The 72,089-nt window shown below is 40.4% G+C and overlaps 1 long non-coding RNA gene across 1 annotated transcript; it reads right to left on the reverse strand.

Moving 5' to 3' along the window:
- Positions 1–13,726: 13,726 nt before the first annotated feature.
- On the reverse strand, positions 13,727–60,243 carry LOC121827524 (uncharacterized). The gene is made up of 4 exons (XR_006069823.2): positions 60,189–60,243; positions 54,093–54,139; positions 51,041–51,089; positions 13,727–14,032 (listed from the first exon to the last, which is right to left on the reverse strand). It is a non-coding gene; the product is annotated as an uncharacterized LOC121827524 (long non-coding RNA).
- Between the last annotated feature and the right edge of the window lie 11,846 nt (positions 60,244–72,089).

Below are 72,089 nucleotides of genomic sequence, written 5' to 3' on the forward strand. Positions count from 1 at the left end.
TATACGAACAGTCTAGAGAGAGCCATTTATTACAAGACTGGGGAGAAGGCACAGTGCTTTATAAAAGATCTGAAGCCATGGAGAACTGAGATATGGATGGGTAGGCTACAAAGTTCAATGGGTGCAAAACAGTCCTCCAGGAAAGTTGACTTTACATAGTATGGCTGTTATTAGTAGGAACAATTGTTAAATTTGAGGACAATCATTCGGATGCCCATTGGAACGTCTCCCTGTTTTACTACTCAGTATCCTCTGTCATTACCTGCTCCTAATATTGGGAGGAAATAGTTTTTACTGAGGTTTCTAAAATGTTTGATGATGGGAGTTTTGGTTTTTTATTGCTTTGATATGTGTTTTCTCAATAAAAGTTTAGAGTAAGTAAGTAAGACTAAATAAAAAAACAAATTCCCACATTGTATCAAATAATAATCCTGTGTGGATGAATAGAGAACAAACTTCATTTTAAAGAAATCTCCTTTATAAAGTTTTTATCTTCCCAGCAGCTTTCCCAGATGAAATCTTTCCTCTAGTCAACACTCTTTGTATGATACCCACTCAGAGACAGGCAAATGTTTGGAGTTTTACCAACGCTGAAAGACAGAAACCAAAGGAAACACAAACAGTCTAACAAAGAGAAGGTGTTTTGTTGTGACTCATACAGTGACTTGATTTTGAACTTGGTTTGACCGTATCCCACAAACTCATGCGTTGGAAGCCTGATCCAGTGTGCTGTTGTACTAACAGAAAACTCTTGACTTTGGTTTAGTTTTTAAAGGAGTGGGCTCTTATTGATAGTAATCACACGATCTCACATGGGCTCCCAGCATGGTGCCATCTATCTTGTTTGATATTCTCAGAAGTTCCAGGAATATGAACCTAAACAAAACTCACAAGGCAACCAGCTTTCAGCACTCTGTTCTAACTACAGAAAATGAAGTACAACTCGAATGTCATTTAGCAGTAATTACTACTATATCCATGAACACTATGGGCAGCCAGGCAGCTCTGCATACTTGGAGAAAAGAAGTGGGTAAATGATGAGAGTAGATTCCTTCTAACATGTGATGTGAATTGTAGTGTATCATCTGTCCTGAGATACAACAATTATCTTCCCTGGGGATGAACTGGGAAAGCTGTCTGAGATCTCTTTGTCTGGGTGTTTCTGTAATCTCGACATTTAGGAGGCCGGCGAAAGGGTGGTGAATTTGAGGCCAGTCCAGGGTACACAATAATGTTCTGTCTCAATACAACAAGAACTGAGGGTGTCACTTGCACAGCATCCACAAGCCCAGAATTTCATCTCAAGCGTTGCAACAAATGAAGAAAACAACAGCAATAAAAATACCAATGAACTTTCACTGTTTTGTCTTGAGGACAGTTGCTGATACCTGATCTGTCTTTCAGAGGCAGTTTCCAATCTCCCCTCCTTTTGTGTGATTTTTTCTCTTAAACTGAACTGCATGAAATTGTCACATTGAGCAAATTTTTGTCCTTCAAAAATAATTTCATGTAGCACAAACATAATTTATCAGGAACAGTGCCATATGTCATGTATATTTATGAACTTGTTTAATTTCTTTGGATTTAAATTCTTGCAGGAAAATCACTTGTAAATTACATTAGAATTTTTTAAATAAACAAATGTATTCGTGTATCTTAGCATCAGATAACAGATCTAGACAGACTTGGAATACCATTGGAATCCTGTGAGTCACCCAAGTAGTTTTTCTTTTTCTGTTACAAAGAGATTGATTATGGGATGACCAACCAATTACAGAAGAAATTTGAAACATAAATTTCATACAGAAAAGGGAAACTAAATTCTTATAAAAACTTCACATTTCACTTTATAATAATTTTTAAAAATATAGAACATATTTTTTAAAAAGGCTTAGAAATAAACCTAGAAACGAGAATCCATGTTCATTCATTCACTTCCCATTATCCACCCAGCGGCATTTGGGTGTCTGTCTCATGCCTAGCACTGTTTGCTGACTGAGTTAAGGGCCTGTAAAGACAGAGGAGTCCTTTGTCACTGGATTTGCTTCCTATTTCAACCATGTTTCCCTTACAAAACACAAATGGCTATCAAATGACCCACAAGCCACACACATACATTTTCCATGATTTTATGTATTTAACTTCATTTTTTTCATTTCATTTATTTCTTTGTACTCTAGTGCCTTTTTTTGTAGCTTCCTTGCCTCGCTGTACTAATACCCTCAGTGAAATGTTACATATGCACATAACAAGCAGAATTCTTGGTTTTTTCCTTTATGACATGTTCTTGAATTATACTATCCTATAAAAGGCTGTCCATTGATATGTATAATTTAATGAATGTATGGGTAAAGACATCACTGTCATTGTGGCTATAGTTATGTCCATGATATCTCCAAAGTTTCCTCCTGCCCCTTCAGTGTGATATTGCATGTGTTGTTGAACACTTAAGAGCCACAGTGAAAGATTTTAAAATAAATAGTACAGCATATTAACCCACAGGCACTCCTTTAATAGCTCTCTGTCATTGTAACAAAAAAGCCTGAGACAAATAACTTATAAAGAGAAAAACTTTATTTTGCTTCACAGTTTTGGAGGTTTCTTCTTTATTTTCTTTCACAGTTTCAGTCCAGGATCAATTGACCCAAGCTTTGGGACCTGTACTAAGGCATTTCACCATGGCAAGAGCTTGTCAGGGGACAAGACTGCTCACCTCATGGGTGGGAAACAGAAGACAGCAAGGAAGGCATCAAGGACCTGGTGATTCCTTTCAAAGGCATGATCCTCAACAATCTAAAGATTTCCCACTGGGGCTCACTTTTCATTGCAACAACTTTCTAACATAATTACTTGAGTGATCAAACATATGCATATGTGTGTATGTGTGTGTGTGTAAAACATTATATATAATACATATATAATTGTTTTTATTTTCAAATGTATTTAATTGAAAGAAAACTGTATCACTTCCCCCTCCCTTTTCTCCCTCCAGCCCTTCCCAGATATCTTCTCTCCCTCACCCCTTCCCTTCCTCTCTCCCTCCTTCCCTCCCTCCCTCCCTTTCTCTCATTCCTCCCCACTCTCAAGCTGATAGCCTCTTTTTCTTTAACCAGACACACACACACACACACACACACACACACACACACACACACACACACACCTGCTGAATTTGTTTTTGTTGTTTACGTGTATATGGTTTCAAGGCTTACTACACTGCATTGGGCAGCTAATAAGGGAGCTCATCCCTATGAAAGGCTAATTCTCCTTCTTCCAGAAATCAGTGGTGCTGTGTCCTGCATGGCTGGGGTCGTGGAACGTGGGCTAGGGGTGGTGAGGGAATGAAGAAAGGACAGACACACATATAGTGAAGCTGGGACTAGGTGGTGTTCTTTATTGCTATCACTCCTGCAGCAAGCTGAACCTCAGCTCATTTGTTAGGTACAGCACAGGGGGAGGGGTCAGCTATTATTATGTACAGTACAGGTGGAGGTGTCAGTGAGTCTAGACAGGAGGTGTCTATAGGTGAGTGGGTTCTCAGGCTGTAAGTGTTTGTGAGGGAAACGCTGAAGTTGCTAATCTTTGCATAAACTGAATAATCATTCATAAAACTCATCCTGGGACTCCCAAGCAAAGCTTGGCCATTCCTTTTGAGCCTGGCTTGTATGGGAAAGGCTTTGCCAATTTCTCATGGTCCAATTGGTCTTAGACTCCTCAACAGGCTTTGCCATGTCCAATTACAATTCACCCAGGACTTCGCTCAGAGTTTCCTCTGGTCCTTACATAATAGTTATCTGTTGTCCGTCGTCTAAGGGTGGGGCCCAAACTATTCCCCCCTTGTACATTAACATGTCCAGTGACATTGCTGTTGTCCCGGTCTTGTTTATGCAGCCATTTCTAGGAGAGCCTGTGTCACAGCAGATTTCCTGATATTCTGGGTCTTTAAAACTCTCTTCCCCCTCCAGGAGCTGGGCTCTGGATGTATCCATTAGGTCTGGGTTCTCCACAATCTGTTATCTCTCTATTGTGTCCAGTTGTGATCTTCTGTGATGGTCTCCATTTGCCGTAAAGAGATGCTGCTTTGAGGAAAAATGGTAACTACAGCTGTCTGTGGGTATAAGGATGAGGCCGAATGTAGTGAGGAATTAAGATGGTTTAAGGAAGTGGTGGCAGTAGATTCTTTCCCGAGGTCCATGACTTCACCAGGAGGCTGGCTAGGTTTCTAGTACCAGGCACGATTTCCCTCCCATGCAGTTAGATAACTGTCTGTTTCTACCAGCATGTGAGTGTCCGGTTTTGCACCTTTATGCATATCTTGCCATGCTGGTAATTGTCCTGGTTCATAGGTGTTTCAGCTGAGTCAAGCTGGTTAATTGTTTCCCTCCATTGACAGCTTTCACAGTGTTTTCTGGACTCATGGTAGCTAGACCATAGGAAGGAGGCCTTCATGTCAGATCCAGCTTGAGGCATCCAAGTCGTGTGTCCTAAGTGTGCTGTGTCTTCAGCAATGGGGGTCCACCCTCAACCACTGAGAGGCAAACACGTGCTGCAGAAATCATCCATATTGTTTTGGTAGTCAGTTGGACCGCTAAGGGGGTCAAGTCTTTAACACATGGGATGTTAGGGGACATTCAAGACCCAAACTTCGGCAGAGCTATGCTGTGTTGTGGAGCCCAGAACTTGTTTACACTGATGCTGAACCCTGGAGTTTATGCTATTCCTCTTCTTCTTTCTAGAACTGCATTACTTTGATTAGAAGAATAGTTACCAGGAACATAATGAAGTCCATTATGTGTTTTTATACAATCTGGATTCTTCAGTGTGATATACATTAAATTATTTGGGGAGTTAAAATTCATTAATAATAGACTGTTGTTCACAACATGGTTCTGCACATTTTACATCATATCCGCATATGTTAAAAGAAGTCTAATTTTCACCTGTCTCTATAGTTAAGAGGAAATGGATTTTTCTGACCCAGTGATTCTTGAACAGGGGTAATTTTACCCTACCCCCTTTCTCCCTCTGTGTTATCACTTAGAAACATTTGGCAATGCTGTGGGCATATTTGGTTTCAATATTGGCACCTGGTGGCTGGAAGCCAGAGTCTGATGCTGTGCCCAGTTCTCCAAGCTCTACATTGGCTTCCATGCTGCCTCTCCTCACCCCACTCAACACAGCTTCCTGACCAGATACTCAAAAGTGCCCAGTTGAGAGAACCACTTCTCATTAAGACAAGAAATTGTTCTATTCACAAGTTACTTTTTTTTTGTCTTTGTACCTCACTAAAAGTTTGGCTGTCTCCATTTATCCAACCATTCATTTATTTCCTTAAAAAAAATCCACAGTGAAGACATCAATAGAAGATACAAAAATATCAAATAGATATGTCTGACCTTAAGATCCCATCTCTATCTGTCTAGACTATTCTAAATCTAGTTGGAGACTTATTTGGCTTTCTGAGAAAGAGAGTGACCAGTGGGTACATTCCTTGGAAAATGACACCAGGACACTCCTCTCTACTTCTAGTGGAATGTGACTTTTGACAGTAGAAATCTGGTTCTGAATTCTTTGGAGGCGAAAAACACAGTTTTATTGTTCAAATTGCATCAAAGGCAGAGCTGTGTGGGGGTGAGGACAGGCAAATACGACCCTTTGTGATCATAATGTGGGGAAAATGGTTGGCTTAATAGCAGGTTACAAAATAGACTTCTTAATCTAAAAAACGATAAAATCTCCTGAACAGGGCCAGGCTGATGCTTCAGATAATGAACCAATGAGGCAATATTTACCCACATTGCATGTGTGGGGAGAAACCTAACAAGTAACCCTTTCTTGTCCACAGTAAGTAACGTCTAAACTTTGAAAGGGTGCAGTTCTTCCTCATTGCACCAGAAATGGAAAAGCAGACCAAGAAGAAAATGAGTCAGTCTTGTGGAATTAAAGGTATGTGAGCAGTCAAACATAGACAATCCTTAATTGACTTTGAAGGAAGAATTTACAGACACAGAAAAGGTAAGTGTGAACAAAGAAAAGTTGTGGTGTGCTTTCAGCATTGACTACTACTGCACAAACACTATATGTGTGTATATATACATGCATGTGTAGATCCTAGTGTGTGCATGTGCCTATACATGTGCATGTGGGTGTATATGATGCTGTTACAAGTTCAATCTGAAATATCTCTCATAGACTCATGTTTTCATTACCTGACATCCAGCTGATGAGGCTGCTTCAGGGTGTGGAGAAAAATTTCTGATGGGCAGAAATTGGCTTTTGAGTTTGTATCCTGTTCCCTGCTTCATCACTCACTCTCTTCTTCCTGGTCCACCATGATGTTGTACTTCCTGCTACATGCTCCCCCAAGGTGAGTTGAGCTGCTCATGATGATGCACTGAAACCCTAGTCAATCCTTATTCCCTTAAGTTGCTTCTGTTAGACACTGTGGTCAGTGTGAACAATATACTTGTAGCTACCATAGCTGGGGGACTTTGGATGAAGTCGTACCTGTTAAACCTCCAGTCGTCACACTGGTACTATTGGGAGGGGCATGATCCTTTAGACGGTATTTATTGGAAATTCTTAGGTGCTGGGGCATGCTTAGTGTGCAAAAAGCCCTAAATGCAATCCTCAGTCATGAATGGAGAGGGAAAGGGAGAGGATGTGTCTAGTTCATTTTCCTGGAGAGGGCCATTGAGAGGGAGTGTGTGCCTACACACATGGCCTCAGCACATCTGAAACCCCTTCAGAAGTTCCCTGTTCTCGCTCTACTTGGCTACTTAGGTCATTACTTTGAATTGAAGGATGAATTTGTTCCCTATACTAACATGACTGATTTGGAAACATCTTTCACTAAATACTCCACTGATCATCTACTTTTCTAGAAGATTCTGGGAAACAGAAGAGTTAAGTGTGAATCTTAGAAAAACTTGATGTTGGTTCCTAGGATTTTCTTCTTTAGGAAATTATCTCTGTCCAGATATTTGCCCAGTGTGGCTGCTCAAGATATTGGGACCCCCTCAAATGTTGTGATGGGAAGAGGAAGGGTCTTCAAACGTGATGGTCCCCATTCATACAAGTTTTCTTCCTGAGAGTTTCTTATGTATGAACCTGGTGAGTGTTCCACAGGTGCCTCTGGGGGATACATGTTCTGGAGACTGTCATCACTGGCTTGTATTTGCAGGCATCTTCCCATGTCATCTTGGGTCAATGGATTCTCAAACCTTCCTTTTTAGCACTTACGAATAATTTGAACGAGGAACTTGCCTGGCTTTGGTGGAGCCCTCTGGGTAAACAAAAGGACAGCAAATGTTGTGCTGGCTCCGTGTCACTGAAGATGTCCCTAGAAACCAGCAGAAATTGCAAACTAGAAATTTGGCTCCTTATCCTCGCTCCTTCCCAAAACACCACAGCTGCTCTCTGCTCTCCCCAATTTGAAATAATGAGTTGTCCAAAAAAGCACTTTGACAGCATCCATGAGAACAGCGCCTCGTCCATAAATTGAGGAAGCACAAATGGGAAAAGCTTAAAATCCCATTAAGACTCCCCTGAGTCACCCGTCTTCCTGCCTCCTTTTAGCCTCGACTGTGCAACTTTAGCTCAGTGGGTTTTCTAAATTGTTCTGTTAATTTTAGCTGTTTCCAGATAGCCATATTCTAGGTGAATCATCAGGAAAATTGAGGATAAGAGCAAATAGCACCCTGCTCTATTGTGAACCATTTAATCATCTCCTTAAAGAAAAGACAGGCAGGGCACCTCTCCATTACATGGGTGTTTCTGGATAATACAGAACTTGTATATATGTGTGCATCGATATTTTTAGAAGTACACTCTATTAGTCAGACTCATGTCACTACAACAAACCATGTGAGACACGTTACTGATGAAAAGTTTACATCTTCTTCTCCTAGAGGTTCAGCATCATGGTCCTGCATTGGGTCGGTTCTGGTGAAAGGGGTGGATAACAGCTGTGTGTGTGTGTGTGTGTGTGTGTGTGTGTGTGTGTGTGTGTGTGTGTGTGTGTGTGTGTGTAGGGGTACCTGATGGATCGCATCTCAAACTACTTCCAAGAGAAAGAGGGTGAGACTGAGGATCCCCAGGCACCTTTGAGAGCACAGTCTAGCTACATGCCCAATCTACATTACCACGTTAGGAGAGGGAGACTATTCCCTTACATGGGATCTAAGCAGGATATTTTCCCTGGAACTTTTGTCAGGGAGGCTAAGAGTCATGGGGGTGACAGTGGCTGGATAAGAAAAGCCATGGAAAGAATTCTGGATTGAGTTGGAGAAATAACAAAGAGGGAAGAAAATTCTAGAAAAGGGGTTTTCCATAGGAGTGAATGAACAGCATACTCCAGAAAAAGAAATATTAACAGTCAAGTTAGACAAGGGCTAACCATGGATCCTTTGCTCTGGCAATGGTGAGGATTGAAAGGGGAAATCTGGCATCACACCTGGAGCGAAGGATTATTTTGAGTAGGTTTTCATGGTATGATTAGTCATTCTAAGCCCTTTTGGGAAGCTGTGCTGCAGAAAGGGACAAAGGCATTAGGAGGCTGGTAGCTACATGCAAAGCAAATCCAATGGAAGAAAGTTTTGAGTTGGGAAAATACTGTAAATGCACACTATTGGGAATTATCCAGTAAAAAGGATGTTTTCCATCTTGCAAGCACATTGAAGTGATGGGTTTGGACAGACAGGACGAGAGAATGGCTCTGGAGACACTTACTTGGAAAAGGACCCTGGAATCCCAGTGTTGTTGTTGCCACTACTGCCACCAGCTAGCTTCAAACCATCACCATCAGAACCTCAAAGACGGCAGAAGTGCTGTCTTATTTAGGGTTTCTATCACTGTGATAAATAAAACACCATAACCATAAGCAGCTTGGAGAGGAAAGGTTTTATTTGGCTTACACTTCCATATCACAGTCCATCACTGAGGGAAGCCAGAGCAGGAACCTAAGGCAGGAACCTTAAGGCAGGAATTGATGCAGAGGCCACGGAGGAATGCTGCTTGGTGGATTATGCCCTATAGCTTGCTCGCCCTACTTTCTGATACTATCCAGGACCACTTGCCTAGGGGTATCACCTTTTACAGTGATCTGGGCCCTTCAACATCAATCACCAATCAAGCAAATGCCCTACAGACTTGCCCCCTGGCCAATTTTGTAGGAGAATTTCTCAATCAAAGTTCCCTCTTCTCAAATGACTCTGAGCTTGTATTGTGTTGACAAAAATCTAACCAGGATAAGTGCCCAACAATCCTTGTCTCTGCACTTTACTCCAGGTCATCCTATTCTCAACATAGTCTTCAGAGGAAGAACTCTAAAGAAACAATCAGAGCAGAGCACACCCTTGATGCAAACCCTCTCTGGATCTCTTTTGCTCCATAGTGTTGATGTCCGACTGGAGCACACCGGACTTACCATGTGACCCACAGTCCTCTCCCGAGATTCTTGACCTTTTGATCTCATTTGGCATTGCCAGGTGCCCTCTTGTCCCAAAGCCTTGATGTGCTGTAAGCCCTGTCTGAGACACACATAGCACAGATACCACCACAGTCAGCATCCTGTCTTCCTTTAAGCTATTGTCCATAAATTACCTTCCCAAAGAATCCTCACCAACCACTTATTTGAAATGTAATATAGCCCTACAATCTCATTCTTATTATTCTTACTGTGCTTAGAGTCTTATTTTATTTGATATTTTTTAAAAGATTTGTTTATTTTATGTGTGTGGTGTTCTACTCATGTGTATTTCTGTACAGTGTCTAAGGAGGCCAGAAGAGGGTATCAAATTCCTTGGAACTAGAATTATAGGTAATTGTCAGTCACCATGTAGGTGCTGGGACTCAAATCCCAGTCCTCTGAAAGAGTAACCAATGATCTTATCTGCTGAGTCATCCCTCTAGACTCTATGTTTTAATTTTTATATATTTACTCTTTTCAAAACTATAATGTAATTTTCTGTTTTGTTGTATTTCTAGTGTGTTGCCTTTCTTCCCTAATTATTAAGTGAAACTCTTTTGAATCTTGTTCATTAGCCAAGCTCAAGCTCCTTAGACATTCCTGTCATGTAGTAGATAGTCAATAGATATTTGTTGCATGAATCAATGTATTTAGTTAGTGAGCTTGCTAAGTATTTATGAATAAGAAGTCCATCGTGCTTGTTTGTCTCAAGTCAATACATTATATTTTGTAAGTCTCATTATAGGTGTGTCTGCTAAGCTGAACAAAATTATTTAAAAGCTGAAAGAAGCAAATGATATATATGCATGTATATATGTACATATGCATATGTATATATGTGTGTATGTATATATCCAACTTTTTGCATTCATTTTAAGACACATCCATCAAATAAATATTTATAGTAACCCTCATATGTGCTTCAGTTAAGCTTTCCAACTGTATTATAAGATCAATGTTGTCATCCTCATTTAATTGTTAAAGGAAATGAAATTTGGAAGATGTGTGGCTATCTCAGATTTTTATTAAAAAGTAAAATATTGAAAACCAGGTTTCAATTGTATATTTTCTGGTTAGTTCTATTATACAGAGAAATGACATTTGTTGCATCAAAATTGTAATTTGAAATAGAGGAAATATGACCTGGGAGCTGGCTTAGTGGGTGAAGTACTTGCCATTCATATGTGAGGACCAGTGTTCAGTTCTCCAGAACCCAAATGCCAGGTGGATATGGTGGCTTGCTTGTAATCACAACACTTAGAAGACAGAGATGGGGAACAAGGTGGCTATGCAGATACCCTATCTTCATTTGAATTGACTCAGTGGGTTGGGTAGAGAATGATGGGGCAGATTCTCAATGTCCACCTTGGTCTTTATACTCATTCACACATGTGCATGTGCATCCACACATGTGATCCTCCACATACAAAGACCTGCATTTACACGTGAAATAACTGAGAGAAAACTTGAGTAAGTTAAGACATTTTATGTTGGTATATTGCAAGTATTTATTATCTATTAAAATTTAGCTGACTTAATATCTGCCTATACATGCATGTATATATGTTTATCAAGTAGTTACTAGATTAGACATAGTGCTAGTAGTTTTAATCTCATTTTTATCCTATCTATCCTAAACCTATAATTAAATTATTCTCCTTTATGAGAAAACTGAGGTTCTGAGAGATAAAAGCAGAGGAAGTTACATTATAAACCTCAAATTTATGATTTCATAATCAATATTCCTGGATATTACAACACACATTTTCCTTCTTCAGTTAATAACAGCAAGTTCAATTAACATAATCAGATGATATTTGGGAAGAAATTTAAAAGTCTCTGGATTATTTTGCTTCATCTCTAAAAACCAGATGCTTATCGCCTGAAGTGCCTTTTGCTGCACTCACCTGTGAGGCTGTAGGTTGATCATGTCTGCTCTGTGAGGCTGGAAGTTGAGCAGGTCTGCTCTGTGAGGCTGCAGGTAGATTATGTCTGCTCTCTGAGGCTGGAAGTTGAGCAGGTCTGCTCTGTGAGGCTGCAGGTTGAGCCTGTCTGCTCTGTGAGGCTGCAGGTTGAGCATGTCTGCTCTGTGAGGCTGGAGGTTGATCATGACTGCTCTATGAGGCTGGAAGTTGAGCAGGTCTGTCTTGTAAGGCTGGAAGTAGATCATGTCTGCTCTGTGAGCCTGGAAGTAGAGCAGGCCTGCTCTCCTGGACACAACTGGCACAACTCTTTGGCGGGGGTGAGATTAGTGGCTCCAACAGGGCACTTCATATCAGATATTCTAGGGTCTATGATTCTGTAGAAATACCTCAGGTGGATTCCTGGGGTCTGAGTCCAGCAAAGCAATGGTATATTTTTAAGAGGTTTTTTGTATCCACTACCTTCTTTTAATGTACAGTAGAAACTCCTTCATTGATCAAAGTGTTTTCTACTCTTGGCTGTTGTGTTAGTTACACTCTTTCCCTGGGATTAAAGGATCTGAAGGAAACAGCTTAAGGGGGGAAGGATGGATTTTGGCTCATGACTTGAGAGAGGTTTCATTCCATCAGGGGAGGAACACATGTAGCAGGAGCAGCTCTGTCTGGGCAGAATGAGCATGAGGGGCTGGTGTCTCACACAGCTGCAGACTGGGAAGCCTGCAGTACAGGTGAGGACTCTAGGTGCGTGTTATCTTCAAAGGCTTGCTCTTGATGGCCTACTGGCACCAGGCAGGCCCCACCTCCCAAAGGATGCAAATGCAGTATCACCAGCTGAGAACAAGTATTTAAAACGTGAACCTGTGGGGAACACTTCAGCCTCTAACTACTACCATGGTGGTCACACTTACAACAATGATGTGTGCAAAGTGATCTAACTACAGTGTCAAGTTCATACCAGATTTCAGAGCTCTACAGGAAGAGATGGGTATCTAACATCTGAGAAAGCAAATTCTAAATCCACTAAGCCAGTTCACGACAGCCCAGAAGTCCCTTCAGGTCCTGAGCCTGTCCAGAAGTCAAAATTAAAGGCTTAGCAGAGAGTCAGGTGATGATTCTCATGCTGCTCTCAGACAGACAGGTGATGGCTCTCACTACTTCTCTTAGCTGGTTTGTTACTAGCACTAGAGAAATGGAAAACAATACTCATTCTGTATGTATGTGGTACTGAAGACTAAACCCAGGACTTGAAAGGATACTCATAATTTTCAAAGGTTTTCTTTGTTTCGTTTCCTGTTGCTATAAGAAAACACCCTGACAGAAGCAACTTTTAGCTCACAAGTCCAGGTCACATCTATCAAAGCAGGAAAGCCTAGGTGGCAGGAACTTAGGGACTCATATCACATCCACAGTTAACAGCACATAGAATTAAATTCATGCATGCATGTTAGTGCTCAGCTGGCTTTCTCCACCAATCCAGGATCCCCTGCCCAGGTAATAATGCTGCTGGTAATGGGTAGGTCTTTTCATCTCAATTAACGTAATCAAGATAATTCCACACAGACCTAAAGGATACAGGCCAACCTAATCTAGACAATACTTCATTGAGACTCCTTTTCCAAGTGATTCTAGATTATGCAGGGTTGACAATTATAACTAACCATTGCAGAGAGGCCAAAAGTGTACTTATAACCATGATTATGGTACTATTTTCATCAATCTGTGCCATGGTTATTCTACATTAACTGGATTTATCAATAAAAAAGAGCCAGAGAAGTCTTTTCCATTTAAAGTAATGAAATTGTAAGCGGGTTGGACAAGACTGAAATCCAATTATTATTCTAAAACTAGTACAGACCCATTTCCTGAAGCAATTATCGGAATGGTTTCTGAATGCTGCCTGGCTTTTATTAGGCTACACTACTAAATCCCCATTAGAGCCATCTTGATTTGGTTTTAAACAGGGAGCATTTACACACTGATCCATTTAACGGGCAGCTATTGAACGTCTACTGTTGCCAGAAACTGCTAGGTATCAGGGGTAAGGAGAAGCATTAGATGGAGTTTCTACCCTGAAGACACAGCCTCATAGGAACGCAAGCAGGTCCACAGATCATGCCAGTGCGATGGACAGTTACCGAGGTAAGTATACAAGGCACCACGCCCAGCTGGGTTGTTAAACCAGATCATTTCTTCTATGTATGCAAGCAAGCTAGTCATAGGAACTATCACACTACTGGCAGGCAATGTACGTAGCAATGTCATAATAATACCATTTCTGAGCAGAAGAAAACACTAAAAAGCATAAAATCATACCATAAATTGTATAGGACTCTTTTATTATCTTAAGCCATACTTTCAAACATAGCATTTTACATATGTGATAAATTTATTTTTCTTTACATTTTGGTTTGTCGTCTTTCATTTTTAGTGGGGCTAGGAGTTGAACCCAGCCCTATATCATTACTAATCATGCAGTCTATCATGAGATATACTACCTGCCCTGCTTTCCATATCTTTTTTTGTTTGAAATTTTTGTACAATGAATTTTGATCATATTTATATACCTTCAACCAGGTATGGTCAAGGCTCGGGTCAGCATGTTTTCTGTGAATGAGTAGAATCTTGACATTCCTGGAACTCCCTGCAGGAAAGGAAAAGAGAGCAGTGGAAATTAAAAGAGGAAGGGCCAGAAAGAACTCATGATAGGCCAGAGCCTGGAAAGAAAGCCAGGTACAGTCAGTGAACAGTGGGGGGTTTTAGGAAGGATGTTAAAGAACAAAAATGACATTAAACACCTTTGCAGTTTGGGCCATTCTATAGTGGATCTGCCTCAATCACTCATAAGCTTGAATAAAATAATACAGAGCAACTTGTATCTGATGGAGTTTAGGAGCACAAAACACAATGACCTGTGGTAAACATTAAGGTCATCATTGGTAGAAGGTACCAACCTTCAACAGAAATGACAACACAGCAGAGGCTTACACTTCAATGCAAAGAGAACATCAAAGCAAGGACCAATTGCATCGAGTCCCCTGAGAATCCCTGGACTTAACAGTTTCTGTGTGTGAGCACATGTGTGAGTGCTTGGGTGTGTTGGAGAAAGTAGCAGACATTGGGCCTCTCTCTCTCTCTCTCTCTCTCTCTCTCTCTCTCTCTCTCTCTCTCTCTCTCTCTCTCTCTCTCTCTCTCTCTCTCTCTCTCTGTGTGTGTGTGTGTGTGTGTGTGTGTGTGTTTCCAGACAGGGTTTCTCTGTGTAGTTTTGATGCCTGTCCTGGATCTCACTCTGTAGACCAGGCTAGCCTCAAACTCACAGAGATCTGCCTGGCTCTGCCTCCCGAGTGCTGGGATTAAAGGTATGCGCCACCGCCACCCAGCACGGACTTCTCATAACATATAGATTGGTGATTGCTACATTATTTTAAAATGATCACAAGTAAACTAACATGTAATTTTAATGTCTCAGGTCATTCTATAGAGAATAATATTTGGTTTTCACAATGAATATGTTTCAGATAAAATGGTGGTACTTTTCCTTAAGCCACACTTATACTGAGCGATGCTTGTTGTGTGCGTATTTTGTAGACAGACACAGATAATTGTACAAGACACTGTGCCTCATAGGATTATTTTTAACCAGATTATTTTTTCTTTGAACCATAGAAAATCATAAATAGAAACTCATGCTACCCTGACCAAAACTCTTTACTGTAGGATGCAATTTGTTCAGTTTATATCTCACCTCAGGCATTTCCCTTTTGTCTTAATTGGATTTTTATTGTTGTGAAAAGAAACCATAACCATGGCAACTCTTATAAATGAAAACATTTAGTGGAGGGGCCTGGCTTACAATTTCAGAGGTTCAGTCCATTATCATCATGGTGAGGAGCATGGTGGCATGGAGGCAGACATGATGCTGGAACTGAACGTCCTACATCTTGACTCAGTGGCAACAGGAAGTCTACTGACAGTCACACTGAGGTAAGCTTGAGCAAAAGAGACAGACCTCAAAGCTTGCCCCCACAGTGACACACTTCCTCCATCAAGGCCACACCTCCTAACAGTGCCACTCCCTTTGAGGGGCATTTTCTTTCAAATCACCACACCTTTTTATGAGGACACCTCTGGACCAAAGCCAGTGCAGATGGCACAGAGCAGTGTAAAGTCCTACCATCTTCTATGCCCATGCAAGTAATTCTTCTCCTCAACCAAGTTCTAATCCCAGACATGACACACTGTTGCCCCAAACTGCAAGGCTCACTAAAATGATTTCTTCCTCACAAGTCGTTGTAGCATGAATCATTAGAAGGTCTTATTAATAAAAATAAACCTGGAGCCAGGTACTGGGGTCAACGCTGGAAGATCAGAGAAGCAGAACAAGCCACAGCTTCCTCACCTCGCCAGTTCCTCAGCTGATCCTGTTTCCTCAGACTGGAAGCCTCTGAGTCCTTATCCAAATGGATCTCAGCTGAACTGCTTCTCAAAAGCCTGAAAGCTTAACCAGCTCTAGTTCCTGGTTCTCACACCTTAAATACCTTTCTGCTTCCTGCCATTACTTCCTGGGATTAAAGGCTCTTGTTACCACGCCTAGCTGTTTCCAGTGTGGCTTTGAACTCACAGAGATCCCGGCAGATCTCTGCCTCTGGAATGCTAGAATTAAAGGTGTGTGCTACCACTGCCTAACCTCTATGTTTAATATTGTGGCTGTCCTGTTTTCTGACCCCAGATAAGTTTATTAGGGTGCACAATATTTTGGGGAACACAATACCACCACAAGTCGTATGCACCACACTAGGGAAGAACATTTTTTCTCTCATCCTATGGTACTCCGTATTGGTATCTTCAGGTATAGGACAAACAATTTCCTGTAGAATACCATGTATAGGAAATGCAAAATGCTTCAGTAACTATTAGGGAACTATTAAGAAAGATGCCAGTTGGGTGAAGGTGGACCCACACCTCTCCTACTGCTCCTAGGATCCAGTCCCTCTTGTCTCATCCCCAGCTTTGTAGCAGGAAACCTACTGTGATCTCCATTTCCTATCTGACACCATCCCCAACAGATCACAAAGATCTTCCCCTAACCTTCTTTTCCCTAACTCATCCCAGTATCTCAGTCTCCAAAATCAGCAGGCATTAATTGGGAACACACCAGCTGAGCAGAGCAGGAAGAGGGGTAAGCTAACTGAAGACCCTCACCACTCCCCACTTCCTCCAAATCCAGTCCCCTGGTGTCATTCTCAGAACTGCAACAGAGCACCAGCTGCAGCCTTCCTATCCCCTGCCCACATCTGCTGTGGATCCCACAGTACATCTACCCCTAGCCTCCCTACCCTTACTAACCCAAGGGTCACTCCTCCCAGGGTAACCAGTAAGCTGGAGGAGGGCCTATACCTCTAGTATTGCTCCTGAGATCCAATACCTCTATTGGCAACCCCAGCTCTGTAGCAGAAAACCTGCCATGATCTCATTTTCCTCTTTGACCTCATCCACAAAGGATCACAAAGACCTTCTCCCCCATTTGTTCTTCCCACAACTCACCCCAGTATCCTAGCCTCCAATGCCAGAAGACATTCCCTGTTGTTGTATCCAAAATTAATCTGCAAGCTCCATCTGCCCAAGGACCAGGTAACTTCATGGAATGCTGGAAGTTATAATTGTAAGCTCCACTTTCCCTAGAGCCAGCTAACTTCCTGGGGTGTTGGGAGTTGTAGTTCTTGAAAAATAACAGCAATACTTCATGGGAAAGTATGGTGGATAAATGGTTTTGTCCATAAAGCCCCTACAATATGTGCCCTGGGGTCCCTCAGCTGGGAAATTCCAGGGAGTGGTCCTGACCAAAGTCCATATAAGTCTTGGTCAGTATTTAATATTTAAATAAAACTTGTTTCAAATTTGGCTCAAAGTGGTGAAATTGGTTTTCTGTAGTGGGTAGCCATTCCAGCTTGGATCTGGAAGTTCCAACCCCCATTGAGACTCTGGCAACTGTCACGCCTACGAGGCGGGGCGAGGGAAGGCGCCTGGGGACCTGAGAGCTGGATGGGCCAGCGCTCGCTCGGTGTGCACTCTCGGTGCCGGGACACTGAACGGTGAAAGGTGGATTGTGCAGAGCTCCGGAGAACACCGCTGGACTGCGTTACACCTTCCCCAGACCCTGCGACCTACCCATTACTTAATTTGTGAGTTACGCCATTAAATAAATATCCTTTTAACTACGTGGAGTGGCCAAAATAATTTCTCCAATAGTTTTCCCTTGACAAACCTTAGGATTAACACCGAGACTATACCAGCTGAGCAGACCAGTATAACAGGTAACACACAGCCATCACCCTCTCTGAAAATCCAGAGAAGAGACAGAAACCAATGAACAAAACACCTACTCCACAAAAACACAGATATGAGCACTTATTCCTATAATGAATCCAAACCCAGATGCCTAGACACCAAGGTAACACAGTAACAGCCAGAACAATATATTTCCACTAGAGCCCGGATATCCTACCATCACAGACCCTGAATATTCCAATATTGCTTAACCACAAGAATAGGACTTTAAAACCAATTATATGAAGATGATAGAAGTCCTGAAAGAGGAAAGGAATAAATCCCTTAAAGAAAACACAAACAAACCATTAAAGTTTAAAAAAACAAAAACAGCAACAACAACAACAAAAAAAAAAAACCTATTCAAGACCTGAAAGTGGAAATTGAAGCAAAGAAATCACAAACCAAAGGAATTCTGGAAATGAAAAATTTAGGAATTCAAACTTGAGCTACAGAGGCAAATTTCACAAACAGAATACAAGAGATGGAAGAAAAATTTCAGGCACTGAAGATATGAAAGAAGAAATAGCTACATCAGTCAAAGAAATGTTGAATAAAAAAACTCCTGACATAAAACTTCTAGGAAATCTGGGACATAATGAAAATAGCAAACCTAAGAATAATAGGAATAGAAGGAGAAGAATCCCAGGTGAAAAGCTCAGAAAATATTTTCCACAACATTATACAAAAAATTCTTCTAACCTGAAGAAGGACATGCCTTTAAAGGTACAAGAAACATACAGAACACTAAATAGATTGGACCAGAAAAGGGAGTCCCTTTGCTATATAACAATCAAAACACTAAACATATGAAAAAAAATATTTAAAACTTCAAGGGGGAAAGATAAAATAACATATAAATGTAGAACTATTATAATTACATCTGACTTCTCAATGGAGACTCTAAAAGCCAGATGGGAATGAACAGATGTGCTATAGACACTAAGAGACTATAGATACCAGCCAAGACTACTATGCCTAGCAAAATTTTCAATCACCATAGATGGAGAAAATAAGATACTGAATGAAAATGCCAAATTTAAGCAGTATGTTTTTACAAATCTAGCCTTACAGAAGGTACTAGAAGAAAATTCCAATCCAATGAGGTTAATTTCATCCATGAGAACACAGGAAGTAAATAATCTCATGCCAGCAAAATTAAAAGAAAGGAAGCACACACACACACACACCACCACCACCACTACCACCACCACCAGCAGCACAAACAAAAACAACAACAAAATAACAGGAATCAGCAATCATTGGACATCGATATCTCTGAATATCAGTGGTCTCAATTCCCCAATAAAAAGAAACAGACTATAGAATAGATTAAAAAAAAAAAACACGTCCATCTTTCTGCTGCATATAAGAAATACAGCTCAACATAAAGGATAGGCATTACCTCAGAGTAAAGGGTTGGAAACAGATATTGCAAGCAAATGAACCTAAGAAGCAAGCTGGTATAGTCATTTCAATATCTAATAAAATAGACTTCAAATCAAAGCTAATCAAAAGAGATAGGGAAGGATGCTACATCCTCTTCAAAGGAAAAATCCACCAAGATGACATTTCAATTCTTAACATTTATAGACTAAACACAAGGATACCCAAGTTTGTAAAAAAACACTACTCCATCTTGAATTGCATATTGACCCTCACAAACTGGTAGTGAGAGACTTTAATACCCCACTCTCACGAATAGACAGGTGAGCCAGATAAAAACTAAACAAAGAAATACTGGAGCTAACAGACATGATCAAGTAGGCATCATCCTTGAGATACAGGAATAGTTCAATGTGTGAAAACCAGTAAATGTAATCTAGCATATCAACAAATTGAAAGACAAAAACAATATGATCATCTCATTAGATTCAGAAAAGGCCTTTGACAAAACCCAATACCCCTTCATGATAAAGGTCCTTGAGAGATTAGGGATACAAGGGACATACCTCAACATAATAAAGGTAATTTTCAACAAGCCTATCAAATTAAATAGAGACAAATTCAAAGAAGTTCCACTAAAAGAAGGGGCAAGACAAAGTTGTCCACTCTCTCCATATCTATTCAATATAGTACTTGAGGTCTTAGAGCAATAAGCAACTGAAGGAGATCAAGGGGGTGCAAATTGGAAAGGAATAAGTCAAAGTATCATTATTTTCAAATGAATGATAGTATCCATAAGTGACCCTAAATTTCCACCAGGGAACTATTATTGTTGATAAACATTTTCAGTAAAGTAACTCAAAATAAGATTAACTCACAAAAATCAGTAGCCCTCCTATATACAAATGACAAATGGACTGAAAAATAAAAACAAAACAAAACAAAAAACCAGGGAACCAATGCCTTTCAAAACAGCCTTAAATAATATAAAATACACTGGGATATCTCTAACAAAGCAAATGAAAGATTTGTATGATTAAAAACTTCAAGTCTTTAAAGAAAGAAAATGAAGAAGACATTTGAGGCTGCCAGATGTAATGATTATCTAATTTGCATAAGAATTTCTGTAAGGGAATGCATAGAGGGTAGTATGACCAGGATACCATTAAGCTCAGGATCCAAGCAATCCACATGTGCATCCTGAAGTTTCTTTTCTACCAAATCCAATTCTGTCTCAGACTCAGCTGATAATATTCTTGGGTTACGTAAGTCCTTATCACCTTGTTAAAATAAATTATTTAGTTCTTGAGTTGTCAATTCAATTGTGAGCCATAGCCAGCTAATATCTTTTAGCATTTTTTGAAAATTATTAAGAGTTTGTAATTGATCTCTCTTGATTTGTACTTTCTGTGGTTGAATTTTTAGTGAACCCATCTTGTAGCATAGGTAATTAATAGAATCTCTTCTTTGTATTTTTTTTTTCCAGGAATAATTTGTGCCGGGCGGTGGTGGCGCACGCCTTTAATCCCAGCACTCAGGAGGCAGAGCCAGGCGGATCATTGTGAGTTTGAGGCCAGCCTGGTCTCCAAAGTGAGTTCCAGGAAAGGCGCAAGGCTACACAGAGAAACCCTGTCTCGAAAAACAAAATAATAATAATAATAATAATAATAATAATAATAATAATAATGATGATGATAATTTGTAATCCTGAGCAAGGAATTTTTCTTCTTCTTCAAACATCTTTTTCTAAGGTATTTGCATCTGAGTTAGCTAGTGTAATATCATCCATATAATGGTAAATTACATTGAGGAAATTGTTTACAAATTATTTCCAACAACTGTTTTACAAAATGATGACACAAGGTAGGGCTATTTAACATCCCTTGTGGAAGAATTTTCTGCTGATACCTTTTACCAGGCTGGGAATTATTATAAATAGGCACTGTGAAGGAAAAATTTTCTCTATCCTGTTCTTGTAAAGATATAGTAAAAAAAAAAAAAAAAAAAATCAGTCTTTTAAATCAATCACTATAATAGGTCATCTTTTAGGTAATAGAGAAGGCAAGAGAATTCCAGACTGTAAAGAGCCCATTGGCTAAATCACCTCATTTATGGTTCTTAAATCTGTTAACAGTCTCCATTTCCAGATTTATTTTTTATGACAAATATAGGAGAATTCCAAGGATTGGTTGATTCTTCAGTATGTTGAGCATTTAGCTGTTCCCGTACCTGCTGTTCTAAGGCTTGTAATTTTTCTGATGTCAAAGGTCATTGTGCCACAGGTTGGGCAGTTAACCATTTTAAAGGTAGGGCTATTGGTACCTTTGAAAGATCATCAGCTGTTGTGCCTTGTTTATGTACAACCTGAGCAGTCTGTGATCATTCTTGATAATACCTTTCAGTATTTCTCTCAGAAGAATCTTTATTTTATGGTTTGTTTCTAGAATTAGAGGAATGTTAATCTATGTTTTCCACTGTTGCAACAAATCACATCCCCATAAAATAAATTCATTGCTATGTTAGCCTCACATAGTTTTAATTTTCCTGTCTTTTTGGCCCTATACATTTGACCCATCTTGTACTTTGCTTTACCTGAGATAAAGCTCCAATCCCTAGAAGCTGAAATTTGCCTCCTGAAGAGGCCAATTTGGATGCCAAGATTTTGGTCAAATTGTTGTTATATCTGTCCCTGTGTCTATGAGACCCTCAGCCTCAATGCCATTTACATGTATTCTTAGCTTTTGTCTCTGATCATTTATAGCATTTTGCCAAAATACTTGTTTTCTGGTCTCTCCTGAACTTTTTGTTGTAGCTATAGAAGTTGTTCTGTCTTTGGTCACATCCAGAGCAGTGCAGTTTTTAACAACAGGTAGTAAGCCTTTTAATTACTCTGTAGATGAATTTATCAAATGCCGACAGGGAGTGATTGAGCGAAATTTGATATTTAGGCCTCGGGGAGGCTCTCAGGGCATTTCCCAATGGTAAAGGGTTACTTTGTCTTTTCCTTGTTGATTTGCATTCATTAGTCCAATCCTGGTCCTTGCCACACCTTTACATACCCCAGAAGGCTAGGACCCTCTTTTTGGACTATCTCTAGAAAAAGCAATTTCTAGGAACATCTCACCTACATGCCTTTTCAAATGACCTTGTTTTTTATAATTAAAACATCTGACATTTTGATTTTTCTTAAGATTTCTAGAAATTACTTCTCCTGTCCAAGAAGCATCATAAGCATGAGAACCAATATCAGCCGTATTTCTAATCCATTCATCTATTAATAGTGATTTTGCTTTTAAAGGTCTAATCACCCTTTTGCATTCTGAATAAGCATTTTCAAAAGCCAGACTCTTTGTCTAACTTCTGGAACTTATATCATTTTATTTACAGCTGAAGTCAATCTTTGTTTTTTAAAAAAAGCCAATGAAGGCTTCTTTTGGGCCTTGTATAATTTTAGTAAATGATTCAGTCCTCTTTCCTGATATCTTCAGCCCTGTCCCAGACAAAGCTGCTATATGACATAGCACAAAGTGTTATCATCAAATCTATACTGTTTTTACACATCAGCAGAGTGGCTCTTACTGAGTACCTGGTCTTGGGAAATTTCAATACCTCTAGCCCTGCCTCATTGTTCTATGACCCTAGCTAGCTTCTTCTTTCTACTATGTTCTCCATTGTAACTGAGGATCAGCATCTAATATTGCTGTAGGTAAATCTTTCCATTCTTCTGGAATAATTCTGTTCTGAGTCACCCATGAATTTAACATATTTTTCACAAAGAGTGAATGCATACCATATGAAATGACTACTTCCTTAAATCTCCTCAAATCTAATATTTCTACAGGATCCCAATTAACTTCTGCATAGCCTTCAGGGTGCATATTATCTGGTGGTCACTCTTGTATGGTAACTGGATAAATTATAGTTGGTTTTCTAATAACCTTAGGCCACTCCTCTTCAGTTTCATAATGCAATAGTAAGGTAAGTTCTGCTCTAAATTCCTCTGTCTATGTCTGAGTATTTTTCTTATTTTCATTAGTAGGTCTTTCTAAGGCTTGTACCTTATCAGTAGTAAGCTTTTCTAAAGCTTGCATCTTATCAGTAGTAAGTTCTTCTAAGGCTTGTATTTTATCTGTCAAATTTTTCTTATTTTCATTAGTAAGTTTTTCTAAGGCTTATATCTTACCAGTCAAATTATCATATTTGGCAGTTATCAAACCATTTTTAAGGGTAAAATACAAATTATTAAACTGATAATAATTATGTTTGACATTATGTCAATCCCATAAGTTGTTTAGTTATTTTTTTCCTCATTTATTTTTTCCATTTGCAAGTTATCCACTGTAGGAGCACTAAACAGGTTCCTAACTTCCTGGATTGTGATAGCCTCAATGCTTAACATGGGAAATATTTCTCCCTTTTTAAAAGTATATCCTGATTCCTTGTTTAAAAATTCCCAAGTATCTTACCACATCGAATGATGCTGACTGAGAGCAGCATAGACAGAGATGGGGGTTGGGTGTAGGGGTGGGGGTGGGTAGCCAGCTGTAGTGGGGTCGGGACAGGGTGCCCCAGCTGTGCTAATTGCACTCTTGGGCTGGGGGCTCACATGTCATTTGGGAAGGAGTGTGAACTCTCTGAAGAGCTAATGTAAGGAAACTGATAGGAGAAATCTGTGCTGCTGGGATAGGACCACCCACCGGCCGTTAGCAGCAGTGGGTGACTGACCAGGAGTGAACTTAGCTGGCTGTCACTGTGCTGCAAGGCTGGGCACAGCCAGGCCCCTTGACAGCTTGCAGTGGTGGCAGCAGCAGTAAGAGTTCAAGCCCCGAGTGGGTCTCAAGGAGGCTGAGCTGGCCTGGGTTGGCAGTCCCTGGAGGAAGGCCCTGTAGCAGGAAGTGAGGGAATGGCCGGCAGTGGAGCAGCTAACCCCAGCAGAGTTTTGGGGACAGAGATGGACAGCAGCTTAAGGCTGCTATAGAAAAGCTGCAATGGAAAACGCTGGCAAAAGGCAGAGGTCCTGTGGGAAGGGAAACAAAACAGGCCTTTGTGGCAGTAGCTTGGTGGATTTGTTGCCCTGGCATACTTTAATAACGCCATGCATTGAATGCCAAATGAGGCTGCCAGATGAAACAATTAGCTAATTTGTTATAGTTTAATTAAAAAAAAAAAAAACTCCAGAGTCAGAAATTAAGATAACTACCTAAAAAATCCAAGGAAAGTGGAACAATTGGCTGACCCTCTTTCCATGTTTTTCCCGAACCATCAGCAGTGAAAAAAAATCTCTGGAACTCCTTCTTCTCACTTCCAATCCCCTCCTCCCCCCTCCTGAGTCCTCCAAGAACTTTATGGCCAATCCTTGTCAGCCAATCACTGACTCTGTACTTTAATTCTAGGTTGCTTTATTGGCACAGTGGATTGGCTGTGCAGACTATTCTCCTGTAACAGATATCAGAAGATGGGAAGATGTCCTATCCTCATGGATTGGTCGGATTAACATAGTAACAATGACCATCAGTAATCTACAGATTCAACACAATCCTCATCAAAATTCCAAAACAATCCTTTACAGGCCTTGATAGGACAATTCTCAACTCATGGAAAAACAAAAAATCCAAGATAGCTAAAACAATTGTGAACAATAAAAAAACTATTGGAGGTCTTACCATTCCTGATTTCAAGTTGTACCATAGAACTACAGTAATAAAAAACTACATGGTATTAGCATAAAACAGATACATTGTTCAATAGAAATGAATTGAGACCCAGACATAAATCCACATAATTTTTGATGAAGAAGCCAGAAAGACACCTGGAAAAAAGCCAACATCTTCAACAAATGATGCTGGTCAAGACAGATGTCTGCATGTAGAAGAATACAAAGAGATCTATACTTATCACCCTACACAAAACTCAAGTCCAAGTGGATCACAGACCTCAACATAAAACCAGATATACTAAATTTAATAGAAGAGAAAGTGGGGAATTGCCTTGAATGCATTGGCACAGTAGACACCTTTGAGTTCAGGCCCCTTTGCATCTGGCATTTCTCAGGGCATGAAGTGAAATCTACTCAATTATTGCTTTTCTGCAACCTTTGTGGGCTTTTGCCCTTTGTTTGGTCAGCTTTTGTTCTTTGATTTCTGCATAAGTGTCTATCTGCATCACAGGCTGGTCTGGAATGCTCCATGCAGGTAGGTTGGCCTGAACTCTCAAGCTTGTGATTCTCCTGTCTCAGTCTCCTCAGTGTTGTAATTAATGACACAAGTTCACAGAACCTGGTAAAAATGCTGAGACAAAATAGTTTGCTTAGGAATACATAATGTTGGCCATCATGATTAAGGATTCTATTCTGTGGGTATTGTAGATGTATTCTGCTATTTATATTATCCTTTCCCCCAAATGCTAATATTTTTGTATTTAAATATAAGGTGGATCTCTGTGAGTTCGAGGCCAGCCTGGGCTACCAAGTGAGTTCCAGGAAAGGCACAAAGCTACACAGAGAAACCTTGTCTCGAAAAACAAAACAAAAGCAACAAACAAACAAAAAAAAAAGATTGTAGCTCAGTGGTTAAGAGGACTGGCTTCTTTTCTAGAGGACCAGGATTATTCAACTCCCAGAACACCCATGAAGCTCACAACTGTCTGTGACTCTAGTCCCATGGGATTCAACACCCTCTTCTGGCTTCATAGGGTGTCATGCAGACAGCTGATTCTCAGCTCCTCTGGTAGTGATCCGTAGATGCCAAGAGTTTTCTCTATATCATTTGGTCCCATATTCTGGTTTGATGATCCTTTAGAAAATTCAGTTGGGCCACTCTGCATGGCTGAATTTGATTTTTTTTTTTTTTGAGTCTTTTCTTATCAGTTCTGAAAAGTTATTTTTCATGGGCTGGAGTTACTGCTCAATTGCTCAATTAGCAGGACGATTGCCTACTATGCATGAAATTCTGTGTTAGAGCTTACATAAGCCAGACAGGTCTTATGCTCCTATCATCCAAGTATTCACAATGAGGGGGCAGGAGAACTGTGAGTTCAGGGTCATCCTGACACACAATAACACTTTGTTCTTGGAGAATTTCCAAGGTATATTTATTTCCACTTGTTACTTGAGTCATCGACACAACCCTTGTGAAATGTGACACCTGTTGACCCAAGGTCTATGATCCATTGAGCACTATAATGGAGATACACTTTACACAATTTATTTTATACCCAGAAATATATGGACAGAGATAGAATAATATTATTACAAAAGACTAGAATAGCCTTAAGATGCTGAAAAAAAAATCTATGGAAAATCAAGTTTTGTATTTGTTTTAGAGTGTTGCAAACCTGGTCCTTGATGTTATGCAAAACTCTTGTGTTTGTGGCTTGGGGATATAACTCAATGGTAGAACCCTTGTCTAGCATGTGTTAGGCCCTAAGTTGAATCCCCAGTACCTAAAACAAACAACAAACAAACAAATACCCCTTTGCCTCTCTGTAATGTTTTAGGGGATTATTAGGATCTTGAAGTCTTAGATGTAGTTTGCCTTCATTGGCCACTGGGGAATATGCTGTGGCATGCTCTTTGCCCTCGTGGCTTAATTCATCCTTCGACAGTTACATTTTTCCTCACTTGACTAGCAAGTGAAACTGGTGAAAAGCCCTTGCTTGAGTCAACACTTCTTGTATAAGTGGGGCTGATTTACTGGGACTCTGTGCAGTCATATCTCCTAAGGGCTCTCACAGCTAAATTTGTTCAGAAGCTTCATCAATGTTGATTATACCCTAGAAGCTACAACATAAGAACTTTGATTTAATTGCCTTTAAAGTCTACCTACTTCTTCATGAGGTATTTTGTATAAACCAGCACAAACCAAGACAGAATAGATTACTACTGAATATATTACTCTTCTGTAGAATTAATTTGTAATGATCATCTCAAGGTATCAAGTGATGCATTCCAGTGCTCACTTCTCTAAAACACATGCTGGAGCATGCCAGGAAAAGGGTGGGCTGACTGAGCAGTCACCTGTAAGAGTACCAATGTCTTCTCACAGAGAGAAGCCCCATGGAGGATGCTTGTGTGGTCAAGAGAACAGCAGGAAGAGTGGTAGAAGTTTAGAGATGCCACCAAGTAGGTTCCACATGTGTGCTAATCATAAGATGAACTACCCTAACACCAGCAGGAAATAAGGAATCTGGCTCAGGGACAGGGTGACATAGAAATAACTGGAAAGAGACTATGGATTAATAACTGGGGGGAGGGGGATATCATAGTAATAGCTCTGATTTCATAGCCATGTCTAGAAGCTTCGGATCCAAAAGACACATGACCCAATTCAAGCTAGCTAAAAGGCAACAGATGTTACCAGCTTTCTTAAGTGGATGTCCAAAGTTAAGCTGAGGTCAGCGCTGATTGAATGGGAGTGTCAGCACTATATGCCTTCCATTCCTTCCCCTTTCCTCTCGTCTAGGTTGTTGAAGGTGGGAACAAGGTGGCGGCAACTGCTTTGGTCTCCATCTCTAAGAGGTAAGGGCAATCTCTTGAAGATCTTCAGGAAAAAACATAACAGAAAGTTTCTGTAGGTGTCTTTTTGAGTTCCATCACCCCATATCAGGTCACACGATTTAAGCAATTGTTGACAAAGAGAATCATTCCATTTCCTGATCAACAGAGCTCAGCTGTAGATGTGGTGTTTGCTTAACCTAAGGTTCTCTCAGGCTAGTGGGAACACTACCACATAACAATGCACTTTTAAGTTACTTAAAAGGTAAGTTTTATATTCCACCACAAGAATTATGTGCCAGAATACTTGAGTATTGAGGATCTCTCTGTTGTGGGAGAAAAAACAAAACATGCCTTTAGAAATAAATATTTCCTCTTTCATAATACACTTCATTGTTTTTATTATGAAAATTGTCTTGCTTCCTTTAGAAAAACTATAAATATTCACAAAAGCATAAAGAAGAAAATAAAAGCTCTGTGTAATCTTTCACCATTCTTACTATTCTCAGAAGCTCTTGCTGGTTTGTATATGTCAGATTCTCCTGGTTGCTGATGACAGAAACCCGTGTTGATTTGACTTAAATGAAATTAGCAATTCATGCAAAGCACCTAATATGCCAAGGACAGCTGACATGAGAAAGACAGGAATCCTGGAAATTAGGGTGGAAGAGGCTCTCCCCTTACCCTTCTCTGTGGCTGCACCATGGCTTTCTTCACATTCTCCTGTCATGTATCCGACCATGATCACCACACATGTTACAACTCCATCTTCCCTCTTCTTGAAAATAACTCCAGGTTCTTTCCAGGGTCAACCTGCTTTCTTGAGTTCATGCTGAGAGTCCATTTGTAGTCAAGCCAACGTGGTGAGGACTCACTTACATAGAATACTATGGCTACTAACAACTCAGTCTTAACTGAGAGTAGTGGGTCATTCATCAGAGAAAGAGAACCAGTGTCCACTGAACTTGTTCCCAAAGCATTTTACTATTAAAGTCCCCCCCTGTGTTGTCACTGCTACAAGGCTGGTACCACAGAGGCCTGAGCCTCTCTATAAAAATGTTTGTCATGGAGACCGTTCTAAATATGAAACTGCTTTTGAAATAAAAAGAAATCCCAGCATTATACCATGAACTTCTCTCTCATATGATTATAATTGCTCGAGAAACACCACTTCCAGAAGTTGGATAATAATCCCTTAGTAGATGCAGTATGTCTTGTTTGTCAAACAACTGGAGAATACATGTTAAGATCATTCTCAAGACCTTATCACAATAAGTAATGTTTAAACAATACCTTCGCAAAGTGATTTTTGTCCTCCTGATGAGTTACTCCCTTGGAGTGGAAGAGTACTGGGTGGGGCACAAATTTCAATGTACACTTGCCAGCCTGTTTTCTAGAGAGGGTTACCAAATCACATTTCTTACAGTACTGATTAATGGTTCTCACTCTGTGGAGTGCATCCTAGGCAAAATGGTATCTAATTATCCAGCCATGAACTTCCGTCAATGTAAAACACTTTCATTTTCATAGGTTCTGTAGAATTTATTCTAAGTCTTTTATCCCAGGAGATTTCCCAGATGTGGCCTGTTTTCTGTACCAGTCTAAAGCTAGGGATTCAGTGTTTCAGTCTCTCTTATCTGAAAGCTTGACGCCAATCAGGCAGGGGAGCCTGGTCTGGTGTTGTCTTTCTGGCCTTAGGACAGGGTGCAGAAGAGAAGGCAGCTCTAATGTTTTGATAGACATCCCAGGCAATGATGGCCAGAAGCCAGGCCCTTGATAAAAGCTAGGCCAGTGTGAGGTGCAATTCCCCAAGTGAACTATCCACCAAGAAGTCAGAGTTGGAAACAAAAGGGGCGGAGGCATCATGGAGGTGAGAGGGAGATTGAAGGCAGATCTCTGAGGTCTGCAGTGAGCATAAAATCAAAGGAGGTGAGCAAACTTGCTTGTGGGCTGAGAGCACTGTGAATCCCAGAGCTTTCTTTGTTCCTCGACCCCAGCCACAGCTGCCTCAGGGAACAGTTCAAGGATGTCAGATTCAAAATCATCCTTGAAAAAACCAGAAACGTGATAGGTTATAAGTCTTAGTTTTAAACATTATTTCTATTTTCAAAAGCTGTGTCTGTGTTCCTATGACTTAATTCACTTAGCATAATGTATTCCAAGCCCATATGTTGTCAAAATGGTACGGTGTTGTTCTTTTTAAATGCTGAATAATATTCCATTGTGTGTGATGTATCACACATTTTTAAATCCATTTATCCATCAGCAGTTACTTGAGTTGCACTGTGGTTTGAATTTGAAATGGCGCTCACAGGCTCCTATGCTTGAACACTTGGTCCCCAGATTGTAACCCTGTATGGAAGGTCGTAGAGCCATTACGGAAGTGGGTCACTGTAAGATGCCTTGAGGTTTCATAGCCTTTCTCCACTTCCTTGCTTCCTGGCCGTGGCTACAATGTGACAGGTCCCCTGCAACACACACACACATACACACACACACACACACACACACACACACACACACACATGTACACACACACATACAACGCACATGCACACACATACACATGTGTATACACACACTCTCACTCACACACACACACACTCACACATGCACATATACACGCACACACACACACACACACACACACTGCTCCAACTTCTCTATCATGATGCACTGTACAACCTCCTCAACTATAAGTCTAAATAAACCTTTCTTTCTTAAAGTTGCCCTTGTCAGATCACCTGTCATAGTGGTAAGAAAAGTAACAAATGTGAATTGTCCTACTTAAAAGTTCTGAATGGTGTTGGAATGAACGTAGGAGTACAGAATTCTCAAGACACATATTTCAATTCTGTTGGAGTAGAATCACACAGCGATCATGATTTTAGCATTTCTAAATTTCTAAACTATATTCCAGGCTGATGTGCCATTTTTCATTGTCATTATAGCATGGGATTATAGTTTCTATTCATTCTCACCAATACTTGCTGACTTAAAAAATAATAACCATCATAACAGATGTAAACTGTCTAGTCACACACCTATCAAAAGAACCTAAAACAATGCAACTCATAGAAGCAGAAAGCACAATTGTTGTTACCCAAGGATGGGGAGTGGTGGAAAGCAGGAAATCATGTCCAGTGGTCATAAAACCATAATTAAACAAATGAGTAAGTTTTAGAGATGTGCTGTACAATGGGGTACCTGTAGCTGACAATATGGTGTTATACACATAAACATTTGTGTCTAAGGCCATACCACCCCGAATGTGCCCGATCTCGTCTGATTTCAGAAGCTAAGCAGGGTCGGGCCTGGTTAGTACTTGGATGGGATAAACATTTGCTAAAGAGGATAAATATTGCATTTTTTTTTTATCACAAAGAAAGAGGACGAAGAAGAAGAGCAGGAGACAGCAAAGAAATACAAGGGCATTATGGGTAGTAATGGACCTAGTTATTGCTTTGACTGGGGTGACTGTGAGTGCACATGTTCAGAATCATCCAGTTGTATTCATTAAATACATTGAAGTTTTAAATATTAGTCACCTTCAATACAACCATATAATAAGGTATTGTCAAGAGTAGAAGAGAAAATGAAAAAATAAACAAATTAAAAAAAAAAGTTTAAATCACACCAGTGGTCTACAGTGGCCTCAAGTTTGTGGCTCGGACTTAACATAACATGAGCACCACCGTGTACTAACCTCCCATAATGCCTAAAGTGAGTTTCATGATTGCAGATGCAGGACAGCTGGAAATATTCAAAAGCTGAAGAGAGTTAGGTATACATGATGACCAGAAGTTCCCAAGGAGGGTGGGGAGGTGGGGGGACTGCCTTGCCTATAAGTAGCAAGATCACTCTACAAAAGGAAATTCCTTCTCACAAGAGAAAACAGTGGGAAGAAGTGTTCTGACATTCCTATGCAAAGAGCATTCCTGTGTAAAGGAATAAACACTGGCTGATGCCTCAGGTGGCTGATTTTACTGATGAGCAGAGGGAGGCCTGGAATGTGGATGGTTTTATAATGTATCACTTCAGCCTGCAGAGGAGTTGCTGATAAGACATCAATTTGTGATGTTCATGTCTAAGAATAGAGCTATCCCCTCGTCAGTGCTGATCTTAGATTCTGTTTCTTTTATACTCTGATGTCAGCTGAGTGTCTGGGATCCTCATAAATCCATTTGGAAAAAAAGAACCTATGCTTAGGAAGGAGAGCTGACTTTGTGTTATAAATCATTGGCCATGATGCTCTGACCAGCTTGCTTTCCTTGGCAACCAGAGAGCACCTGTCTATCTTCTCAACACCACACAGAAAGCTTTTGGGTTCACAGCAAACAGGGGGACCTTTTTCTGTATTAGTTCCCCATATCAATCACCAGTGGATGATGTTGCCTCTCTGCTGGACACTCACAACTGAGACCTGTCGCTGGTGGTAGGAAAAGGAGTGGCAAGGAAGGCAAAGTGACTTTGAAGCACTTTCTCAGAAATAAAGCACAGACTCTCTAGCTACAATCATGCCGCTCTGCTTTTTGCAGAACAGTCAAGAGGCAGGCTTTTTAAGTAGAAGGACAACTAGAAATTCCAAGTCAGTTTGTGGTGTAAGAAGTGGTGCTCACTGCCTGCCACCTTTTCTGTGTGTTTGAATAGCAGAGGACAGAATTTGGCCTGCCTGTGGGATGAATACAGGTACTAGTGTGGAACCAAAATAAGACCAAAATGCTCTCACCCCAAAACTAAAGGCCTAAGACTGCTCCTTTTAGCTACAGGCCATAAGTTACTGGAACAGGCCAGAAGTTACTGAGACCAGTCAGTTCAGATTCCAGAAACCAGGAAGTGTAAAAGTACAGAGCCACAAGATAGTCACGAGGTAATGCCTGCCAGACTATGGAATGTCCTCTCCCTGGTTTCCAGGGTAACTGACCACAGAAATGCCCCCACCTGAGGGCAGCCAATGAGAAATGGTGGCGGGCAACCACTCCCTTAGAAGTAATTTCTAGAAGTCCCTAGAAGCGAGCCAATCAGAATTGTACCCGTACTAGCACCCCTAAATGATGTAACCTTGTGACTTTTCCCTTTAAAAACTGAGCTTGCAGACAGGTGGGCGCTTCCTCCAGCCTCCACTGCGTTGGATGTATTGGACGAAGTCCCTGCCTAGGCTTGTATTGCTTTTGGATATCCAGAATTAAACCTTGCTTTTGCATTCCGGCATGCTCGTCTTTGGTGGTCTCTCTGGGGGTCACGATCTGGGCACAACACTAGCATATACACAGTTTCAGAATGTATGAGAATTAAAAATTCTCCCATGAAAAGTGTGAGGATATAAGCTTCTTAGTGTTAAAGGAAATGCCATATTCATGTTTTATTCCAGGAGTCTTGTTTGCCTTGTATCACCAATACAGTATTAGTCAGGGTTCTCTAGATGAAGAAGACCGATAGAACAAATATATATCAAAAGGACATTTATTAGATTGCGTCCTATGTCTGAATCTGGGCAATCCAACAATACCTGCCTCTCACTAGAGAGGCTGAGATCCCAGTAGCTACTCAACCCATGAAGCTTGGCACTTCATAAGTACCCACCAAGTTCTAACGACCTGGAAGTTTTTGGAGTCCTCTGGTCTGCAGTCTGCATTGGAAGCCCAGAGAAGCCTGATTCTGCTTCCAGGGAAGGTATGCGGCAACAGGAACACAGCAGATGAACTTTCCAGGGAGAGCCAAGGCAAGGAGACATAAAGCAAAGCTTTTGTCTTGCATCTCCTGCCGGCAGATAATATTACTCATATTTAGGGTGGACTTTCCTGTAGTGGTATTGTGTTCACCAAAATATTATGTACCTTAATAAACTTATCTGGGGTCAGAGAACAGACAAGCCACTAGTTAGTCAGTGATAGCACACGCCTTTAATCCTAGCATTCCAGAGATAGAAATCCCTCTGGATCTCTGTGAGTTCAAGGCCACATTGGAAATAGCCAAGCATGGTGACACGCCTTTAATCCCAGAAAGCCAGCCTTTAATCCCAGGGAGTGGTGGTAGAAAGTAGAAAGATATATAAGGCGTGAGGACCAGAAACTAGAGGCTTTTGGCTGGTTAGGCATTTGGCTGGTTAAGCTTTCAGGCTATGGAGCAACACAGTTCAGCTGAGATACATTCTGGATGAGGACTCAGAGGCCTCCAGTCTGAGGAGACAAGACCAGCTGAGGATCCGGCAAGAACCTTTAAGATTCCTGCTACATCTGGCGCCCAACGTTCGTGTTACGAATTCATGAAAAAGCTGTTTGCCTGTGGCCTTGTGAGCTCCAGCTCAGGCCCAAGCTACACTCAGGCAGTTGTGGTGGCACACACCGGTAGGATTTGCTGAAGGAGACAGAGGCAGGAGGATCCCGAGTTTGAGGCCGGCCTAGGAGGTTTGGGAGAAGCTTTGGCCTGGACTGAGCCACAAAAAGTGGTGGGACCATGGAAGCAGTGGCTACTGCTCCACGTTGCCAGCTCCTTCTCATCGTGTTGGTGACTGCGGTGATGCTGCTACCTGGGACGAAGGGTTTACTACTGCTGGTTCAGAGAAGAATTGCCAGGACCATCGTGTTACAAGAAAGCATCGGCAAAGGTCAGTTCGGAAAAGTTTGGCAAGACAAATGGTGGGGAGAAATTGTTGTGAAGATTTTCTCTTCTAGGGAAGAATGTTCATGGTTCCGAGAGACAGACATTTATCAGACTGTGATTGCTCCAAACCACAGAGGAGGCACCAAAAAAAAAAAAAAAAAAAGTCTGCATGGAACCATGACCACACCTAACAGCAACTTTGAAATCTTCAAAAGGACTATGGTAAAGCCATTAAGCTGAAAGATCTGCTTTGGACTACAAACTGCTTAGAACAATTTCAAGAGGACTAGTTGAGATGATCCAGCCTGACAGACTACTCAAACAAGGACTTGAAACAAGCCCTGAGCTTTCCTATTATGCAGAGACTGGACAAACAATACAGGACTTGATGATTAACCCCAAAATTTTCTTTTCAAGATTCCCTAAAGATATCTTCACCCCTAGAAAGCAAAAAGGAAAAGAGAATATAGATATGAGATAGATCATCGAATCTACTCTGAGAAAAAAGGTAAAGAAATAATAGGATAAATAGGTGGATCATTGAATCTACACTGAAGAAAAAGGGGAAGATATAAAAATGACAAAAGGTAGACTACTGAATCTATTATGAAAAGAAAATGAATCTACACTGAAGAAAAAGGGGAAGATATAAAAATGACAAAAGGTAGACTACTGAATCTATTATGAAAAGAAAAAAGAGAAAATATGGATATGATAAGATAAAAAGGGAGATTATGGAATCTACTTTTAAAAAGGAACTACTTGTTTTAAGCAAGATAAGTAATGAAAATTTTTTTGGTCTGAGTTTATCAGATGTTACTGGACTGGACATTGTTAATATATATAATGGAGTTTTTTATCTGAAAAATGTTAATGGACTAGACATCATTAATGTAATTTTGGCTGTATATATTGTATATACTTATTGGATAGTTTTTCTTGTATTAGTTATAAGCTTTTTTAATTTTAGACAAAAAGAGAGGAGATGTAGTGGTATTGTGTTCACCAAAATATTATGTACCTTAATAAACTTATCTGGGGTCAGAGAACAGACAAGCCACTAGTTAGTCAGTGATAACACACGCCTTTAATCCTAGCATTCCAGAGATAGAAATCCCTCTGGATCTCTGTGAGTTCAAGGCCACATTGGAAATAGCCAAGCATGGTGACACGCCTTTAATCCCAGAAAGCCAGCCTTTAATCCCAGGGAGTGGTGGTAGAAAGTAGAAAGATATATAAGGCGTGAGGACCAGAAACTAGAGGCTTTTGGCTGGTTAGGCATTTGGCTGGTTAAGCTTTCAGGCTATGGAGCAACACAGTTCAGCTGAGATACATTCTGGATGAGGACTCAGAGGCCTCCAGTCTGAGGAGACAAGACCAGCTGAGGATCCGGCAAGAACCTTTAAGATTCCTGCTACACTTTCCCACTTCAAATACTCTGATTAAAAAAAAAAACAACAAAGCACAGATATGAACAGTAGCTTGCCTTATTTTTCATTCCAGATTCAGTTCAATTGTGGACAAAAATTAACCATCACTGATGCCTCATGGGGCATGCCATGGCTTGGACATTCCTTATCGGTCTATGTGTTTGGAGGTGTCAGCTGACAGGATTTCAGGAAGTGACTGGATCCTGGGAGCTCTGAGCTAATCAATGAGTTAACCCCTTGGTGAATGGCCTTATTGTTGAGCTCTAAAACATTGAAGATGGAGGCCAGGTGGAGGAAATGGGCTTTGGAGCACATCCTTGGCCTGTGTCTCCCAAGGTGCCTTCCTACAATTCTCTCTTTGATTTCTAGCTGTCCTGATGGGACTTGCTATGATGTACCATACTTTCCAATGTAATGGGAGGACATCACTGACACCATGAACCAAAATAAATGTCCCCTCCTTCACTTGTTCCCTTATATGTTTCATCACAGCACTGTGAGAGCAACTCATTCAAGGCCCTTCTGTATAAACAGATGGCCCATAAATATCAGAGTAAATGGCTTACAAATGTGTTAGGTCACCTTGCTGATTTGTGCTTCTCTACCTTGAGTACTAATTATCAACTGACAAGTCCTTAGTTTAGTTTAGATCTAGCTTCTGTATGTGGGGGCTAAAGCTTCAGAGAAAGGTTTTACTACTGTGGACTCCTTTCTAAAGTAGATATGTAATATGGCACCCTTCTGTCAAGGGAACGCTTTGAAATTAATTGGTTCAATAAGTTGGTATGCATGTAAAAATCTGTATAATTATACATCACTTGGTGTCTATTTTTCAGAAAGTTTTATCTTAGGGATCCTGGAGTTTTTATTTCCTAGTTTTATATAATTCTGCAAAGCACTATTTCTTTGGCAAAGAATATATGCTACTTTTTGTAGGCAGGTTGAACAATGCATTAATAATAACAAGATTGAATTTTCATGTATTAATTTTCTTAATTTAATTAATCAAACAATCTTTTCTTCAATGACAGTTAGAGGATGTCTTTAGCTTACCAGCAAAACTGCTATCTATCAGATTTGTTTATCTATGAGGTGATTCACAGACCTTCGTTACAAACTACTGTAGATTTAAGTGTAGAGGAGTCTATGCTCTGGTTTTCTAGTGCAGCATAATATCAATGGCCTTTAGTAGCAAATAATGCAGATGAATCTGACAACAGCTGCTTACTACTTTGGTTACATAAACAAATTAGCAATAGATGGAAGAAGGAGGCAGAGGATACTGAAGGACAAATAGACGGAAAGATTCATCTGGTTTCAGAAATAGGTTTTCATTAGTTCATAAAATGCTAAAGTACAACAGAGATTTTTTTCCTTTACAAGACCAAGGGAAAATGTAAACTGGATTTAGACACCAGCTTCTCAAATTATGAGTTATGACCTCAAATGGGATTTCAAAACCAAGTGCGGGGGCCAGGAAAACCTGGCATCAGTAAAAGGTTACTACTGAACATACAGTGATCAAAAATTAATTAAAATCAAACACGGAATAAATTTGATTGCTCCAGCCATGCTTCTGAGCACACACCATGAGCACTTTGTGTTATACGTGCTGTCACAACTCACAGTGTCATTAAATTCCATCTGAACCACGCTGGTCATATTTGAGACTACTGTGTGTTCTGAACTGTAGTGCCTTCACTGTGCACACAAAGTTTTCTGATCTTATACAAATAATGGTTTAATTACAAAAAAACCCTGAAGACTTTTAATAGTTTCTAACTATCACTCCTCAGCATGTAAGTACTCTATGAGTGTCTCTTTGGATTGGACTGTTTTAGAATATTTGGCTTTGTGCATTGCTGCTTGACCTGTTGAATAGAATTCCATAAACACCATTCAAAGAATTTTGGCTTAGAATTCAGACAATATTTTTAACAAATTCTGCCATATCCCTAAGCGCATTTCTGCTCTTCGGTGGCATGCATTTATGTGGCATTCTCTTGGTGTTGACCATTATAGAAACAGACTATTGATCAATCTGAAAAACACTCAAGGTGTCCTGTGTTCTGAAGTATCAAATAGTCATCCAGGACTTCATTCCTTGTGTGAAACAAAAGGCACATCCATCTCATTAGCACAAGATAGAATCAGGAGCAAAATGACTCTCTTAACATCTATAGAAAAAAGAGAAAATAGTCAATAAAATAGTGTCTGCAGTTACAGAGCTCACCTTGAAAATGAGGTAAAATTTCATTCTTCAGAATTAGGAACAGATCTTAAGTTTGGAAACAATGACACAAAAGAAAAAAAAATTATCCATTCTCCATGTCTGCAAAAACAAATGATCATAAACTCAGTGTCTTCAACAAAGACAAATTCATTTCCTCTAGTTCTGTGGGTTTGAAACCTGTCAGGTCTCATTGAACTAAAGTGAAGAGCCTGGGAGGGCTTCGGGGAAGATATATTTAATTTCTTTTCAAACTAAGACACTGTGTTCCTAGGCCCTGGGCCTCTTTCTCCTTCAAAGCCGTTGACATCCAGGCAAGTCTCCCACTGTTCTGTTGTCTTCTTCCAAACTGAAGGGCCCCATGATTATACTGGACATACCTGAGCAATCTCAACAGATTAAAGAGCATGTGTAGGCTGGGTGGTGGCGGCGGCGGCGGCGGCGGCGGCGGCGGCGGCGGCGGCGGCGGCGCACGCCTTTAATCCCAGCACTCAGGAGGCAGAGCCAGGCAGCTCTCTGTGAGTTCAAAGCCAGCCAGCCTGGTCTTCAAAGCACGTTCCAGGACAGCCAGGGCTGTTACACAGAGTAACTCTGTCTGGAAAAACAAAACAAAACAAGCATGAGCAATCTATCTGCAGTCCCCCTTCGCATCATCACACACCTAGAGCTCAAGACACATCACACCTATAAGTTTTCAGTATTCTGCCCTTCACAGATGGGAAATGGGAGAAACTTGGACAAAATGCTTTTTTTTTTTAATTAATGACATTGAAAATTCAGCCATTTCTTTGAAGTAGGAAGTGATAACGTTGGGACGCCTATTGATTTGGAAAGGTTGAAAGCAGGCACAGCCTGTGCTAACGCTGCCCAGGACTATGTCTCCCTGAAGAAACAGGAAGGAATACTTGCTCCTCAGCCCCCATGACAGCAGCATTGCCTTGTAGCTTGACTGTTCCCTTCCTGTTTACCCTTACTGTGTGATGCCAGTTTCTCCTTGAGAATATGATTGACATGAGAGGGGTGGTTGTATCTACTTTGTTGTCATTGTGTTCCCCACACTACCATCCGCAGCAGGTACTAAATATTTACGGACTGCTCTAGGCAAGTCTTTCCAGGCAGCCTGATGCTTCTACACTTGTCAACTTCAAATGCCTTTACTAGTGATAAAACCCAAGTGTCGTGCCAACTGCAACCCTGTGAGTTTCTGTGCCACATGCATCAGAGCTCCATCTAAACTCAGCTGAACTCCTGGCCAAGGCTCTGGGTTAAGCTTGGGCTGCCCTTGGCACCTTGCTATTTGCCAGATAGTATTGATGTTTATTTCTGATGGCTTAGTTCTCCAGATATTGTCATAAGAATACATAACATGAGGTCTACCCACTTAAACTTTCAAATGCACAGTCTAATATTGCTAACTAAAGATACAATATGATGCAAACAGGATATTGTATAGTCTGCTTAAAGGGTAACTATGTCCTTATCCTTCTTCCAGAGTACCAAAATTGACCCACCTGCCTTGAAGTACCACCTATAGTGTCTCTGGAGCAGCCATTTGTCCCCAGACACCCCCCCTCACCTTTCCTCTCTAAGTGAAGTTATTCTAGAAAGGTAAAAGTGGTAACCCGAGTGGCTGGTGGAAGCAATGTTCATTGACAACCCCAGCTGCTCATGTTCAGTTCCAGCCACAGTCCTACAGGGCCTCTGGCCTTGACCTCACAGCTCACATTACAGTGGACTTGGATTACGTAATACTGAGCTGTTTCTTCCAGATGTGGAACAGGCGCTCCTGATTCACTGAGGTGTGGGCTTTATAGGGTCTGCTTGGGATTTATCTCTGTTGTGGTAGATCTGTGTTCATCTGTCCAGTTCTTTTTGTGCTTTGCAGGGAAATTATTTCAGACTGTGGATTTAGGTCAGGGACACAGTTCAGTGATCACAGAGTAAATGCTAATCCATTCTCATTCACTTATCCCTTAATTGTGTAAGAAACGTTAAGAAGTTAAATAGTTTAAGACACAAAAGGCACAACATTCACTTACTTTTGAGTGTTAGATGGCAGATGCATTCTGTATCCCTTAGCATGGCTCTATGGTGCATGAAAGGGAGGAATTTATCAACCATTTGGAAAAATAACCAGTTCACAATTTCAACCCACTCCCCACAACCTGGAAAATTATAAATAAATCAAAAGACCAAACATAAAATTAAAGACCATAAAACACTAGGCTATTTACCTGTTACACTTTTAGGAAAAGAAAATTTTAAATGAGGAAGCAGTGAAAGGAAAACTTACAGAAGACCAAATGATGAATGTGACATAAAAAATTAAAGTATGCCGAAGTAACCGACCCATTGCAGTGGGGGATTAAGGAAGGCTGCTGCCCCAGTGAGCGATGTCCTCAGCCCAAGGAGTTAGCCTACAACAGGAAGAGGCATGGGTCCTGAGAGCCAAGTGAGCTTCAGGGTAAAAATGCTCAACTGAGAAGAGAGACCACACCATCAGGATCGAAATATAGGAAAGTAATTCACCTTGTAGTGACCACGAGAAAAAAGGCAACAGGAACTCCTTCTCTGTTTGCTCATTCAGTGGTGACTGACTCAGCCAGCAGTTACTGCACAGGTAGCTGCAGTGTGTGGAGGGTGTAGCTGCAAGACGCAGAGTCCCTACCCTCAGTGGGGCTGCTGGCACTAAAGGAAGAAAGCCTCACACAAGGAGAAAGTTGTGCAAAGAAAGGAAGAAAGAAAGAAAAATGGCAGGACAGGCAAACACACCTGGAGCAAGTAATAATACCAGAGGTATTTCCTCCATTACTAAGGTTGCTGTTGGTGAGAATTTGGTGCAGAGGGACCTTCCTATGCAGTGCAAATAGGAGTCAAAATTGTTAGCACCCTTTGAAAAGCAATTTGTCAAAGTATTTTAAGAAGTCTAAAAATATTCACACTCTTTGACCCAGTTATTATTCGTCTGGGCGTCTAGTCAAAAGAAAGGATTTTATGAACAGAAAAAAATACAAAGGTTTTCATAAGACCAGAAATGATAGTTACAAAGAACAAAAGATTGGGAGGGATCTAAAGGGCCAAACTATTGAGAAATTATGGTTCCTGGATTTAATGAAACACAATATTTTTTTAATGAAATCTATGCTATTAAGCTAATGTTTGCAATCTGAAATTACATACAATTATTTACTAAAATAAGAACTATGCCATTTGGATCTATTTAAAAATCTTCCTGAATGAAAATTGTATTCGAGGCAATGTTTGGACAAGACGTTGTGCTGATGCTGTTGTGTTTCTTAATTCACTTTCTCAACTGGGAGATGGCTACACCTTCCTGCCTTTGGTTCTGGACGTAGTCACTTGACTAGTGCAGGCCAATGGAATGTGAAGAGATGAGCTGTGACTTTCAGCCTCGTCAAAGCATCAAGTACAAAGTCACAAGAGGACCTTGGCCTCTGATACTTCTGTGTTGGTCTGTGAGACGAGACAAGTGTGGCCCTCTCAGGGACTCTCTTTAAGCCAGGACTCAAAATAAAAGAATTAGAGATGCAGTTCCCAGGCTCACTATAGTGGGATCAGGAAGTGAATGTGTGCTTCTTAAGTTGCTGAGGTTTTATAATTGTTGATTATGTCATCAAAGACTGATCCAAAATCATTTTGTTTTAGAATACTATAGTTTTGGAAATATCTTTATAAGCATTTAATGACTTTCAAAGCTTCTCATAAATACATATATATGTGTATGTGTTTATGTATGTATATGTGTGTATACATATGCATTCATGCATATATACATACATATTTACATACATATGCAAACTCAGATCCAGAAGGCAATGAAAAGTTACTTTGTAACTAGGTCTAGAGGACTATGTCTACATGCCACAGTGAATTATGTGTGTGTCTGTGTGTATATACTCATGTATATATACATATTTATGTACATACACACACTCAGACCCTGAGAACAATGAAAAGCTACTTTCAAAAAAATCTAGAGGACCATGTCTGCATGCCACAGAGAAGTGACTGTGACTTGCGAACTTACTCCTTTTTCACTCTTAGACTTTTTAGTTTCCTTAAGGATCATGAGGGGGAAACTTTAAGGAGTGAGAACTGGGAACAGCTAATGACGAGCCAGACACAGAAGCCATTAGTAGCCTTCTAAAAATGCATCCATTCTCTTCCTAGCTCATTCTTATCTTTTCTAATTAGTGTTTTACCTCAGAATAATGGAGATCAGATTCTCCACCAAAATGCTAGTGAAGAGTGCAATGGCATTGTCAGTTGGCATCAGTGATAGGAAAAAAAAAGAAAAAACACCTAATATTTAAAGGACAGAATGAACCCATAATAGATAGCAGCACACAATTATCAAAATGTTCTCTGGAAATGACACTTTTTAATTCCACAAATGAGGACAAGAACTTGTCTATAAACTCATTTCTGCCAATAGCATATCTAAAATGCTCATAGATTTTATCTTAATATTAAAAGTGGTGGGCAACCAGAGAGTTATACTTTGGCATTGGGTCTAGAAAAAAAATAGTAAGTTCCTTGGCAAGAAAAAAATGTATAATCATTTTATTACAGTTTGATCCAAATCACGTTGAAATGCATGGATTTATTTAACAATGCATCATTTTTGTCTTGTCTATTGATTTGTGTGTGTTCTAGTAGGTACTAGCTGATGAATGAAAATGACATGATGCCTGTCTTTACAGATCTCTCAGAGAATGAAATGGCTCCTTGACTTCATTGGCTATGCCATAGAGTAGGCGAGGTAATGAACTAGGAAAATGTTTCTATGGGTGAAGAACAGGAATGATTTAGCAAGAATCAGAGCTAGAGAATTATTCTAGAGGAAGGAAAGAATTTCCAATGATCAGTAGATGCTATCCAGGACAACAGGGGATGGGACACTGGAAAAGGACAGTCTACAGTCAGTGATCAAAATCTTAGAAGTAAAAGGCAAAAGATTTATACGATCTGAAGAGAAACCAGAGTTTGACTTTATATTTCCTGAGCTCTCCTGACTTTGTGAAAAAGGTAGATATGAATGCATTCCAAATCTGTGAGAGCCCAATAATTTAGGGTGGGAGAAAGCACTTGGGTTTTAGCTTTTCATATTAAATATATATTATATTTAAACATTCATGGCATAGATGATGATTAACAAACTGTTCAAAAGTTCAAGTCTGTACTGTTGCAGTTTGAGAATTGTAGATACAACATCATATATACGTCACTTAAAAAAAATCTTAGAAGTAAGTCTGATGGTGTAAATTAGAGACTATTAGGGGGATTCAGTGTACTGAGCCTGAGTGAAGGACAGATGTTAAACAGCAGTGGCTGCAGTTCTTAGCAGAGTCTAATCATTCAGCAGATGTCTAAGAGCTGGCGGAAGAGCTGGGGCCATTAGAGGAACAGGATTCTAACACAAGAATTCCAGGCACAGTTAGATGATTGGGCTTGTATGTCAGTCAATCACTAACTAATGTGACAATGGTTAACTGTGGTTATAAAGCCTTCAGAAATGGAGGTGTCTAGAAGGACTATGAGTGAGGAAAAGGAATGGATGGATTCAAGCATGAGACTTCTAGAGTCATCCAGACTACTCCATATGTTCGATCATCACACTTTCCATTATCGTGGTAAAATTTGGTTGCCAGAAATGTTTGTCTCACCTGGAGAAAAAATTCTGGCCTAGAAAATGCCTTATTTGGACCATTAGTTTTCTTGATATTCATGAATAACTTATATTTCTTGTTATATGCTTCAGGTTCTTGGATGCTTAGTGGGCAACTTTCGGTCAAGTCTGAGAAACTCTAGCTTTCTTTCCAGTAAGACTATCTGGATTCATTTGGTGAATCTCATGAAGTTGCAGCCTTCATGGGTCCTCTCAGTGGGGACTCTGCCATGCCATTTCCTTCAAGCTGGTATCAGTCTCAGTAAGATTGGAACAATTTATCATCCCGAGTTGTGTGTAATTTGAACCAGTCCACCACCTGTGGGTAAAGTAGTCAGTGCAAGAGCATGCTTTGTGGATGAGAGCAGTATGCAGCAATGCCCTGCTTTTATGCTCCTATTCACGGCCCCATAATCGTCTAGACTGCACAGGGCAGAAAAAATGTCAACCATGGCATATATCTGGAAAGTGAGAAGAGTGCTTCAGGAAGGCAGCATGAAGTATCTCAAAGGTGAAGACCTGGGCTATCCCAAATCCTCAATTAGAAGGCTTTTCATCCCTGAAAAACCAATCATAGTTCTGTGAATCTAACATTTCTTATTTGTAAGTAGTAGTGTCACTCAAGTTGATGATTAATGAGTTGCTCAAGGTTTGTGTGTGCTGTTACATGTGTGTCCATCATCCTGGGCTCCTTGTGTAAATCCTTCTAAATTAGTAACTCCATGATTACTTTCCATGTATCAAGAATACTCCTTTAAGCTATTACTGTCATTTTAACTATTTTAATTGTAAAATAAGTTCCAAGCTGGTTTTGAACTCACAGAGATCCACTGTCTCTGCCTCCTAAGTGTTGGGATTAAAGGCTTATGCTATCACATCTGGCCTCATAAAAAATGTCCCCTAATAATAGCTTCATCCACTGGACTACTGTTGTGCCGTTGTATTCTCGGTGTCTAACATTTGGTCAACACTCAATAAATACTTTTTCATTAATTGAATGATTAGCATGAGTTAGCAAGTTAGTTGAAAGTCTGTCTTTTATCATAGTTCACTTTCGTGGGCAAGGCTTGCAGGTGATCTTAATTGGTTTCCACTGGGGTCCACTTAGCTGGACATACACAGAGAATCAAGCACAGAGAACCTTTCTAAAGATCTTGTCATAGAAAAACCATCAGCTCTGAGGCAGGATTAGCTGTTACTCAACCTCTCTGTGTCCAATGGCTGTCATATAAAAACCTGATGAAGGTAACAACTCATGAAATGTTTCAGGGCTTAAAATCCTTAGGAGGGTATCTAGTTACATTATAATTTACACAATTAGTAGCAATGTAGTCTTTCTAATGGCTGGTATCATATATGTTATATCAGTACTGTGGTCATATATTCTGTTGTTTGTCACTGAAAACATTCTTTACTAACACAAAAAGAAAAGGATAGATGTATATTTAAAGCAGAGAGGTTTTTTACAAAAAGTCTGGTATGAATAGAAATAGATGAGAGGCTTAGTATGCTAGGAGATCATAGCACAAGGAGGAGAGGCCTTCCACGTTCTTCCTAGGGGGCCTGAGTCTTCAAGAAGGATTGCTGCTCTTTAGGACCCAGGTTATAAAATGCCTTGAAAAGGCAGCTTGATATGTACAACATTTTATATGCCATCCAGATTCTTCCCACTGTTTATGGTGGTGACAGCCTCCTGGAACTTTCTCCATCCTCATCAAAAGCAATGCCATCACACTGATTTCTTCAACTGCAAATACTACTGGTGCCCTCTCCCCCACAAGCAACACAGACTTAGGAAACGTTTTTCTGTTCTCAGTGAGGTCATCTTGGAATGTCGGGATAACACAGTGTTAAATGTCAAGGCCTCAGTACATGGAGTGGCTGTCTTGGATTGCAACTGTTTTGTTGACTTCATGACACTCTAGTGGCTTTCTTGTCCCAATCATCCACATCACCATCTACCTCTAGTGTTTCCCTGGACACTCTTTTGCTTCCCCTCTGCTTTGACCATAGCTCTAGTCTCATTTGGGCTCCCCATGTAGAAATTGGAGTCCTGGGGAAATGCCTGGCTCTGCTGCCCCAGTTCCTCCATCTCCTGGTTTAGAGGAAGCTGACATAGCCTTCAAGTTAGGTCAGTTACTTTCCTGTGCTCTTCCTTAAGACACCGGAAGGCCGGGTGGTGGTGGTGGCGGCGGCGGCGGCGGCGGCGGCGGCGGCGGCCCACGCCTTTAATCCCAGCACTTGGAAGGCAGAGCCAGGAGGATCTCTGTGAGTTCGAGGCCAGCCTGGTCTACAGAGCCAGATCCAGGACAGGCACTAAAACTACATAGTGAAACCCTGTCTTGAGAAACAAACAAACAAACAAACAAAAAAACAGAACAAAACAAACAAAAAAATGGGAATGGCACTTTTGGCAATTCTTTTCCACACCCAAGTCACCAGGGAAGCAGCCCTGAGTGTTGCAGAATATTTGTTTAATTTTCTCTTGTCTTTGTTATTATTTCTATTGCTGTGAAGGAACGCCATGAACAAAAGCCAGTTGCGAAGAAAGAGGTTTATTTTGCTTTCTCTACCATATCACAGTTCATCATGAAAGGAAGACAGGGCAGGAGCTCAAAGAGAGCAGGAACCTGGAGGCAGGAACTAATGCAGAGGCCATGGAGGCTGCTGCTTACTGGCCTTCTCAGCTTGCTTTCTTTGTTGTTGTTGTTTTCTTTATTAAGAAATTTTTTATTCATTTTACATACCAACCACAGATTCCTCCTCTCTTCCCTCCTCCCACCCCCCTCAGTCTTCCCTCCCAACCCACCTGTTATTTCCTCCTCAAAAAGGTAAGGCCTCCCTCCCCTGGGAGTCAGCAAAGCTTGGTATGGTTGAGGCAAGTCCAAGCCCCTCCCCCTGCATCAAGGCTGTGCAAGGTGTCCCACCATAGGTAGTGGGCTCCAAAATGTCAGCCAAGCACCAGGGATGGATTCTAATCCTACTGCCAGGGGTGGGGTGGGGTGGGGAGGGGTGGTGGGGTAGGGGCTGAAGCAGATCAAGCTACACAACTGTCTCGCTTATGCAGAGGGCCTAGTCCAGTCCCCATGGAGGCTCCACAGCTGTTAGTCAGTCAAAGAGAGAGAATAGAGATTCTATGAGCAAGGGATATCAGGATCATGATGGGGAAACCTACAGAGACAACCGAGCCAAGCTAGTGGCACCCCATGAACTTTAGACCAACTGCCTGCTTTCCTATAACACACTCAGCCTAAGAGGGCCACCAAACACGATGGGATGGGTTGGTCCTTCCCACATCAATCACTGATTAAGAAAATGCACAGCAGCCTTGCCTGTAGCCGAGTCTTCTGAAGGCAGTTTCTCAATCGAGGTTCAGACCTCTCAGATGTGTCAAGTTGAGATGAAACCAGCCCACATGTCTTAGTAAAAATTTTGTCACAATCATCCTATGTCTCTTTATTTCCCAAATTCTTGGAATTTAAAACCCAACACAAGAGAGAAAAAGGTCTAGAGCTTAAACTGAATCAAGAAACAGGTCATCATTTCTATACTGAATCTGCAGATAAGCCCCCAATCAAGGCTTCTAAGAAGGTACCTTGTAGATGTAACCAACCGTCTTATTAAATAAGAAACACAGAAACAATATAAAAGAGAAAGCCGAGAGGTCAGAGCTCAGAGCTAAAATCTCACCCTTCCTCCTGCTGTCCCAGCTTCGCGAAAGAGGGCTACTTCCTGTCTGTACGCCTTTTTTATAGTATTATTGTTCTGCCTTCTCATTGGTTGTAAACCCAAACATGTGACGGCCTCGTCACTGTCTGAATGTACAGCCCCCTAGGTCTTAAAGGCATATGTCTCCAATGCTGGCTATATCCCTGAACACACAGAGATCTATGGGATTAAAGGCGTGTGCCACCACCGCCACACTCTTGCTATGGCTCTAATAGCTCTGACCCCCGGACAACTTTATTTATTAACATACAATCAAAATCACATTTCAGTACAATTAGAATACCACCACAGTACCTTTTTTTTTTTTTTTTTTCCAGTTAGAGGCTCATTGTGCATTAAGTCTTTAGCCAGGGGATGAACAAATAGCTGTAACGACAACATCTCCTTGTTTATCGGGGCAGCTCTGTGATTTCACATCTCTCCCTATCTGTCCTCCACAGCCCATCACAACTGATGCCCTCTTCTTGTAATTCTTGGGGCAAGTACAACCATCAGATTCAAATCCCCTTCTTTCAGTTCGAGCTGCTCTGCTCACACCTGGATCCTACTGGATGATGTCCACCCCACTCAGTCCTTCATCTTCTCTCCGTCTTACCAGCTGCGCTGTTTTGCTGCCCCAGCTGCCTCCCTCCAAGCCCCACCCCCACCAGACCTTCACTCTCTCTAGCATCAGTTTTTCTACCTGATCAATCCTATCTGCATATTTGCATATTCTAGGGTAAGTCTTCTCCATGCAAACTAGATATAAGTCCTTGCTTGACTCCAATCCCTCCCCTCTCCTAGCAAAGACCACCACCACTTGATTTACAGCTGTCTCTACTGGCTCTCTTCATCCTCACCTACTGTTCCTTCTTCCAGAGAGATTCCCCAATCCCTGTGTCACTGAGGGACCATCCCTGATCATCTTGCCCAAAATAGGTCTCCTTCTCAGATACATCCCATTTCCCTCAGGACACATACACAGTCTTCTTCCTCTCTCCCTCCCTCCCTCCCTCCCTCCCTCCCTCCCTTCCTTTCTTCCTTCCTCCCTTCCATTTTCTGTGGGGTTGGCTGATTGCTTGCTACTTCACTAAAATGTAAGCTCCTTGTGATCAGGAACTATGTCCAATTTATTCTCCATGATATTACTTATGATTGGCATGGAACCTTGCACATACTAGGGACTCAAAATTCTCTATTATGTATGACATCATAGGAGACAAATGAACTAAATAAGGCCATTGAAAACAGGGTTGGGGCAGGGATATGTAATGGTATAGTGTTTGGATTGGATTGAACCTTTTTTTTTCATTTGCAACAAGGTCTCAGGCAGCCCAGGCTGGCTTGTGATTCACTCTATAGCTGAGGATAGCCTTGAACTGCTAATCCTCCTGGTTCCACCTCCTTAGTGCATTACAGACATGTGCCAGCACATCTGGAGAGATTTCTTTTATTTTGCTGCTGAAGTTACAAAGCTATTTTGGGGGGCTAGGCTGATTCCTTTGCATAAATTTAATGGGAAATATAATCATGTATCTATATATTTATTTATTTGTAGTTAAAAAAAATCACTGTTTCCCACACATATCTACAAAGTCTTTGTGTTTATGTGCCAGCTTTAGTAATTTGGAGTCTAGATATAATTTACAATGTTCTAATAGCCTGTGAGGTACATTTTCTATTTTGCCTCTTTTTCCTTAATCTTTAGCCAAATCTAAATTTGTCTTCTACAGAAAAGACAGACAATAATTTTTTCAAATATATGGCATTGTTTTTTCAAAACTGAATACAATTCAACTTTATTAGAATCCCTATTAATCATGGCTCTTACAGCTCTTAAGACACACCAGCATAAATTCAGATGAGTTTTTAGAGTGGTTTGCAAATGCTCATTAAGACATCACAGGCTTCCCTGTCCCATTTTTTATTGTCATTATTGGCAATAACCACCAGATATTTTTACATAAACCAGAACTCTCTCTCTCTCTCTCTCTCTCTCTCTCTCTCTCTCTCTCTCTCTCTCTCTCTCTCTCTCTCTCCACTCTTCGGGTGTCATCTCCCCAGGATTGTCCGCCCCACTGTTTATTGCATCATGCTCCTTCATTGAGAACATGCTGACAGGATGGTGGGCAGTTCGGAGGACAGTCAGTCCTTCCTGCCTGTGGTCTGACAACCCTAATGAGCCAGCCTTCCCTTTTCTGCCTCAGTTAAAACATTGCTGCTGAAGCTCTCTTGGACACAGAGATTTGTGTGTGGAACAATGTGCTGACCAGCAGAAGTGTTTCAAAAGGAAAAGGAGTTTTACAAAAAGAAAAAGAAAGGGAGAAAACCGTTCAATGATCCCTGTAGACATGTAAGGGAGGAGAAACGTCGCTCTTTCCCACCCTCTTGGGAGGAGTGGTGGAAACCTTAGAATGTGCACATTGGTGATACCAGAATGCAGGATATCTGAAAACCCAATTGTTCCTCTGAAATTTAACCACTGAGTCCCCTCCTAAGTTTTCAACTACTCTCGCCTTTTTTTTTCTGGAGAAAAAAAATGTCTAGGAAATTGAATTCTTGTGGGATTTTTTATAATAAATAATTGTGCAGCTAGCCAAGATAAAAAGCAAGTGGGAAAGAGAATGGCAAGCATTCTGCACACCTGGGGGTTTTGTTTTGCGTTGCTTTGTTGTGTTTTCTTGTTCTTCTAATTCTCTTATTTAAAATGCTCTTCTCTCCCCAAAGGCTTCGGTTAGTAAATTATTCATGTCTCCCAGCCCCATCACTTTCCCTGCTGAGTGGAGGCTGTGTTAGCACTGCCGCTTGCCTTTTTCAGGAGGCCCGAGTTACCAAAGGGCAACTTGTCCGAGAGCAGAGCTTTGCACTGAATTATTGAGTTTTTCTTACTTGGATTTATTTTATTATGTTGCTCCAATGGTCTTAGCCTTTAAGAAATCTTTTGAGTGTGTTAGCTTATTTCAACTCTTCAAAATGAAGCCAACTTACATCAAAGAAATGATTCCTCTCTAATCTGTTCAGAGAATTCCAGAAAATTCAGAAATGTTGAAACCAGTACCTTCTATTATGTAAGAATTCTATAAGAAGGGATTTTTAAAAGTTATTTCAGAAAGAATCCATTAAAATAATTGTTCATTTCTCCAGGTAGGAAGGTTTGCCTGTATCCCAATTACAGAAACCTTAAACACCCATTTCTGGTGTGTGTGTGTGTGTGTGTGTGTGTGTGTGTGTGTGTGTGTGTGTGTGTCCTAGAACTACTAATGGCCTTAATATGTAAGTGATAAATTACTGGCTTCACTATTCTTTGGAGCTGGCAATCCTAAAACCCCATTCGGCCTGTCAATACAATGCACTCATTATGTTAATGAAATGAAAAGCCAACAGAAGCCTCAATGTCAAGGTGCAATTTCTGTCCTTTCTGTGAATATGGTCATTGTTTAATTGCATAAAAATTGACAGCTTCTAAAATAGTTTTAATCACATTAGCTTAATTTACCACTATTACTTGGGTGGTTACAGTTCAAACAACTAATACAGTTTTTTGCTTATATTTAGTGCTAACAGCATGGTGTGTGTGTGTGTGTGTGTGTGTGTGTGTGTGTGTGTGTTTTGTTTTCTAAAGGTAATTGAATTCTGGCTGCTTTATTTTAAGTCCACCCTGAACTGCTGATGTAAAAAACCCACACCAATAGAATTAGCATTGGCTTCTCTATTCAGGAGTCCTATTAGCACCACAGTCTTTAAATAGGAAAACCACACACTCTGGACTCTCTAGCCAGGACATTTACCTTTTATCCACTTGCGAATGCGAGCAGGCTTCTTAGTGTAGCGCACCTGCTGAGACAATGACAAAGCGACAGTGTCTTTTGTTATTTTGTTGTAGTTTCTGTTTATAATTTGGACATCATGGTAACAGTCCCTGTCTCTAGTTCCCAGTGGCCATTCCAAAGTTGCAAAAGCTAAATTTTAGCTACCATTCTTTTTTGTCAGATCTCATAAACACCTATTGTGTATTAGTCTTTGCTCTATAGAATACCACATGCTTTATAGCCACTGAGATTCAAAAAAATGGTACCTCTTCAGCTGTGGATTTAGTATGCACACGCCTTTCAGATGGGTGCTATATCTTACATTTTCCCTCATTGATCTTCATTGGTTCACAGGTCAACTCTAATTTGGGCTTATGATATTTGTCACTATTATAACCATTTTAAAAGAGATTTTTATTTTCAAATGACATTTGCTTCAGTTCTAAATTTATGTTTTTTAGAATAAAGAAGATAATTTTTTAATGCATGGTGTTATTTGCCATTTGCTCTCTAACAATTAAGCATATAGTCTTCATCAGAGAAGACAAGAATGATATAGAAGCTTTAAATTTTATCCCCAGTTATTCAAGACTCCTTGTCATATGGGTCTATGTCCCCTGAATATGAGATGGAATGAATAGATTATTTCTAATGGTGGAAGTGGGCATATATGAATTCCAAGAATAGCCCACAAAAGAAATAATGACACCTTCCTTTCTCAGATTATCCAATCCCAGATTCTGGATGGAGACCATTGCCGTATTTTGAAGACAGTCATCACTCTGTAGTGTCCTAAGTGTTGCGGAGATGGGGTCTCCTGCCTGGAGCCACGGGTATGTGTCATTGTAGATGCAAACAGCTCCAAACCAATCATGCTTTGTGGGTCAGAATTTTTCTTTCTCTTGTAAAACACAATATCTGTGGAAATTTAACAGTTGGATCTCACAGATTGGCATTCATTTATTCAGCAAACCTGTGAGTAAATATCCGGGCGTAGACTTGCTGTATCATAAGATAAACAAATGTTCCCTTTTGTAAAAACTTGTACAAGTATTTTCCAAAATTGTATTTCCATTTTGTATTTTCTCTAAAAAGTATAAAAAAGTCTGATCATACTACATACTCATGTACATTGTGCAGATTTTAAACCCCTCAAAGGTGCTAGGATTCTAAAACATAGCTTAGGATGTGACCTTTTATGGAAAAAGAAATTGGCTCATTGAAGAAATGGTTAGGGAAGATAAAGAAACTGGTGTGAGCTCTTACCATGACTTTGCCCTTATAAAATGTGGAAATTTGAGTCCAGAGACAGATGTAGATACAGGAACAGTGACTTTGGACCTGAAGGTGGAAATTAGGGTTGTATATCTATAACCAAGCAACACCAAAGGTTGCTGGAAAATAGGAAAAGCTAGGGCAATCCCTCACAGGCCTCAGATGGAACCAACCCTGCTGATATTTGTCCTTAGGCTTCCGGATGCCAGAACTATGTAAAAGTAGTGTTTTGATGTTCAAACTCCAACACTTAGGACACTTTGTTGTTTTAGTCCCAGGAGACTCACACCAGGGAGCTAAAGTGTTAACTTTTGTCACGTCAGTGTGCAAAGTTGCGACTTGTGGCTCCAGTTTTTAGCCAGTGATTAGCAACAGTGAGTACTTTGTCATGTGCCTGTTGATACTACCTTTGTTTTCTGGTTTTAGTAGACTTTATGCCTTGTTTGTTTCTTGAGTTATAGAAGCACTTAGAGTAGGCTACATGTACAAGTTCTTGGAAGCATTTTCCCCATGCCCATGGCTCAGCCTTTCCTTGTTCTTTCATTGTATATACACAATCCTCCTTCTTGAATGAGTCACCTCCCTTTAACAAAAAAAAATGGTTTTATGAAATTAAGAACAGTAATGGGCTCACATAGCAACATGTCTCATGAGCTCAGCGGTATCTTGGTTGCTGTATTTATACATGAGACAAGTGTACTTTCTCTCGGCTCTAGAAGCTGGAAGCTCAAGATCAAGTTGTTGGCAGCTTCAGTGTCTGGTGAGAACTTAGCTGCTACTTCCAAGATGGCTCCTTGTAATTGCGTCCTCTGGAGGGGAAGAATCTGAGCCTTCATCGGAAGCAATAGAGGAAAATGGCTCATTAGCTCCCTTGAGCCCTTTCCATGGGGTGTCCGCTATGATTTAAGTGTCAAATGTCCCCCATAGTCTCATGTGTTGAATGTTTGGTTCCCAGATGATGATTCTGTTTGTAGAGGTTCTGAAGACTTCTGAGGTGAGCCTATTAGAAGAGGCAGCTGTTGGGATTGTGCCTTTGAAGGAAATGCCTAGCTAGCCACCATTCCCTTCTGTATTCTTGCTTCTTGCCTATCCTGAGGTCAACATCCTCTTCCCACACATTTTCCTTTTACCATGATGTTTTTACAAAAGACCTAGAAACACAAAGCCACGTGGGCACAGACTGAGCCCTCTGAAGCTGTGAAACAAAATCCTCCTCCCTCCGCTAGGTTCTTGCTGTCATAGCCATACAAAAGTAAGTCATGTATCATCTCCTCCTATTTGTGAGAGAAGCTTTCATAGCCTGATTACTTCTCCGAACATTTCAACTCAATCCCATCACATTAGCCTTCAGCTTCTATATGTGAATTTTAGGGGGTGGGGTACAGTTATTTTTCAAACCATTGTGTGTTATTTTACAGTTTTACAAAACTCCTCTTGTTTGATTTTTGCCAATTCTGGTATTTTGGCCTCTGAATGGCAATGGCATTTTTAAATCTTAAAAGGTAGAATATTTGATCTGGAGGTGGTGGGAATGGGGAGTGGGCTGGGGGGAAGGGGAGGGGGGCAGGAAGGGGAAGAACAAGGGAATCTGTGGCTGTTATGTAGAACTGAATAGTATTGTAAAATAAAAAAATAATAATAAATAAATAAAAACAAAAAAAAGAATAAAAAATAAAACACTGTCATGTAAAACAAGGGAGAGAAGAAACTTAATACAAAGAACTTGAATGTCTAAGAAAGCCATGAGTCTGCTTACCCATTGTTGATCCTTAGCAGTCATTGAAACTTGATCTCAGAATTATTCTGTGTAATATTTAAGTGTGAAAATGACATGAGCTGGTTAGGAAAACTATCTATCATACTGCTAGCATAATAACTAGACACTGATGATTAGTTTGTATTAGTATCATTGCTATTATTGTCAGTAAATCATGGGAGGTGAACAGAGAGCTGGAACTAAACTTAGAGCTGAATCAGTTACTGAGCAAATGAAAATCACCTCTTCATCCCCTACCATGGCCTACTCCTGCTCATCATCCTTCGTCTCTGACCAGTGATATATTGATAAATATAGAGAGAAGCTCAGATCTGCAGCATTCACCAGTTAAATGCTAGAAATACTTGTACCATGCCTGTGTCATTTTATGTGATGTAACTGACTTCAGAATTGGGAGGAGATGCACATAGTCTGGTCTTCCAAACCTGTGTGTATAAACTTCCACATGCCTTTATCTCCACCTCAGGCTGTGGAGGTCGCTGTTCTATTTGGATAGGGCAAGGCTCTTGTGATTGTTTCTCACTTTGCTGACTGGATTGACTATGCCTCATACACCTATCCAGCTTCCTTGCAAGAACTTAGATAATCATATCCCTTTATAATTCCTCAAAATCATATGTTATTCTTCTTCCAGATTCTCAACCATCTCCCCAATCATCTTTCCCCATTATCTTTTTAAACATTGGTTCTGTAGACAAGACTTCGAGTTTCCATTATATAGAATTTTTTCATTATTGTATTCTTAAACAATAAAATTTCTCAACCCATTTTCCCCATCACAAAATCCTAATTATAATTGCTTGGTGATTCATATTGCCATACAGCATATAAATAATGCAAGATCAGGGAGTATATCATATTTTCTCATATTTAAATTGTACTTGCAAGGAATAGACTGTCAACTCTCTCCATATCTATTCAATATAGTACCTGAAGTTCTGGGTAGTGCAATAAGACAACTAAAGGAGATCAAGGTGATACAAATTGGAAAGAAAGATGTCAAAATGTCATTGCTTACAGATGATATGATAGTACACATAAGAGATCTCAAAAAAATCTACCAGGGAACTCCTATAGCTGCTAAACACCTTTAGTGAAGTGGCTGGATACAAGATTAACTAAAAAAACAAAAAACAAAAAAAGCCCTCAGGGAAACAACATCCTTCACAATAGCCTCAAATAATATAAAATATCTTGAAATAACTTGAGCCATGCAAGTGAAAGACTTGTATGGCAATAACTTTAAGTATTTGAAGAAAGAAATTGTAGAAGATATCAAAAGATGGAAAGATCAATCTTCCATACTTAGATTGGTATGTTTAATACAGTAAAAACAGCCATCTTAACAAAAGTAATATACAGATTCAATGAAACCCCCCATCAAAATTTCATCACAATTCTTTACAGACCTTGAAAGAACAATACTCAACTTCATATGCAAAAACCCATGATATCTAAAGCAATCCTGTCAATAAAAGAACTTCTGGAGGTATCACTATCCCTGATTTCAAGCTCTATTACAGAGCAATAGTAATAAGAACCACATGGTATTGGTATAAAAACAGATAGGTGGATCAATGGATGTCAGCATTTAGAAGAATGCAAACAGATCCATATCTATCATCCTGCACAAAACTCAAGTCTAAGTAGATCAAAGACCTCAACATAAATCCAGATACACTGAACCTGATAGAAGAGAAAGTATATCTTGAATGCTTTGGCACAGGAGACAACTTCCTGAATAGAAAACCAGTAGCACAGATGCTAAGATCAATAATTAATAAATGGGACCTCATGAAACTGAAAAGCTTCTATAAGGCAAAGGACACTGTCAATAGAACAAAATAGAATACTCCTCTATTACTGGTGGGAGTGCAAACTTGTACAGCCACTTTGAAAATCAATATGGTGGTTTCTCAGAAAATTGGGAATCCATCTACCTTAAGACCAAGCTATACTACTCTTTGGCATATACCCAAAGGATCAATCATACCACAAGGACACTTGATCAGCTATGTTCATAGCAATTTTATTCATAATAGTCAGAAACTGGAAACCACCTAGATGCCCCTCAGCTGAAGAATGGATTTTAAAAATGTGGTACATTTTACACAATGGAGTATTACTCAGCTATTATAAACTTATGACATCATAAAATTTGAAAACAAATGGACAGACCTAGAAAAAAATCATCCTGAGTGAGGTAACCCAGACCAAGAAAGAAAAACATGGTATGTACCTGCTTATTCATGGATATTAGATGTAAAATAGAGGATAACTGTGCTACAATTCATAGACCCAGAGAGCCTAGGTAACAAGGAAGGCACAAGAGGTAACACATGGATCTCCCTGAAAAGTGAAATAGAAGAGATCTTGTGGGTGGACTGGAGGTGGGTGGCGATGGGAACATGAGGAATCGGGTTGAGGAGTGGGTGGAGGGGGAGAGTACTGAAAGAGATGACTGGATCTACAAGGATGACCCCAGCTAAAATTCCTAGCAATAGTGGATAAATATCCTGAGCTGGCCATCTCCTGTGACCAGGAAAGACTTACAGTGGAGGTATTGGGACACCAACCTGTAATTGGAAGTTTTCCTGTGTCCCAGCCAGCCAGCGGTCAGGTCACATCCCCCAAGTAAACACACAGAGACTTATATTAATTATAACTGCTTGGCCATTAGCTCAGGCTTATTACCGACTAACTCTTACATTTAAATTAACCCATAATTCTTATCTATGTTTAGCCACATGGCTTGGTACCTTTTCTCAGTTCTGCCTTGTCATCTTGCTTCCTTTGTGTCTGGCTGGTGACTCCTGACTCAGCCTTTCTCTTCCCAGAATTCTTCTTATCTGATTATTCTGCCTTTACTTCCTACCTCGCTACTGGCCAATCAGTATTTTATTTATCAACCAATCAGAGCAACACACATTCACAGCATACAGAACGACATTGCCCAGCATCAACCCAGACACACAACTGTTGGCCTACAGGCTTTCCTGCCTATGGGATGTACTAGGATAAGAGTGGCACAGAAATTGTAGGAGTGGCCAACCAGGGACTGGTCCAGCCTGAGATTCATGCCTGGAGTGTGAGGACCCAGAGGCTGGATGGCCCAGAGACCTAGGACAGATCCAAACAGGACTGGAGGAAAAAAGAGCCAATGTAATGATGCCTAATGATATTCTGCTATAATCATAGATTGGTGCCTACATCAGTTGTCATCAGAGAGCCTTCATGCAGTAACTGAAGGAAACAGATGCAGAGACCTACAGCCAAACATTAAGCAGACCTTGGGGAATCCCACTGAAGAGAGGCAGGAAGGATTGTAGAAGCCAGATGGTTCAAGGACACCACAAGAGAATCCACAGAATGAACTAACCTGGGCTCATAGGGTCTCACAGATTCTGAACAGACAGCCAGGGAGCCTGCATGGGTCTGACCTAGGCCCTTTACATATATGTGACAGTTCTGTACCTTGATCTACTTGTGGAACTCCTAACATTGAAAGCAGGGGCTTTCTTTAACTCTTTGGCTTGCTTTTGGAAACTTATTTTTCATACTGGGTTGTCTTGCCCAGCCATAATACAAGGTAAAGTGCTTAGTCTTACTGCAACTTGATATGCCATGTTTTGTTGATATCCATGGGAGATCTGCCCCTTTTTGAAGAGAAAGAGAAGAGGACTGCATTGAGGGCAATGGTTGGAGGGGAGGTGGGAGAAGGGAATGGGAGGAGAGGGAGGGGAAATTGCAGCTGGGATATAAAATAAATAAATGTTCAATTTTTTTTTTTAAAAAAGGAAAAAAAACCTTAAAATTCTTGGAACAAGATTTACCACAGTCTCTTTAAATAACTCTAGATCAAATTGTGTGTCTACAAAACTGGTGAGAATCAATAATATTCCAAAAATACGTGCCCTCAATTCACCTATCAATATAAGTCCCAGGGAATAAATACACTTTTTTCTTTTTGGTTTTGCACTTATTCTGTGGGATTTGGAGATTTCTTTAATTAGTGGAAAACAATGGTTTTTTCAGTTTAGTAAAGATATTTACAAATTTTGTGATTAAAAATTCCTGAACACAGATGGTCTGACAAACAAAGGAGATGAACATAGAGAGTTTAATGGAAGACATTGAAATTGCTAAGTTGAAAAGGACTTGGGGTTGTTACCAAATGTAGCCCAGAAGCAAATACACTGATGTAGGAACATTTACCACATGCCCATTGTGTGGCTCCATCCCACATGACTGTCCTGAGCATTCTTATTCAGTAGAATTGGCTAGAACATTTTTTATTCGTTTACTTTGGTATATGAAAAAAAATCTGAGCCGAGTGCTTAGACATCCCTCTGGGCATACAAACCCTATCAATTCCCAAATGGAAGCCAAGGACAAAGGAAACTGGACAGTAATGACACACATCTCAGATGCTATTCCTCTCTGGTGCTGTTTCCAATCAATGTGGAGGAAGCAAGAATGAGTATGATGAGCAGCCATCTGGCTGAGACTCAGAGGGCATTTCTTGATTTTTCTTTTCTCCTTTGGTTCATATAAGCACAGGCAGATAAAGCAATCACTCTTGATACTCAGTTTCATAATGGTTTTTCTCTTGCAAATGAGTATTATTCAAATGATGTCAGATCCCAGGATACATGAGAGAAAAGGGTTCAGACAAAGAGGTAACATGTTTATAACATTCTAAGCACTACTTTACCATGTGGATTTTCTTTTATGCACATATATATTTATATACTATAGTTGAGTTAGTGCAGTGACATGCAGAATGAAAATGTAAAGACACTCTGAGCTTATTAAATCTGAAATATAATGGTATAACTCATATTACTTAAGTCATTCTTATCATAACAAAAACAAAAAAACTCATCACAGAAAACCTGTGTATGACTTCTGAATACTGTTTAAAATTATAACTGTGTAAGGCATAAAGTTAGTGCGTAAAGTCAGACAGAAACTTAGATTATTCTTAGTTGACACCTTGGAAACTTATTTGCCCAAATTCTATAAGCCAAGGTCAAGAGCCATGGATACTTTATTCAGTTTCTCACTGTTACTGACCATTGATAAGGACCAGTTGGAGTAGATTAAAAGGCAAATGCTCTCAAGAGCCTGAAGCAAAATGCTCTGGGCCCTAGAACTACATAGAGTGTAAGAGAACACACTCATCCTTGGTTTGCGACTTAGCTTTATTTATTTATTTGTTTGTTTGTTTGTTTATTATGTATATAATGTTCTGTCGGTCCTTATGCATGCAGGCCAGAAGAGGGCACCGGATCTCATAATAGATGGTTGTGAACCCAGCATGTGGGTGCTGGGACTTGAACTTAGGGCCTCTGAAAGAGCAGCACAAGCTCTTAACCTCTGAGCCATCTTTACAGCCCAAAAGGATGGCATATCTCCTCATCGAGGAATCGAACCCGGGTCTCCCATGTGACAGGCAGGGATACTAACCACTATATTAATGAGAATGACTAGTTTTACTTATTTTCTTGCTCTTTTTCATCCCTAATTGCAACTAATCTCATATTTTAAGAAGTGAAATCTATGTGCTCAGCTATTAAAGCAAACAGCATAGCACATTCTATTAGAAATTTTGTCTTTTTTAAAAAAGAGGAAATTTATTGGGTCAAAATTCTAACCAAACTACAGACAAACCTACCACAGGACATTTGTCCAGTGATATCTGCTAAAAATAATAAAAGATGATGTTTAGGTTTGAAAACTCGTTTTTTAGAGCTTTACTCAGATAATTGGTTAATCAGGGGCTGAAATGGATTAACTCACTGCAGGCCTCACTGACCTCCATATCAACCCAAGAGCACAATGAGAACAATGCATTGACATATAAAACAATAATTTCTAGATTTCTTTTATAATGATATAGTATTCTTATTATTCATTAATGCTACCCACTTATATCCTTTATTTATGAAAATCCAATTATAGACAAATAAGATAGAGTAGCTCCCACGAACTGCTGGGTGCTCATTACCTAGCCCCAAGAATTCTGAACTTTCTCTACTCTTATTCTTCAATCTACCTCCCCAACTTACCCACCTGAGCTTTATTATCTTGTCTCTCAAGAATTCTTTTCTTCCATTGTCCTTTCAAACATATGACTACTTGATGTCACCTCTGGATTATGAGGTCACATGTCTTCTATTGTAACCAACAGAAATCTAAGCTTCATACAGAGAGAAGAGAAGGCCATGTCACAACCTCCCTTTACTACATGAGCCTGGCCATAAAATTCTTTCCAAAAGAAGAACTATTGGTAACAGTTATGAAAACAAAGCTTTTTGGAAGGAGTCTGGTGGAAGATCCACCTTGGCTCCCCTCCTTAGCTCCTCTCCAAATTCGTCCCTTCAAAGCCAGCCAAACACAGCTCCTCCCCCCACCCCCCCACCCCCCCACCCCCGAGAGGCTCAAGACCACTCTCCCAGGCATCCCAGAAGTGGCATCCCAGAAAACAGACACGTGGTTCTTCTGGTCTGGCATCCCTGCCTCCTCTCTGTGGGCCTGGGGATTCGCCTGGGGAATGCTTTACTTATCAAAAGCCATTGCTTCTTGTCACTGACTAGTTTTGATCTCCCCCTCCCTTCTGGGAATACAGTTATCCTAGGAGGACAAGCATGTCCTACCAGGAATGAAGGCAATATTCAGTCTGTTCAGTCCAAAGACTCCAATTTTACGGTGATTGGAAATAGGGGCACCGGAGATGTGGCTTGTTTCGCTTGCACTCCCATGAGACTGTGAGCTCTGAGGACCTTGTTAACCTGATGCTGAAAGTTAGTTTTGACAATAGGAAAGGAGAGCATGAGAATGGGGCAATGCAGAAGAGACAGAGTGTAGCAGACATGAACAGAAGGAGAGTGCAGCACATTCTGGGCATTTGAAGAGCCAGCTGTGCCTGGGGCATTCTTGAGCTGCTGACACATGAAACAAAACTAATGAAGCATGTTTAAAACTGAGTTTTAACAATTTAAAAACAAAGAGAATCTCACTAGAGTGTTTCCTAACATTTTTCTACCACTAGCCATTAAAATTGCACTGAAAATTCATTTAGTCCCACATTTCTCAACTATATCCAGTAGAGCATGACCTTTACACAGGTCCGCCCCTGTGAAGACAGAGGGTGGTTTTTAATCTAAAGTAGGAGAACAATCTGGAAACACGTCACGTCCCCAGATGAACTCCTGATCTTTTCCTGTGACTGTCACCCTCTTCTGCGCTTCCCATCTTACACAAGGCATCCCCATCCACCATGAGACAAACAGGACCTTATGACTTCTTGCCATTTTCACTCATTCAAGTCCATCTCTGGTCCATGATCTAATCCTGCCCATCTGTCCTGGAAGCACCACTCAGCCCCACCCACTTCTCTGTACATCCAGTGCCTCCAACCTTAGCTTCAATCCTCACAGAGCATTTGACCAAAGAGACAGAAATCTCCATCCTCCATAGAATCTGTCCCCATCATGCATGCTTTGCCTTCATTACTTGCTAAAATTCCAGATTCTGTCAGTCTCTGCCTTAAGCCCTTCACTGTGTTTTCATCCCAATTACAATAATTCCAAACTCCTTAGAGCAAACTTGGAAGTTCTTCAATGACTGGTTCCTCAATCCCGAGTGAACAGCAATGGTAACAAGTAGACTTGAATGCATTTTTTAAGTTTTAGAAAATAAAAAAGCTAAATATTTGACAAAATGTTGTTAAATACATAAAAGTTTAAACAAATTTCGTTGTAAAGTCCCATAGTTAATCTATTATGTCAAATTAGTGTCATTTATGCCACTGTTTGGTGGCTAGCATAGAAATATGCTAGCATAGAAAAAAGGACTCCAAGGAAACATTAAAATGTTCATTGTAATTTTTCTTTAGCTGTTGAGATACAATTTTGTATTATTTTTGAATTTCCAATTTATGAATTTTCTATAGGTATACATTTTAATTGAAATTTTTTTTCATAAGATGTCATATAAAAGATCAAGTAATGTCAAAGAACTGAAAATACCCTCTTGGAAGTTCAGCATCTGCACATTTCTCAGGCCACTTCCAAGCAGGAAGAACAGAGAAAGTTCACTGATGGGACATAATGATGACTATCTGGGCATCATCTTGTCCAGGATCACTAGGGCATAGTTACCCCTAGCATTATAAAGCTTTTATGATGCTGAGATGTCACTATATGCTAAGCATGATGATAGATCCTTATCCAGGATGATTCATTTTGATTGTCAGTCTGAGTGGAATAAGACACTCATAGGTCATTAGTGAGTACCCCTCTCCATTTAGTGAGCTAGTACTAATGTAGGAAAGGGAAAGGTCCATCTACAAGCATAAAGACAACAGATTTATAATATATGAGACATCTCTGTTATTAACAGCAGTAACAATAAACTGACATATCAGATTAGCTGATTGCCATCTTATATGGCAGCCAAGGTACAGAAAATCAAAGATGAATACGCTAAATTTCACAAGCAAACTGAAGCTATGCTAGGTAAACGAAGTGTTTGATCATCCTTCACAAACAGTGAGGGCTTGCATTGAGACAACCATAAACATCCAAAGGACCCTGGATTTTAGGAGGGTAAGACTGGGCAAGAGAGATGAACTTTACAGAAAGCTGGTATTGGTTTCCCAACATTTTGTTCATATATTCCTTGCTAAGCATGCAAAAGAATGTTCTGAGCCTGGGTCTAAGAACCAGGCAGATGTTGGAAGAATTCAAATAGAAAAGCTATAATTGCCTTTTTTTTCTGGATGCAAGGCCAGTTATTTTAGTAACTTGGTATATACACCCCAAGATACATCCTCAGACTCCTTTTTTAATTTGAGAGAAGGTATCATATGTCTCAAGCTGTCTTGGAACTTACTATATAGCAGAGAAAGGCCTTGATTTTCTGATCTTTTTACCTCCATCCCCCAAGTGCTAGAATCATAGGCATACACCAGCACAGCCAGTACATGAGGTACTAGGGATTTATGAATGTTGGCTGGGTACTCTACCAACTAAGCTACATCCTCAGCCCCCTAGATTTTCAGGGCTTCTACAGCTTGGGAAGTTAAAAGAAATGCCAGGCAAGAAGGTGCTTGCAGGGAAGGCTGTGAAAATGGATAAAATACATACAAGCCCTTCTTGGGAGCTAAAGGTATCTCTGATATTCACCCCATCTCAATACTCATATTCACCCAACATCATAGAGCTTAAGTTCATAACCAAACCCAAATTCCCTAGTATTCAATCTCTGTGTTAAACCACTCAAAGGTATCACTTAATCAAAGCTATTTTTTAACCTTTGTAAGATTCTCACTGCTTAATTCAACAGAGGGAAATACCCAAAGCCAAAAGTAAAGAGTTTAGAAAGCCCTTGGATATATGTGTTAAGGCTCTGCATTATCCAGTAAGGAAAGTTAAAGCTTTTGAAGCCAACCTATTCTATAGTGGTATTTGCTCTGCCATGATTTTGGGCTATATGGCCCGAAGGAGGCAGTGCTTCTTGTTATCATAACTGACCTCCTAAAATGAAAGGGAGAGGAGTCATGAGGTACCTTCTCCCTGGTTCCTGATTCCTGATGTGAACGAACTGCCAGGTGGATTCACTCCCGGTCAGAATGGAGGACGATTTCAGCTGTTTACTTGGTTCTGTATTCATGAGTGTATTTCCCCATTTTATATCCTAATAAATCCCCCAATACTCCTTAAGCAGACTCCTGTGGATTTCTCACTTTACCTGGCACCCAGCTAGAGCATAAGACTCTTAATCTCAGGGTCATGGGTTCAGGCCCCCCCGTTAGCCTTGTGATATGATTGACCATCCTTTGGGTGTATGCCCAAGAGTGGTATAGCTGGGTCTTGAGGTAGATCAATTCCCAATTTTCTGAGGAACCACTATACTGATTCCCAATTGCTGTACGAGTTTGCACTTCCACCAGCAATGGAGAAGTGTTCCCCTTGCTCCACATCCTCACCAGCATAAGCTGTCACTTGTGTTTTTTATCTTAGCCATTCTGACGTGTGTAAGATGGAATCTCAGGGTTGTTTTGATTTGTATTTTCCTGAAGGCTAAGGATGATGAGCATTTCTTTAAGTGTATCTTGGCCATTTGAGATTCTTCTGTTGAGAATTCTCTGTTTAGATTTGTACCCCATTTTATAATGTATTATTTGTTTTTTGATGTCTACTTTCCTGAGTTCCTTATGTATTTTGGAAATTAGCCCTCTGTAAGATGTGGGGTTGGTGAAAATTGTTTCCCATTCTGTAGGCTGCCATTTTGTCCTATTGATGGTATCCTTTGTCTTTCAGAAGCTTTTCAATTTCATGAGCTCCCATTTATTTATTATTGATCTTAGTGCCTATGCTATTGGTGTTCTGTTTAGGAAGTTGTTTCCTGTGCCAATGTGTTCAAGGCTATTCCCCTCTTTCTCTTCTATCAGACTCATTGTGTCTGGTTTTCTGTTGGGGTCTGTGATCACTTAGACTTGAGTTTGGTGCAGAGTAACAAACATGGATCTATTTGCATTCTTCTACGTGAAAACCTCTAGTTAGACAAGCACCATTTGTTAAAGATACTTTCTTTTTCCATTGTATATTTATGGCTTCATTATCAAAAATCAGATGTCCATATGGATTTATATCTGGGTCTTTAATTCAATTCCATTGATCAACATATCTAATTTTATGTCAATAGCATGTATTTTTTATTACTATAGCTCTGTAGTACATCTTGAAACTAGGGATGGTGATACCTCCAGAAGTTCTTTTATCATTCACAATTATTTTAGCTTTCTGGAGTATTTTGTTTCTACATATGAAATTGAGTCTTGTTTTTTCAAGGTCTATAAAGAATCATGTTGAAAATTTGATGGGGATTGCATTGAATCTGTAGATTGCTTTTGGTAGCATAGCCATTTTTACTGTGTTAGTTCTACTCATCCATGAGCATGGGAGATCTTTCTAACTTCTGATACCATTTTCACTTTATTTATTTGTGTCTTTGTCACACAAATCTTTCACTTGCTTGGTTAGGATTTCCCCACTTCTGGCAGGTGTGGCCTGTGGCTTTGGACAGGCAGAGTCACTCAGGGGGAACCAAGAGATCCTTTATTTCTTAATATGGCTGTCTTAGGGTTTCTATTGCTGTGAAGAGATACCATGACCATGACAACTCTTATAAAGGAAAACATTTCATTGAGGAGGCTTACAGTTCAGAAGTTTAGTCCATTATCATCATGGTGGAACACTGTGGCATGTAGGCAGGCATGGTGCTGGAGAAGGAGCTGAGAATTCCACATCTTGATCCACAAGAAACAGGAAGTAAACTGTGGCACTGGGCATAGCTTCAGCATAGGAGACTTCAAAGCCCACCCCCACAGTGATACATTTCCTCCAATAAGGCTATACCTCCTAATAGTGCCACTTCCTATTAACTTAATAGGGGCCAATTACATTCAAACTACCACAATGGTTTGTAGCCAGAAGTTTTCCTGTGTCCTGCAGCTGCTCAGTCCCAAGTAAACACACAGAGGCTTATATTAATTACAAACTGTTTGGCCAATGGCTCAGGCTTATCATTAACTAGCTCTTACAACTTAATTCAACTCATTTCTATTTCTTGATGTTACATGTGTTCCATTACATCTTGCTCCCCAGCAGCAGGCAGTGCTCAGCATCTCCTCCAATCTGGCCTTTCTCTTCCCTGTATCTCTGCTTGGGTTTCACACCTGCCTCTAAGCTGCCTTGCCATAGGCCAAAGCATCTTACTTATTAAAAAATGGTGGCAACACATAGTCACAGTGTAGAGAAGGACATCCCACAGCAATGGTTCTTTTCGCATTTGTCAATGTCAGTAGACATTGGGTAATATCCACAGAGCAATTTCTGCACACCTGAGGTAACACTACCTGGTTTACATATGGGCTAAATTTAAATCTCATTTCATGTGCTCACACATATGATAAATATTTCCTATCTTTATTATAAATGAATCAATTTCACTTTTATTTAATGTTCATCTCTCTGGCTAGCAGGAAAGGTCAGTCATTTTCTGGTCTTCTCACTACCAAACTTAGAGTCATGTCCCTGCCTGGGGTAAGATAATAAACCAAGAAAATGAGGTGAGGGGCACTCACTCACTGATCACTGATGAGTATGTGCCCTCTAGCTAGCAGAGCTTCTCTGGCCCAGTGTACTCAGCTTCCTCCAGACTCCACCTAAGCTGGGGGCTACAGGGAGGACTCCTGTGTCTCAGCAGCCTGTTTTGGTCATGCAGCCTTTCCTTTTGGGAACATTGTCACCTTCCTGGATGATCTGCTTTCAGCATCCGCAGGCCTCTCCTCTGCTTCTCAGTCACTCTTGTATATCTGTGGAGATGGAGAGAATTTCTTCTTCCTCTGGGATTTCCAAATTCTTCCCTTTCCCACAGCTCCTCTTCCTTTTCCCTATGTAAAATCTGTGAGTTCTGTGAGCAATCATTTAGAAAAGACAATCCAGGTAGTGGTGGGCTACTCATCTATACACCTTCCCCAGCACCTGCCTGCAGAGGCTGAGGGAACCAGACTCTTTGAAATGGCAGAAGAGAAGTCAAGAAACATTGCAAAGGGACAAAGTGACTTCGTTACTTCTGACACTGTGCTGCAATACAACACGTTTCCATGTCAACTATAAATAGGAAAATTTAAATTCAGGGTAGTTAAAAATAAACAAGTGGTTTTTTTCAGGCTACCCCACTATTAAGTAACACACTAGAGATAAAATTTTTCTTCTGAAAGATGCCAAAATACCCAATAAACTATGGCCTTTTCAAAAATTAAGTTATATCATACAATGGTGGAATATACTTTTGAGCATTTTATATATTTATTATTGTGTCCACTTCCCTTTTTAATTATGAGAATAAAAGTTCTTCCACATTACTTGGGCCTGAAGTATGGACATACATGATAAATGTTTTTGCTTTAAAAAGTTTTTATTTGCTAGGAGGTGGTCGTGCATGCCTTTGATCCCAGCACTCAGGAGGTAGAGGCAGATGGATCTCTGTGAGTCTGAGGCCAACCTGGTCTACAGAGTAAATTCCAGGACAGCAAGGGCTACACACAGAGAAACTCTGTCTCAAAAATAAAACAAAGCAAAATAAAAAGGTTTACTTTTCTCTCACTTTCATGAATTTGACTAGGATTGTGTTAAATTATTAATTTAACCCAGGAAAAATATTAAGCCAGGAAAAAGTATTTTCTAGGCTGCTTGACAAGTTCCCATAGTGCAGAGGATTTGAACATGAACAATAAGTCAGTGGGCTGGGACTCCTGCCTATTGGGTTTCTAGCTTTTAGACATTTTGACAATGATGTAGTCTTTAATTAGCCTCCTTGTGAATGCATGCTTCTCACTTTTGGCATTAATTGCCAATTAATAAAAGCATGGAGATGTCAGTATGTTAACATATGAGCCAGTACCTTGATGTATAATGTATGTCAGAAACACAGCTCTCAGATTTGGACACCAGGCACAAAGCACAAATTCCACGGGCCTCACAGGTCCCAGTTCCACTTCTTTAAACTAAACATTCCCTGATGTTTAGTCAGCTTTCTCAAACTCCTCAACACCTTCCATTCCCAAAGATTTAGGTCAGAAGCTCCTGCAAATGCAGGATGCTGTGTGAGAATTCATTTACCTCGCGATACCCACCCACCACCCAAAGGGAGGGAGATTTACATGCCTATAAATCATGCACGTTGAACTTGATGACTGGGCCCAAATCCAAGGACATGAAGTTCACAGGCATCAAGTGTGGCCAGGCAGCTCTGTGTAGAACTGAGTGGAACAAATCACTACCTTCATTTCTATTCCCCATGGCTCCTTCTGAGACTCAGGTAGGAAGACCTAGACATGTACTTCAGACCCCCTCTGGAGCTGATACTCAACCTTAAGTCAAAAGAACCACTCCTAGACTTCATCTTCCCTTCACCTAAAAAAAAAATGGTTCTTCCACTGACCAAAAAAATAAATAAAATATAGAAGAGAGGAATGAGTGCAAGAAGCTACGGTCTCAAAGCAGCTTGCTGAGAAATGTACACATCAGGAAATATGCTTCAGAAAACAATGTAAGAGAAGAGCGATTCCAGTAGAATGGCAGAAGAGAAAATAGCGCACAGAGTGGAGGCAAAGGGAGGGGATGGACAGTCACAAGTAGCTGTCAACCTGGAGTGTGGTGAAGCGTGAAAGGACAGTGTCGAAGATGCAGCTGAAAAGACTATGCTGCCCAACTGCTCCAACGGCACTCTCCCCTCGCCACCCCACTCCAGCTTTCCTAAATATGCAGATGCTATGCTGACCGATGTTGTTTTAGTTTTTGCCTCCTGATAAATATTCTAAAAGCTGAGATGGGACTGTACAAGTATGTACAGACTGTAAAACATAAGGTGTGCAACTCCAAAGTGTTTGTTCTTCTAATATTTCCTGAGGAGTAGCATGTTGGATGAATAGCTGCCATTGTCTTAGTCCTGAGGAAGTATGTTTTTGAAAAGGGGTGCTCAATTTTTAAACATTATCTGCTTGCTTTTGAACTCAACTTTGTCATAATCTGTCTGGATACTACTGCACTTGAGTGTCAATAAAACCATATAGTGCTGTGGGTGGTAGTGAAATTCACACATACATGCATATCTCTATGTAATATACACAAATTACATACTTGAACGAGTGTCATTTTCTGCTATCTAGAGAGAAGAATGAATTTACCATGGAAAGGAAAGAAACTTCCCTTTGGACTTTGAGAATAAAATACCTTTGCTAGCATGAACCACAGTCATGAGCAGGGACCCCTCTGACTTGACTTCCTATTACAATTCTATAAACTTTTCCTTTGGAACCTTCATGAGGAAGGAAGACTTGCAAATACCTGCATTCTCCAAGCACCAGGATGGGCCATCATTTAGAACTCAGAATGGTAAAGAATAAGGAGGACTATCTGACCCCTTATTCTTTTACCTTGTGTTAAAAAAAAAAAAAACTACTCAGGAAAGAACTGTGGGATAAAATGGAAAGAAAGATAAGGCATTTAAAATCATCTGAAAATGCCTGCTGGAGTTGAGCCAACTTGTGTCATACTACTTGGTGCAGTCTACCACCAAGTGCCACGGCTCACCCTAGGATCTCATCACTGGTGGTGATGGGAAACAGGGATTTGAAAAGAATTATTGTAGTGTTTCTCCATTTTGTTCTTTTCAATAAATTTATTTTAGAATATTATTATAGAAAAGTTGTAAAAATATAGTTCCTTACTCTACTTCTTCTGTTTTATCCCAGTGTTAGCCTGTTTATCTCTATGATACCAGTAGTCAAAATTAAGAAGCCAATGATAGTATCTTCCAATTAGCTGAACTCCATACCATGTTTTGATTGAATTAGCTTCCTCTGAATGTTGTCTTTTTTTCCACAATCCAAGTCATCATATTGTTTTCTAGGTCATTGATAACTTCAAGGAGTACAGCTCAAATATTTCCATAAAATGTCCCTCCATCTGGATTTGTCTGAGCACATTGAAAATTGACTTTGAGACAAATATAGTGGAGATGGCCAAGCTGGCCATCCAGAACAGACAGAAAGTATGGTGCTAAGATCATGATTCTGTAGCTGAACTGGTTTATGATGGATATCCCTAAAAGATTAAGGAAACCGAGACTTATGTAACCCCCCAAATTTGTCATGACACAGAAGTTCACTGAGCACACTCTGGAAGTAAAGGACCATATGGAAATCAACCCTGGCACAGGTGGAGACAGACCGCAGTCTCACTAAAGACGAAGGGGCCTTGTTTTGCCAAAATGGGGGGCGCTGCTCTCAGTCACTGGTGTGCAAATGCAAAAAGCCAAAGACATCAGAAAGATCAGAACACAGCCAAAGGAGATGAACAGCAGAGCGAAATGGACAGCTGAGTCTCAAATACTTCTACAAGTGCGGCCACAAAACCTCCATTACCAAGAGGGTCCCAGAAACAAGCTTAAAATGGAAACAAGGAGCATTTCTTTTTCCCTTTAGGCTTTACCAGTTAGGTATATTTCTGCAGATGTTAATGTTTACATACAATTAAGTCACTTGTGTACATTGCTGGGATTAAATCCAAGGCCTCACACATGCTAGCTAGCTAGACAAGCACTCTACCACTCACCTCCACTGAACCTCACCATTTCTCACTTCTGCTGGACTGGCTAGCCAGCCATCTCCTGGAACCCACCTGTCTCCACCCTCAACACTGGAGCTACAGGCATGTGAAGCTACAGTTGGGTTTTATGTTGGTGCTGGGGATGAGAACTCATGTCTTTGTGCTCGCAGAACAAGTGTTATTACCCATCGAGTCACTTCTGTAGCTTCAGGTTAAGTAGCTTTTAAGGAGCCCATTGGATAGTCTAAACTGTCATATTCATTAGTCTCCATGTACCCTATGTACCCTAGTTTCATGCTCAGCTTCAACAAAATAACCCAGTCAGCCACAGTCGATAATATAGTACAGGAGAATGTCCTGTCTTGATTGAGAAGCTACATTTCAGAACTTTCAGGACAGTGTATTGTTATAATTGATTTATTTCATTGTTGCTGTCGTCAATGTGTTCCTAAACCTAACATGTGAAGTGGACCTCTTCAGAGGCATGGATATAGGCCAAATGTAGTATATCTATGGCTCAGCGCAATGTGTAGTTAGGGCATTCCAGGTTTGAATAAGGGGGAGCAGGGAGAGCCACAGCACTTAAAGCTTCTTTGGCTGTCATAACCACACAAACCTGGATGCTGAGAAGCTCTTTTGTGCACATGTGTGGCCAGTCAATTGGCTTCTACAATTTGTTTCTGGAGAAGCCTTCATTCTGAGTATTGCTGCTATGATTTTAAACTGGTGAGACTTTTCATTCATCATGACTTTTTGCTTTAATTGGAAAACACTGTTTAGTTTCTTCCTTTGAAGTCTAGTTAAGAGTCAATTGGTTCAATTCACATAAACACTGGGACCCATGGCTCTCATTTGCATGGTTACATAAATATAAATTATTATTAACACCCAGATTATTTCTTAAATCAATGATTAATTAGCATACAAAGATATGTTTTACCATGACATTTTCATACATCTGTATATTATATGATGTTCATGTTTGCCCAAAGTACTCCCTGCTTCTCCACCCCCTCTTGCTGGACTCCTTCCTGCCTGGCAATAATCTCCCTTCTGACTTCACAGCGCATGCATTCTGTTACCCTCTCCTGATGCCCATATTGTTAAACCAGAAATATCTAATAGTTGCCAGCATCCATTCTCTAACAGAACACATATGATTAGACAATACCACTTCATTGTTCTCAGCTACATCATGTTTTGTTTTGTTTTCCCTAAATTAAAAAAAAATGCTGTAGGGTCTGGCAGAAAGCCAGAGAGCCTGGGACCAGGCTGGAGGTGCCAGATGCCAGGGTGAGGCTAAGCCCCTGCTGAGGGACCCCCACAGTGGTAGTTGAAATCAGAGGTAGGAAAAGGGGTGTGCACTGGGACAGCAGGACCATCTGCTCCAGGTACACAAAGAGAAGTGTGTGCCATCCCAGCCAGCCATAATATTCCTAGGTCAGCTGCTCTCAACCTGTTGGTTCCTCCTTTAGGATGTTTTACTTTCTACATTCTTATGCTAAAGTAGTTTCTGAGGCCAGTAGACAGACTGTGAGTCATTTATCAGTGATGTTAGGTATTGCCACATTTTTTGGAATATGCATACTGTTAAATTTTAAAAACTCAGAATTCAATTCCAAACTATTTATATCTGTGTGTCTATGAATGCTCTCACAGTAGGAAGTTGTAGAAACACTATAAAACAGATAATAATTTAATGACTTAAGTTAATAGAAGTTATAAACATATTTTTCTAACCTCAGTATATCATCTGACATATTGGAGACGAGAAATTTCAGTATTTATATAA

The sequence above is a fragment of the Peromyscus maniculatus genome, chromosome 2 (assembly GCF_049852395.1).
Source record: "Peromyscus maniculatus bairdii isolate BWxNUB_F1_BW_parent chromosome 2, HU_Pman_BW_mat_3.1, whole genome shotgun sequence".
Classification (NCBI taxonomy): domain Eukaryota; kingdom Metazoa; phylum Chordata; class Mammalia; order Rodentia; family Cricetidae; genus Peromyscus; species Peromyscus maniculatus.